The sequence below is a fragment of the Loxodonta africana genome, chromosome 11 (assembly GCF_030014295.1).
Source record: "Loxodonta africana isolate mLoxAfr1 chromosome 11, mLoxAfr1.hap2, whole genome shotgun sequence".
Taxonomy (NCBI): domain Eukaryota; kingdom Metazoa; phylum Chordata; class Mammalia; order Proboscidea; family Elephantidae; genus Loxodonta; species Loxodonta africana.
Genome location: NC_087352.1, coordinates 76,244,548 through 76,316,636, shown reverse-complemented (window position 1 = coordinate 76,316,636; position 72,089 = coordinate 76,244,548). Strand labels below are relative to the sequence as shown.

The following is a 72,089-nucleotide window of genomic DNA, read 5'->3' as shown; positions in this document are numbered from 1 at the left end:
CTGATGGTATTTGGATAGAGGTTGCATTGTATTTGTAGATTTGTTTGGGCAGAATTGACATTTTCACAATGTTGAGTCTATTCATAAGCATGGTATATTTTTCCATTTATGTAGGACTCTGGTTTCTTGCAGTAGTGTTTTATAGTTTTCTTTGTATAGGTCTTTATTTCTAAGTATTTTATGTTTTTAGGGGCTATTATAAATGGTATTGCTTTTCTGATTTCCTTTTCGTAGTTCTCTTTATTGGTATATAGGAATCCAACTGATTTTTGTATGTTTATCTTGTATCGTGCTACTCTGCTGAATCTTTCTATTAGTTCAAGTAGCTTTCTTGTGGAGTCTTTTGAGCCTCTCTATGTATTACACCATGTGAAAATAGGAAGAATTTTACTTTTTCCTTACCAATTTGGATGTTCTTTATTTCTTTTTCTTGCCTTATTGCTTTGGCTAGGACATCAACACAATGTTAAGTAGGAGTTGTGATATATGGCATCCTTGTCTTGTTCCTGTTCTCAGGGGGGAATGTTTTCAGCCTCTCTCTGTTGAGAATGCTGTTGGCTGTTGGTTTTGCATAGATGCCCTTTATTATGTTGAGGATTTTCCCTTCTGTTTCTGTTTTATTCAGAGTGTTGTCAGGAATGGATGTTGGACTTTATTGAATGCCTTTTCTGTGTTAATTGAGATGATCATGTGATTCTTTTGTTTTATCTGTGCGGTGGATTACATTGATTGGTTTTCTAATGTTGAACCATCCTTGCGTACCTGGTATGAATTCCAGTTGGTTGCGGTAAGTTATTTTTTGATATGATGCTGAATTCTATTGGCTAGAATTTTTGAATCTGTATTTGTGGGAGATATTGGTCTGTAATTTTCTTTTTTGTGTGGTGTCTTATGCTGGCTTCACAGAATGAATTTGGAAGTATCCCTTCCTTTTCTATGTTCTGAAATAGCTTCAGTAGTACTGGTACAATCTTTACTTTAAATGTTTGGTAGAATTCTCCAGTGAAGCCATCTAGGCCAGGGCTTTTTTTTTGTTTGGAGTTTTTTTTTTTACCTTTTCAATTTCTTCTCTTGTTATGGGTGTGTTCAGATTTTTGACATCAGTTTGTGTTAGTTTAAGTAGGTACTGTGTTTCTAGAAATTTGTCCATTTCCTGTAGGTTTTCAAATTTGTTGGAGTATTGCTTTTCATAATACTCTGTTATGATCCTTTTTATTTCAGTTGGATCTGTTGTAGTGTCCCCCATTTCACTTCTTATTTGGGTTATTTGTGTTTTTCTCCTGTTTTTCTTTTGTCAGTTTGGCCAATGGTTTGTTGATCCTTTCAAAGAAGCAACTTTTGGTTTTATTGATACTTTCTGTTGTTTTTCTACTCTCATTTAGTTGTGCTCTGATCTTTATTATTTCTTTTCTTCTGGTGGCTGTGGGCTTCTTTTGCTGTTCTCTTTCTATTTGTTCAAGTTGTAGGGCTAACATTTTTATTTTGATGCTTTCTTTTTTGATGTGTGCATCTATTGCTATAAATTGACCTCTGAGCACTGCTTTTTCTGTGTCCCAAAGATTTTGGTATGATGTGTTTTCATTCTCATTTGATTCTAAGAATTTTTTTATTCCATGTTTTATTTCTTCTATTACTCAGTGGTTTTTAAGCAAGGTGTCATTTCCATTTTTTTTTTCCTTGCTCTTCCTGTTGTTAATTTCTACTTTTATGGTGTTGTGATCACAGAAGATGCTTTACATTATCTCAGTGTTTTGGATTTTGTTGAGGGTTACTTTGTGGCCTAAGATGTAGTCTATTCTGGAGAATGTTCTATGTGCATTGGAAAGAATGTTCACTTTGCTGCTGTCGGGTGAAGTGTTCTATATATGTCTATGAGGTCAAGTTGGTTGGTTGTAGCCTTTAGATCTTCTGTATCTTTGCTGAGTTTCTTTCTAGATGTTTTGTCCTTTACGGAGCATGGTGCGTTGAAGTCCCCTACTATTATTGTGAAACTGTCAATTTCTCTTTATAGTGCTGTTAGAGTTTGTTTTATGTATTTTGGAGCCCTGCCATTGGGTGCATAGATATTTATTATGGCTACGTCCTCATGGTGGATTGTCCCATTAATCATTATACAAAGTCCTTCCTTGTCTTTTGTGGTGGATTTTAAGTCTATTTTATCTGAGATTAGTATTGCCACTCTTATTTTTTTTGGTTGCCATTTGTTCGATATATTCTTTTTCATCCTTTGATTTTTAATATATTTGTGTCTTTGCTTTTAAAGTGTGTCTTGTAGACAACATATTGATGGGTCCTGTTTATTATCCTTTGTGTCACTATCTCTTTATGGGTACATATAAGCCATTTACATTTAGTGGGATTATTGATAGGTGTGAGTTTATTGTTGTCATTTTGTAGTGTTTTTTTTGTGGTGCTGATGTTTTCTTTGTTCCTCTTTCTGTCTGTGCTGAATTCCTTTTGTTTGTGGATTTTCTTTTTGTTTCTTTTGTTTTTGTAGATTTTGTGTTCACTGAGGCTTTATGTTTTTCTTCCTTATTTTGATGAGTAGATTTGTTGTTTCTTTGTGACTGTCTTGAAATTTACCCTTATCTTCCTAAGTTTAAAAAAAAAAAGTTTAAAGCAGTCTTTTATTACTTAATATCACCTTGACTTCCTCTCCCTTTAAAATTCTATACTTACACCATTTATTCCCTCTTTTATTATTCTGACTTTATTGTCATTTCCAGATTGATTGTCTCTGGCTCACTGTTGTAAATCTTTTAGTTTTGTTTTTATCCTTGACAGTTCATTACCTATGTTGGTATCTGGCTGATGCTGTCCTGTGTCCTAGATTCAAGTTATTGTCTGATGTTGTTTGTTTTCTAACTGAAGGACTCCTTTTAATAATTCTTGTAAGTTTGGCTTGGCTTTTACATATTCCTTTAATTTCTGTTTATCTGGAAATGTTCTAATTTCACTATCATATTTGAGCGAGTTTTGTAGAATGTATTGTTTCTGGTTGACAATTTTTCTCTTTCAAGGTTTTATATATGTCATTCCATTGCCTTCTTGCTTGTATGGTTTCTGTCAAGTTAGCACAGCTTAGTCTTGTTGTTTTCCCTCTGTATGTGACTTTTGATTTTTCTCGAGCTGCTCTCAGGGTTTTTTCTTTATCTTTGGTTTTGGTGAGTGTGATTATGATATGGCTTGGTGAATTTCTTTTGGGGTTTATCCTATATGGGGTTCATTGAGTTTCTTGGATGGTCAGCTTTTTATCTTTCACAATATCAGGGAAGATTTCTGTCAGCAAATCGTCAATGATCCTCTCTATGTTCTCCATTTTGTCCACTTGTTTTGGGACTCTGATCACACACAAATTTTTTTTCTTGATTGTATCCCACATTGTTCTCAGGGTTTTTTTTCATTTTTTTCTTCATTCTTTTCTCTGATTTTTCCTCACACAAAGTGGTTTCTGAGGATTTGTCTTCAATTTCACTGATCCTGTCTTCCATTGTTTCAAATTTTCTCCTAAAGCCTTCTATTGCACTGTTCATTTCTGAAATCTTATTGTTTACCTTTTGGATTTCTAATTGCTGTTTTTGTATGATTTCTAGTTGTTTATTTATTTTGACATTTTGTTCCTGTAATAGTTTCCTGAATTCTTCCATTGCTTTGTTTGTGTTTTCCCTGATTTTGTCTGTATTTTTCATGATTTTGCCTATTTTTCTCTTATTATTGTCTGGTTTTCCTTAATCTCTTTCCTAATCTCTTGGAGAGCCCTGCATATTAGACTTTTGAATTCCTGATCAGGCAGGTCCAGTGACTTTTCTTCTAGCAGAAGGTCATCTGGTGTTTTATCTTGGTTGCTTATTGAAGCCACTCTGCCCTTTTTTTTTATGCTTTGATATTATCTTCTGTCTCCTGGATATTCAGGAATTCTTTTTTTTTTTTTTACTGATTTCAGATGGTTTGTTTCATTCTGCTTTTTTTGTTTTATTTAGTTATGTCTGGGTAGGTGGGCTGTGCGTGTTTTGTTACTTGCTTGTCTGTGTCCATGATATGCCTCCTCACCTTGTCCAGGTGGGCAGGGCCAGTCACTCTGCTATGGTGCAGCAGAGCAGGTCCTGTGGGGGGGAGGGGCGGGGTTGGGTCATTTGCAGCACTAACTGGGGGTGGCAGGTCCAGTGGGGCCAGCAGAGGCAGTGTGGTATGGAGTCTAAGGGTCTGGGGATCTGCACTGGTGCTGCTCAGGGGCACAGAGCTCAGTGTGCAGTGCAGATGTGCAGGAAGGAGGGGAGAAGATTTGATGTATGGAGCCAATTAGATATTGTCAAAGAAGAGAGAGAAACAGAGGCAGAAAAAAGCAAAAAAAAAAAAAAAAAAGGAAAAAAGTAAATAAAATGGCAGCATGGTGGGATTTAGCAGATGGGAGCAGGGCAGGCCTGGGGAGACCATATGCCGTTGGCTCACTAGCTTAGCAGTGCAACACAGCCTGTCAAGAAGGGACAGAGCTGGCACACAGGGCTAGGTGGGCAGAAGAAAGGAAAGGAAAGAAGGGATACAGAGAGAAAACAAACAAAAACCCAAAAATAAACAAGAAAATAATTATGGTGCTGAAGGAACCAGCTGGTGGGGGTGGCCCAGATGCTGGGAGGCTGTGTGGCAGTGGCTCTTTAGACAAGCAGTGCAATATGGTCCATCAAGAAGGGGCAGGGGCAGCACATGGGGCTAGGTGGATGGGAGAAAGGAAAGGAAGGAAGGGAGAAAGAGAGAGAGAAGAAACAGAAAGGAAAAAAAATGGCACTGAGGGAGCTGGCCAGTGAGGGTAGCATGGAGCCGGGGGCTGTGCCACTGGCTCTCTAGCTGAGTATTATGGTACAACCCATCAAGAAGAGGTGGGGACAGTGCATGGGGCTAGCTGGGTGGGAGAAAGGAAAGGAAGGAAGGGAGAGAGAGAAATGAAAAAAAAAAACTGTAGCAAAAAAAAATTAAAAATGGTGCTGAAGGAGCCGGCTGTTGGGGGCAGGGTGGATCCAGGTGGCAGTGAGCTGGTGTCTCACTGGCCAAATGCACATGGCCCATTGGAAAGTGGTGGAGGCCTAATAGAGGGCAAAAGGGTGGGGTGTGGGAAAGCATGTAACCTTGGTTACCAGGTGCTCTCTCCCCTATTGGAAGCTCCGTGAAGTTGTTTTCCCATACTCCCTGTCTTCAGCTCTTGTTGGCTGTAGTCCAAGATGGTGAATCTATGCTGCATTAGCTGATAGGGGACCTCCATTCTGTAGCTATTCTCTGTTCTCTTTCGGTTGCTTATTGTGTTCTGTATTTGATCAAGTTCTTTGTCCCTTCATTTGATGCTTAGGGTTCCAGGATTGACGCTTGCATCTGTTTTACTTAGTTTTTCAGGCCTTTGCTGCAGAGGGATGGCATGGTGATTCCATCTAGAGTGCTGTGTTGGCTCTGCCTCCATGTATTGGGCTTTTGGATGTAATATTGTGAGAGCCGTGGAAGTCAGGGAGAGTCCCCCGGAGGTGATAGTGCCTAAGTCAAAAGTGGAAAGGTGATCAGGCATTAGTAGAGGTATTAAGCAGTTTGGGGCATGTGGTTTGATGGAGGGTTGTTGTAATTGCTTCATATTATTGGCATATAAATTACAAGACTGGGAGGGGCAGAAGATATAGCTAAGTATGGAGACAGCATAGAAGGCTTTGAGTGCCAGGCTCAATAGATTGGGCTATATCCTGCAGCTTGCAGGATGCCCCTGAGGGGTCTAACTCAGAATGTGACATGGTATTTTGCATTTTGGACAGATCACCTTGTATATGTGGAAGAGAGATTCCATGTTGACAGAAGGGTCCAGTTATTAGGCCAAAGTTAAGGAGTGAGATGCTGTGAGTTTTAGAAAGGGTAGAGTAGTAGAGATGATGGGTGCTAAGGAGAAAAGGAGGTTTCAAAATGTTGAGGAGGAAAAATGAGCCAAACTTGACACAGCTCCTTAGGTGTAAATATGAGGGAGAAGAGGAAATTTAGAAGACTAAGGAGTTCTGGTTGATGTGCCCAGGTAGAAGGAGAAGCCATTAACTGAGATAAGCAAGTAGAAGATAGAGTTCCATGGTGGGGGCGGGGAAGGGGAGGAGGGAACAAAGTGAGTTGAATTCTGGGTTTGCTGATTTTGAGAGATGTACAGCAGGAACTGGATTTTGAATCTGAAGGTTAAGGATGGGAGGTCATTGAAACCATGTGAACACATGAGCTCACCCAGAAAGGTTTATAATAATATTTATTGTTAACATTGATTACATACCCTCACGTATGTATCAACTTAATTCTCCCAACAAATCTATTCAGCTGATGTTTTCACACCATTTGTGCAGAAATGAGAAGTTAGAAATAATAAGAAAAGAGCTTTCACAGCCTCCTATTCCCCAACAACCTACCTATCTACCTACCTAATGTACTCAATCTACTGACCTTAGTACTTGGTCTACCATGGATGAAAGTTACTTTTCTCAGAATCCAATTCCTTTACTTGTATACTAGATTCCTCCTCTCTAACCTGCTAATGGACATTCCTTCAGCTGTTGTCTCCTCTTTCTGTCCATAAAAATTTTTTTTTCTTTCTGTACTGGATCATTCCTATAGCATACAGACATACTATTATTTCTCCCAGTTCAAACAAAAACAAAACCGCAGCTCTTTCTTGACCCCATCCTGCCTTCTAGTTCATACTCCTTTTTTCCCTTTTACTCTAAAACACTTCAAAAAATCGTCTACACTCATTGTTGCTAACTCCTCTATTTCATTCTCATTTGAATTCACTCTGGTAAGGCATTTATTGCTTCTAGTTTGCCAGATTTTATGTTTGGCTAAGCAGAAGGCCAAAGAAACAGAAATGGATTGACAACAATGGACTCAGACATGCCAATGATCGTGAAGATGATGCAGGACTGGGCAACATTAAGTTCTGTTATACATAAGATTGCCGGGTGTCAGAGCCAACTTGATGACAGCAACAATAACAACAACAGTCTGCCGAAATTGTTCTTTACGGGGCGGCCAAAGACCTCCATTTTGCTGAACGTAACAGTTCTCATTTTATTTGACCTCTCTGTAGCATTTGGCTCTTCTTTTTCTCACTTGCTTTGGAGGCTACCACGCTCTATATGTTCTTCTCTTACTTCTCTGGTCATTCCTTCTTAGTTTTCTTTGCTTATTCCTCTGCGTACCCCTGACTTTTTAGGAGGAAGAGCCCTAGGGCCCAGCCCTTGCACCTCTTTTCTTTTCTATTTACACTCAGTCCCTTGGCGACATCATCCAATCTCATGGTTTTAAACACTCTCTGCAAGCTGTTTCTCCCTAGTGTGTACCTTTAGTGCATACCTATCCCCTAAACTTCAGGCACACAGAGATACAATTATTCATAGATCCAACTGTCAATTCTGATTTAATATCTAAAAGAAAGCTCAAACTTAATTTGCCCAAGCTGAACTCCTGATCTCCCCCCTTCTCATCCAAGATTGGTTGTCCTTCAATTTTTACAATTTTAGTTAATAACAACTCTATTATTTTAGTTGCATAGGCCAAACACCTGGATTCACGTTTGACTCCTCTCTTTCTCCCACAACACATATCCAGTCCAAATTCTGCTGACTCTACCTTCAAAAGAGATGTCCAATCCAACATCTGTGCACCATCTCCACTGTTACTCCCCTGGTCTAAACCATCATCATCTCCCCCATGGATTTTTGAAATAACCTCCTAGTTTGCATTTGCTGACCTTTCAATCTATTCCTAATATAGCAGACAGAATAATGCTGCTAAGACTTGTTTGATCTTATTATTCCACTGCTTAAAATCCTGCAGTGGTTTCTTATTCTACAAAGGGTAGAAGTCGAGGTCTTCAAAAAGGCCTACAACCTCTCCCCCCACACTCAGACCATCTGGCCCTGTGACCTCTGACCTCCTCTTACTGTTAGTGTGAGTATAAGAAAGAGCACTGAAGTTCTTGCTTTTCCTTGGCTTTTCTGGTGCTTTTAAGTAAATGTATCATTTTTCAAATACTTGCCAAATGTTTTTTCTTCTCTTTTTTGCTCCATTTGGCACCCATGGATTTTAATCCTCTGACTAATCAGTTAAACAAATTTAAAAAAGCCTTTCCCCTGCTCTGGGGTTCCTTTCTTCAGAAGTAACTCTTATTGACAGTTTCTTGTGTATTTCTTATATAGTTCCTGGTCCTAGACGGTAGTCCCTAGGTGGCATTAACAGCTAAGCCCTAGACTATTATACAGAAGGTTGGTGGTTTGAACCCACCTAGAGGCACCCCAGAAGACAGGCCTGGCGATCTGCTTCTGAAAGGTGACAGCCTTGAAAAACCTATGAAGCCATTCTACCCTGGAAACATGGGGTCACCATGAGTTAGAATCGACTCTATGGCAACTAACAACAACAAAACAGGCCTAGATAAGGCCTCCTCCAAAACCTACCAAAGGAGAATGCTCAGTGCTACCCAAAAGGAGGAAATACAGGCACAGCAATTTCTCCTCTTGGTATCACTACTCAAGGTGACAAAGATGGGCTTATCTAAGGTTTTTCAGAAAACCAGACACACAGCACTTATGATGGAGAGAGACAAAGCCAAGAGAGACAACTTACTCACCTTGACTCCCACAGGACTAGGTGCCTGTCCTTAGCTGTTCAGAGATCTGCGCTGCAGAAAGCCCAGCTACTATCCCAGTGAAGCCCGAAATGGTCGAGTTTGCAGAACCCTAGAAGAAATGTTAATGCTGAGACTTCTTCACCATCTCAGAGGGGATGAGGCCACCAGAAAGAAGAGGGCCGAGGGAGCTTGGTGGGAGGATTGGGAAACCTGCGAGAGTGAGTGGAAAGGGGTGTCAATGTTAGGAATCTTTCCAAGCCTAAATTCTGAGGCTGTGCTCCTTGTCTGAGCCAAAACGATGAGTTACAACTTCCTGTCAGGGCTGTCTTGAGACCTTTGAAGGCCTCTGCCTGCCCTCTTAGTTTGACACGCCATCACACGTTCTTTCAAAGATACTAAATGTACTGACAGTCCTCCTTAAATACGTATTTTTCATAGAATATTGCATGCATTTTTTAATTTTGCTTTTGAAAACATTTGCCTGTGAGTTACTTTTAATTTTCTATTCAGTTTCTTCACAATCATCCTTACTTGCAGGATTTCTTGCAGAGTGAGAACATCTGATCTGTAGATAATATTTGTGAATATTAAATTTAATAACAAATGAGACTGACATGTAGTATTTGGTAGAGCATCTAATTAAGCATTTATTAATTTCACATCTATAGCTTTATTTTGGAAAACCTGGTGGTGTAGCAGTTAAGAGCTATGGCTATTAACCAAAAGGCTGGCAATTTGAACCCACAGGCATTCCTTGGAAACCCTGTGGGGCTGTTCTACTCTGTCCAATAGGTCACTATGAGTCAGAATCAACTCGACGACAACAGGTATGTATGGTATATAGCTTTATTTTAAGTTTAGAGCAAATGTTTTTCCCCTCTAGGTCTCAAACTTTTTTTTTTTTTAATTAACTTTTATTAAGCTTCAAGTGAACATTTACAAATCCAGTCTGTCACATGTAAGTTTACATACATCTTACTCCCTTCTCCCACTTGCTCTCTCCCTATTGAGTCAGCCCTTTCAGTCTCTCGTTTCGTGCCAATTTTGCCATCTTCCCTCTCTCTCTATCTTCCCACCCCCCCTCCAGTCAAGAGTTGCCAACACACTCTCCAGTGTCCACCTAATTTAATTGGCTCACTCTTCATCAGCATCTCTCTCCCCCGCCTGCTGACCAGTCCCTTTCATATCTGATGAGTTGTCTTCGGGGATGGTTCCTGTCCTGTGCCAACAGAAGGTCTGGGGAGCATTGTCTCCGGGATTCCTCTAGTCGCAGTCATACCATTAAGTATGGTCTTTTTATGAGAATTTGGGGTCTGCATCCCACTGATCTCCTGCTCCCTCAGGAGTTCTCTGTTGTGCTCCCTGACAGGGCAGTCATCGATTGTGGCCGGGCACCAATTAGTTCTTCTGGTCTCAGGATAATGTAGGTCTCTGGTTCATGTGGCCCTTTCTGTCTCTTGGGTTCTTAGTTGTTGTGTGACCTTGGTGTTCTTCATTTTCCTTTGCTCCAGGTGGGCTGAGACCAATTGATGTATCTTAGATGGCCGCTTGTTAGCATTTAGGACCCCAGACGCCACATTTCAAAGTGGGATGCAGAATGTTTTCATAATAGAATTATTTTGCCAATTGACTTAGAAGTCCCCTCAAACCATGTTCCGCAGACCCCCGCCCCTGCTCTGCTGACCTTTGAAGCATTCATTTTATCCCGGAAACCTCTTTGCTTTTAGTCCAGTCCAATTGGGCTGACCTTCCTTGTATTGAGTGTTGTCTTTCCCTTCACCCAAAGCAGTTCTTATCTACTGATTGATCAATAAAAAACCCTCTCCCACCCTCCCTCCCTCCCCCCTTCGTAACCACAAAAGTATGTGTTCTTCTCCGTGTTTTCTATTTCTCAAGATCTTATAATAGTGGTCTTATACAATATTTGTCCTTTTGCCTCTGACTAATTTCGCTCAGCATAATGCCTTCCAGATTCCTCCATGTTATGAAATGTTTCACAGATTCGTCACTGTTCTTTATCCATTGTGTGAATATACCACAATTTATTTACCCATTCATCCGTTGACGGACACCTTGGTTGCTTCCAGCTTTTTGCTATTGTAAACAGAGCTGCAATAAACATGGGTGTGCATATATCTGTTTGTGTAAAGGCTCTTGTATCTCTAGGGTATATTCCGAGGAGTGGGATTTCTGGGTTGTATGGTAGTTCTATTTCTAACTGTTTAAGGTAACGCCAGATGGATTTCCAAAGTCTTGTACCATTTTACATTCCCACCAGCAGTGTATGAGAGTTCCATTCTCTCCGCAGCCTCTCCAACATTTATTATTTTGTGATTTTTGGATTAATGCCAGTCTAGTTGGTGTGAGATGGAATCTCATCGTAGTTTTAATTTGCATTTCTCTAATGGCTAATGATAGGGAGCATTTTCTCATGTATCTGTTGGCTGCCTGAATATCTTCTTTAGTGAAATGTGTGTTCATATCCTTTGCCCACTTCTTGATTGGGTTGTTTGTCTTTTTGTGGTTGAGTTTTGACAGAATCATGTAGATTTTAGAGATCAGGCGCTGGTCTGAGATGTCATAGCTGAATATTCTTTCCCAGTCTGTAGGTGGTCATTTTACTCTTTTGGTGAAGTCTTTAGATGAGCATAGGTGTTTGATTTTTTTTTTTAATTAATTTTTATTAAGCTTCAAGTGAACACTTACCATTCCAATCAGTCTGTCACATGTAGGTTTACATACATCATACTCCCTTCTCCCACTTGCTCTCCCCCTATTGAGTCAGCCCTTTCAGTCTCTCGTTTCGTGCCAATTTTACCGTCTTCCCTCTCTCTCTATCTTCCCATCCCCCCTCCAGTCAAGAGTTGCCAACACACTCTCCAGTGTCCACCTAATTTAATTGGCTCACTCTTCATCAGCATCTCTCTCCCTGCCGCTGACCAGTCCTTTTCATGCCTGATGAGTTGTCTTCAGGGAGGGTTCCTGTCCTGTGCCATCAGAAGTTCTGGGGAGCATTGTCTCTGGGATTCCTCTAGTCGCTTTCATATCATTAGGTATGGTCTTTTTATGAGAATTTGGGGTCTGTATCCCATTGGCCTCCTGCTCCCTCAGGAGTTGTCTGTTGTGCTCCCTAGCAGGGCAGACATCGATTGTGGCCGGGCACCAACTAGTTCTTCTGGTCTCAGGATAATGTAGGTCTCTGGTTCATGTGGCCCTTTCTGTCTCTTGGGTTCTTAGTTGTCGTGTGGCCTTGGTGTTCTTCCTTTGCTTTGCTCCAGGTGGGTTGAGACCAATTGATGAATCTTAGATGGCCGCTTGTTGGGATTTAGGACCCCAGGCGCCACAATTCAAAGTGGGATGCAGAATGTTTTCATAATAGAATTATTTTGCCCGTTGACTTAGAAGTCTCCTCAAACCATGTTCCCCAGACCCCTGCCCCTGCTCCGCTGACCTTTGAAGCTTTCATTTTATCCCGGAAACCTCTTTGCTTTTAGTCCAGTCCAATTAGGCTGACCTTCCTTGTATTGTGTGTTGTCTTTCCCTTCACCCAAAGCAGTTCTTATCTACTGATTGATCAATAAAAAACCCTCTCCCTCCCTCCCTCCCTCCCCGCTTTGTAACCACAAAAGTATGTGTTCTTCTCCGTGTTTTCTATTTCTCAAGATCTTATAATAGTGGTCTTATACAATATTTGTCCTTTTGCCTCTGACTCATTTCGCTCAGCATAATGCCTTCCAGATTCCTCCATGTTATGAAATGTTTCAGAGATTCATCACTGTTCTTTATCGATGCGTAGTATTCCATTGTGTGAATATACACAATTTATTTACCCATTCATCCGTTGACGGACACCTTGGTTGCTTCCAGCTTTTTGCTATTGTAAACAGAGCTGCAATAAACATGGGTGTGCATATGTCTGTTTGTGTAAAGGCTCTTGTATCTCTAGGGTATATTCCGAGGAGTGGGATTTCTGGGTTGTATGGTAGTTCTATTTCTAACTGTTTAAGGTAACGCCAGATGGATTTCCAAAGTCTTGTACCATTTTACATTCCCACCAGCAGTGTATGAGAGTTCCATTCTCTCCGCAGCCTCTCCAACATTTATTATTTTGTGTTTTTTGGATTAATGCCAGTCTAGTTGGTGTGAGATGGAATCTCATCGTAGTTTTAATTTGCATTTCTCTAATGGCTAATGAAAGGGAGCATTTTCTCATGTATCTGTTGGCTGCCTGAATATCTTCTTTAGTGAAATGTGTGTTCATATCCTTTGCCCACTTCTTGATTGGGTTGTTTGTCTTTTTGTGGTTGAGTTTTGACAGAATCATGTAGATTTTAGAGATCAGGCGCTGGTCTGAGATGTCATAGCTGAATATTCTTTCCCAGTCTGTAGGTGGTCTTTTTACTCTTTTGGTGAAGTCCTTAGATGAGCATAGGTGTTTGATTTTTAGGAGCTCCCAGTTATCTGGTTTCTCTTCATCATTTTTGGTAATGTTTTGTATTCTGTTTATGCCCTGTATTAGGGCTCCTAGGGTTGTCCCTATTTTTTCTTCCATGATCTTTATCATTTTAGTCTTTATGTTTAGGTCTTTGATCCACTTGGAGTTAGTTTTTGTGCATGGTGTGAGGTATGGGTCCTGTTTCATTTTTTTGCAAATGGATATCCAGTTATGCCAGCACCATTTGTTAAAAAGACTATCATTTCCCCAATTAACTGACACTGGTCCTTTGTCAAATATCAGCTGCTCATACATGGATGGATTTGTATCTGGGTTCTCAATTCTGTTCCATTGGTCTATGTGCCTGTTGTTGTACCAGTACCAGGCTGTTTTGACTACTGTGGCTGTATAATAGGTTCTGAAATCAGGTAGAGTGAGGCCTCCCACTTTCTTCTTCTTTTTCAGTAATGCTTTGCTTATCTGGGGGTTCTTTCCCTTCCATATGAAATTGGTGATTTGTTTCTCTATCCCCTTAAAATATGACATTGGAATTTGGATCGGAAGTGCGTTATATGTATAGATAGCTTTTGGTAGAATAGACATTTTTACTATGTTAAGTCTTCCTATCCATGAGCAGGGTATGTTTTTCCACTTAAGTATGTCCTTTTGAATTTCTTGTAGTAGAGCTTTGTAGTTTTCTTTGTATAGGTCTTTTACATCCTTGGTAAGATTTATTCCTAAGTATTTTATCTTCTTGGGGGCTACTGTGAATGGTATTGATTTGGTTATTTCCTCTTCGGTGTTCTTTTTGTTGATGTAGAGGAATCCAAGTGATTTTTGTGTGTTTATTTTATAACCTGAGACTCTTCCAAACTCTTCTATTAGTTTCAGTAGTTTTCTGGAGGATTCCTTAGGGTTTTCCGTGTATATGATCATGTCATCTGCAAATAGTGATAGCTTTACTTCCTCCTTGCCAATCCGGATACGCTTTATGTCTTTGTCTAGCCTAATTACCCTGGCTAGGACTTCAAGTACGATGTTGAATAAGAGTGGTGATAAAGGGCATCCTTGTCTGGTTCCCGTTCTCAAGGGAAATGCTTTCAGGTTCTCTCCATTTAGAGTGATATTGGCTGTTGGCTTTGCATAGATGCCCTTTATTATGTTGAGGAATTTTCCTTCAATTCCTATTTTGGTAAGAGTTTTTATCATAAATGGGTGTTGAACTTTGTCAAATGCCTTTTCTGCGTCTATTGATAAGATCATGTGGTTTTTATCTTTTGTTTTATTTATGTGATGGATTACATTAATGGTTTTTCTGATATTAAACCAGCCTTGCATACCTGGTATAAATCCCACTTGATCAGGGTGAATTATTTTTTTGATGTGTTGTTGGATTCTATTGACTAGAATTTTGTTGAGGATTTTTGCATCTATGTTCATGAGGGATGTAGGTCTATAATTTTCTTTTTTTGTAATGTCTTTACCTGGTTTTGGTATCAGAGAGATGGTAGCTTCATAGAATGAGTTGGGTAGTATTCCGTCTTTTTCTATGCTTTGAAATACCTTCAGTAGTAGTGGTGTTAAGTCTTCTCTGAAGGTTTGGTAGAACTCTGCAGTGAAGCCGTCTGGGCCAGGGCTTTTTTTTGTTGGAAGTTTTTTGATTACTGTTTCAAACTCTTTTTTTGTTATGGGTCTATTTAGTTGTTCTACTTCTGAATGTGTTAGTTTAGGTAGGCAGTGTTTTTCGAAGAATTCATCCATTTCTTCTAGGTTTTCAAATTTGTTAGAGTACAATTTTTCGTAGTAATCTAAAATGATTCTTTTAATTTCATTTGGTTCTGTTGTGATGTGGTGCTTCTCGTTTCTTATTCGGGTTATTTGTTTCCTTTCCTGTTTTTCTTTAGTCAGTCTAGCCAATGGTTTATCAATTTTGTTAATTTTTTCGAAGAACCAGCTTTTGGCTTTGTCAATTCTTTCAATTGTTTTTCTTTTCTCTAATTCATTTAGTTCAGCTCTAATTTTTATTATTTGTTTTCGTCTGGTGCCTGATGGGTTCTTTTGTTGCTCACTTTCTATTTGTTCAAGTTGTCGGGACAGTTCTCTGCTTTTGGCTCTTTCTTCTTTTTGTATGTGTGCATTTATCGATATAAATTGGCCTCTGAGCACTGCTTTTGCTGTGTCCCAGAGGTTTTGATAGGAAGTATTTTCATTCTCGTTGCATTCTATGAATTTCCTTATTCCCTCCTTGATGTCTTCTATAACCCAGTCTTTTTTCAGGAGGGTATTGTTCAGTTTCCAAGTATTTGATTTCTTTTCCCTGGTTTTTCTGTTATTGATTTCTACTTTTATTGCCTTGTGGTCTGAGAAGATGCTTTGTAATATTTCGATGTTTTGGATTCTGCAAAGATTTGTTTTATGACCTAATATGTGGTCTATTCTAGAGAATGTTCCATGTGCACTAGAAAAAAAAGTATACTTTGCAGCAGTTGGGTGGAGAGTTCTGTATAAGTCAATGAGGGCAAGTTGGTTGATTGTTGTAAGTAGGTCTTCCATGTCTCTATTGAGCTTCTTACTGGATGTCCTGTCCTTCTCCTAAAGTGGTGTGTTGAAGTCTCCTACTATAAATGTGGAGGTGTCTATCTCAGTTTTCAATTCTGTTAAAATTTGATTTATGTATCTTGCAGCCCTGTCATTGGGTGCATAAATATTTAATATGGTTATGTCTTCCTCATCAATTATCCCTTTTATCATTATATAGTGTCCTTCTGTATCCTTTGTGGTGGATTTAAGTCGAAAGTCTATTTTGTCAGAAATTAATATTGCTACTCCTCTTCTTTTTTGCTCATTATTTGCTTGATATATTTTTTTCCATCGTTTGAGTTTTAGTTTGTTTGTGTCTCTAAGTCCAAGGTGTGTCTCTTGTAGGCAGCATATAGATGGATCGTGTTTCTTTATCCAGTCCGTGACTCTCTGTCTCGGTGCATTTAGTCCATTTACATTCAGCGTAATTATAGATAAATAAGTTTTTAGTGCTGTCATTTTGATGCCTTTTCATGTGTGTTGTTGGCCATTTCATTTTTCCACATACTTTTTTGTGCTGAGACGTTTTTCTTATTAGATTGTGAGATTCTCATTTTCATAATGTTTAACTTTATGTTAGTTGAGTCGTTACGTTTTTCTTGGCTTTTTTCTTGAGTTATGGAGTTGATATTCCTTTTTGTAGTTACCTTATTATTTACCCCTATTTTTCTAAGTAAAAACCTAACTTGTATCGTTCTATATCGCCTTGTATCACTCTCCATATGGCAGTTCAATGCCTCCTATATTTAGTCCCTCTTTTTGATTATCGTGATCTTTTACCTATTGACTTCCATGATTCCCTGTTATGTGTATTATTTTTTTTATTCATTTATTTTTTAGAATTAATCTTAATTTGTTTGTTTTTTTGCTTTCCCTATTTGAGTTGATATCAGGACGTTCTGTTTTGTGACCTTGTATTGTGCTGGTACCTGATATTATTGGTCATTTGACCAAACAATCTCCTTTAGCATTTCTTGTAGCCTTGGTTTGGTTTTTGCAAATTCTCTAAACTTGTGTTTATGTGTAAATATCTTAATTTCTCCTTCATATTTCAGAGAGAGTTTTGCTGGATAGATGATCCTTGGTTGGCAGTTTTTCTCCTTCAGTGCTCTGTATACATCGTCCCATTCCCTTCTTGCCTGCATGGTTTCTGCTGAGTAGTCTGAACTTATTCTTATTGATTCTCCCTTGAAGGAAACCTTTCTTTTCTCCCTGGCTGCTTTTAAAATTGTCTGTTTATCTTTGGTTTTGGCAAGTTTGATGATAATATGTCTTGTTTTTTTTTTCTTTTTGGATCAATCTTAAATGGGGTTCGAAGAGCATCTTGATAGATATCCTTTCGTCTTTCATGATGTCAGGGAAGTTTTGTGTCAGGAGTTCTTCAACTATTTTCTCTGTGTTTTCTGTCCCCCCTCCCTGTTCTGGGACTCCAATCACTCGCAAGTTATCCTTCTTGATAGAGTCCCACATGATTCTTAGGGTTTCTTCATTTTTTTAAATTCTTTAATCTGATTTTTTTTTTCAGCTATGTTGGTGTTGATTCCCTGGTCCTCCAGATGTCCCAGTCTACATTTTAATTGCTCGAGTCTGCTCCTTTGACTTCCTATTGCATTGTCTAATTCTGTAATTTTATTGTTAATCTTTTGGATTTCTACATGCTGTCTCTCTATGGATTCTTGCAACTTATTAATTTTTCCACTATGTTCTTGAATAATCTTTTTGAGTTCTTCAACAGTTTTATCAGTGTGTTCCTTGGCTTTTTCTGCGGTTTGCCTTATCTCGTTTGTGATGTCTTGAAGCATTCTGTAAATTAGTTTTTTATATTCTGTATCTGATAATTCCAGGATTGTATCTTCATTTGGGAAAGATTTTGATTCTTTTGTTTGGGGGGTTGGAGAAGCTGTCATGGTCTGCTTGTTTATGTGGTTTGATATGGACTGCTGTCTCCGAGCCATCACTGGGAAACTAGTTTTTCCAGAAAATCCGCTAAAAAAAATGCAGTCAGATCCCTATCAGAGTTCTCCCTCTGGCTCAGGCTATTTGGATGTTAATGGAGCCACCTGGGGAGGGTGGGGGAGCGACCAGAGAGCTAGGAGTGTAGCACCTCAGAATATAGCCTGAGTTGTTTGTCTTACTTGGAATGACTCTTATATCTGAGATTTCCGCGGGGCGCGTCGCCTATATATACTGGCTGTGTGGAGATTGCCCCCTGGGGGGTCTGGCCCGCTGGCGTCACAGTCAGATCCTCCGCTGTCAGCCCCACCCCCAAGGTTAAGGCTCCCCTACTGCGACGGTGCACTCCCGACTCCAAAATCAGTCGCTGCCTCCCGGGGACTACCCGTCCTGCCAGCCACGACTGCACGTCCCGGCTGGGATGCTGCTCTCCCCGCTCCAAGACCAGCCACTGCCTCCTGGGGACTTCTTCCACCGGCTGCTCTGCCACGCTGCCCGCGCGAACTGGCTGGGCCCGCGCGAACCGGTTCGGACCACCCGGGGGTCAATTCAGGGGAATGTAGCTGATCCCCACACTCACACCCCACCTGCGCCCGCCAAAATCCCGGCGGGATGGCTCCCCGGCTGGGACGCTGCTCTCCCCGCTCCAAGACCTGTCACTGCCTCCCGGGGACTTCTCCCTCCGGCGTGCCGCGCCGCTTGCGCGAACTGGGTGGGCGCTGCCCTCATGAACAGCTGGGCCCCCCCCCGGGGTCAATTCAGGGGAATGGAGCTGGTTCCCGCGCTCACGCCACGCCCGCTCCCCGCCCAAATCCCAGCGGGATGGCTCCCCGGCTGGGACGCTGCTCTCCCCGCTCCAAGACCTGTCACTGCTTCCTGGAGACTTTTCCCTCTGGCTGCGCCGCCATGCCGCCCGCGCCAACCAGCTGGGCTCCCTCCCGGGATGAGTTCGGGGGCTAGGTCTGGGCCCCTTGTCTGTGGCATCTGCCCCCTGGGCTCTGCCCCAAATCGGGCTCCGAAGGTCACCTGCCTGGTACGCTGGCTTCTGGTTCTGAAAACAATCGCCTTCTCCCCGTATTTGTTCGTTCTCTGTCTCTAAATCTGTGTTTGTTGTTCGGAGTTCATAGATTGTTATGTATGTGATCGATTCACTTGTTTTTCCAAGTCTTTGTTGCAAGAGGGATCCGTGGTAGCGTCCACCTAGTCCGCCATCTTGGCCCCGCCTCCTCAAACATTTTTGTAGACAGCATTGTTCAGAATTGGCCCCAGGTCCTGTTTCTATGGGGCCTAATGAATGAAACAGCTTGCTGACAGTCCTCTGTCTTGATGGTGTGGGCTAGTTCCTGGAACTGTCATGAAAAACCATCTATCCCTTCCTGAGAACTCAGAGCAGTATTCATCCAGGGAAGGGATAGGGCACAATGGAAAGGTGCAACTCACGCTCTGGGGCAGGGTTTCTATTCCTCATCGCAGACTCCTTTGTCAGTTTGGTGAAACTCATGGTTCCTTTCTCAGAATAATGTTTTTAAATGCATAAAATAACATACATAGGATTATAAACAAAATCAATTACAGTTGGCCCTCCACAACCATAGATTCCGTATTTGTGGATTCAACCAACTGCAGATCCAAAATATCTGAAAAAAAAGTTCCAAAAAGCAAAACAATACAGTATAACAACTATTTACATAGCATTTACATTGTGTTAGGTTTTTATAAGTAATCTAGAGATGATTATATGCAATATAATTATAATCTAGAGGTTATATGTAAATACTATGCCATTTTATAAAGGGACTTGAACATCCATGGATTCTGGTATCCATGGGGGTCCTGGAATCAATCACCCAAGGATACTGAGGAATGACTGTACATTGAAATATAGTTAACAAATTATTAAAGTAAATTTTCAATATGGCAATATGTTTCTTTATTAATGTATTGAATGAAAAGTTGTGGTAAAAATGGTTAACACTCTCAACTGCTAACTGAAAGGTTGGAGGTTCAAGCCCTCCCGGAGGTGCATTGAAAGAAACATCTGGTAATCTACTTCTGAAATACCAGTCATTCAAAACTCTATGGAGCATAGTTCTTCTCTGACACACGTGGGGCCACCATGTGTTGGTGTCAACTCAACAGCAACTGGAAAAACTGTAGCCCTAATAACTACCATAATAAAGTAGCCATGTGTACAAACAATATTTTGAGATATTAGCACTTACTGCCATGTAATAAGAAAATATTTGTTATTTCTGTTGGTGACAAAGTCACAGGTACTAATAGTACTACTACAGTTTGTTGCCTACATTGATAATTGAAGGAAATGCTACATTTTAGTTAGATGTTAATGAAATCAAGATGTAATAAGTTCTCTATCTAGTTCAATGAACCCTTGAATTCTACCTATGGCCATGGACCCTGTCATGGAGTGAATTGTGTCTCTTAAAAACATGTGTCAGCTGGCTAGGCCATGATTTCCAGTATTGTGTGGTTGTCCTTCATTTTGTGATCTGATGTAATTATTCTCCATTTTGTGATGTGTTGTAAATTCTAACCTCTATATGTTAATGAGGATCAGTGTGAGGTGTATCTTGAGTCACAGCCTTACTCAAGTCACACCCTTACTTAAGTCACACTCTTGCTTGAGTAACACCTTTTATCCTACAAGAGATAAAAGGAGAGAGAAGCAAGCAGAGAGGAAAGAGAACTCACTACCACCAAGAAAGAAGAGCTAGGAATGAAGCACATCCTTTGAACCCAGGGTCCCTGTGCTGAGAAGCTCCTAGACTCAGGGTAAGATTGATGCCAAGAGACATGGAGATCACTAAGAAACACTAGGCCTGCAGATGTTGGAAGGAGACAAGGACTTTCCCCCAGAGCTGACACAGAGAGAAAACCTTTCCCTAGAGCTGGCACCCTGAATTTGGACTTCTAGCCTCTTAAAATGTGAGAGAATAAATTCGTTTGTTAAAGCCATCCACTTCTGGTATTTCTGCTATAGTAGCACTAGATAACTAAGACAGACCCCAAGTTAAGATCAGTGGAGGGTGAGGAATGCCCTCCACCATGGTGAAGGTAGAGAGGATTACAGACACCAGATAACTCTTAAGCTTGATAGATTCTTAGGTTGAGTCTCCAGACCTCTCATTCCTAGCACCACTGTTCTCTCAACTCCCCTGACATAGTATCAGTGGGATAGAAAATAAGCGCCCTTTACTGAGATAGAGTATTTGAGACGTTCACGGCAATTTCCAATTTCCAGTTTGACGCCAGAGCTATGCATCTGAATTGTGCTCTCCATTCTCTGGGCGAATGGTCCCAGACAGTTCTCTTGAGGTACCCCACCTTAGAAAATTTTCATTTCATGCTAATGTTTATCCATCTTGGGCACCAAAACTCACATTTCATACTAAATTACTCATTATCCCACTTTCCATCCATCTACCCACCCACCCACTCATCCATCCCAACATTTAACCCTATATTTAAATAATGACACCATGTTGTAAAGGCATGAATGTGTAACTTATCTCCCTTTCCAAATTCTCTTCTTGTCTGTAATGTCATACTGGGAAATGTCTATATTAGTGCAAAGTACCATCTATGATAGAGCCATTCTCAGAAGTTTTTAGCTTAATTAAAACAAATCAAATTATCTCACTATGCAGGACTGGTTTTAGGGCCAATTTGTGAAATATGCAGGTTATCCTAGGCTTCTGGTCCTCAGGACTGTTATGTATGGCACCGATAGTGAAATTCCCTGCCTCATATGTGAAATGATACTTATTTCCATGATTGCTCGTTACATCTTTCTTTTACCTCTTTCCTCTCTCAGATAAAGATGGGACAGCAGCCTGACTTCCTAGTCATCTGTTTTGTCAGAAAATAAGATGACCCAATCTGTTTTGTCTGTATGGTGTTTTTTCATGCTGTAGGCACTGGCATACCCATTCACAACTCTCTCCTGCGTAGCAAATTTCATGGAAATACCAGCCACTTAAATATGACAGGAGCAGATGTTTTTGTTTCCTTTTTATTCTTACCTAAATCTGCAGTGAATCACATCTCACCAACCCTTCTGGCCAGACAGAGTAAAGTCAACAACTGGAGAACCCAGCACCAACAAGAGCAACTGTCAAAGCTGAAGTTATCAGTCATAGAACAGCTGAGGATTGTCATAAACCTTAAGGTTCCCACAATATGAATGTAAGGAACTAGCTTCTCCTTCTCACCATCATGTTGGGGACCTGAAAATCCGGTGCTCATGACAGTGTCACCATGACTCTCTTCCCCATCCAAGAGCACAACTTATAGTTCAGAATGATAAAGCTCCCTCTTAGCTCTTCATGCACTTTAGTGGCCCAGTAAACTTTGCCAAAGCTAGACTCTCTGTAGTCTTTGGGCTGTCCAAGAGCCCATCTTCCTTTTTAAATTGGCTTCCTAAATCCAGTTGTGGATTTTGAGCAAATATTTCACTCTTTGACCTTCATAGGTGCATACCTTTCTTACAACACTGATTAGGCTGAGCCTTTATGGTTGATTTAAGCCTATGCCCTTGTAAACTATTTAAGAGTGGGGACCATGCCATTTGTTTCTCCATCTCCATTGTCTAGCACAGTGCTTGGCTGTGGCTCTCAATAAATACTACACTCAATGAAGAAAGACTGAGAGCTTTCCCATCAAGATCAGGAACAAGACAAGGATGCCTGCTCTCACTACTGCTATTCAATATCGTATTAGAAGTTCTAGACAGAACAATTAGGCAAGAAAAAGAAATAAAAGGTATCAAAATGAGGAAGGAAGAAGTAAACTATCCCTATGCTCAGATAACATGATCCTATATATAGAAAATACCAAAGAATCCACAAGAAAGCTTCTAGAACTAATAGAGGGATTCAGCAAAGTTGCAGGATACAAGGTCAGCACACAAAAATCCGTTGGGTTTCTATATATCAGCAATGAGCAATCTGAGAAAGAAATTAAAACAATTCCATTTACAATAGCATCTAAAAGAATAAAATAATTATGAATAAATTTAACCAGGAATATGAAAGACTAATACAATGAAAATTATAAAACATTACTGAAAGATATTAAAGAAGACCTAAATAAATACAAAGACTTTTCATGTTTATACATTGGAAGACTTAACATCATTAAGCTGTCAATACTAACCAAAGTGATGTATAGATTTGAGGCAATCCTGATCAAAATTCCAACAACGTTCTTTGCAGAAATGGAAAAACCAGTCCGCAAATCTGTCTGGAATTTCAATGGGCCCCAAATAGCCAAAGCAATCTTGAAGAAGAAGAATCAGGCAGAAGGACTCACATTTCCCAATTTTAAGACATACTATAAAGCTATTTTTTTTCCATAAAGCTATAGTAATCAAAACAGTTTGTTACTGGTATAACAACAGACACATAGACCAATGGAAAAGAACTAAGAGTCCAGAAATAAATCCACAAATCTACAGTAAACTGTTTTTTTTTTTTTTGCCAAGGATGCTAAGTCCATAAAATGGGTAAAGAAGTGTCTCTAATAAATGGTGCTGGAACAACTGGATTTCCACATACAAAAGAATAAAGCTGGACTCATACTTCACATCATATATGAAAATTATCTCAAAATGGATCAAGGACCTAAGTGTAAGAACTAAAACCATAAAATTTTTAGAAGAAAGCATAGGGGTATTGTTTTGGGACCTAGTTTTTAACAATTGATTCTTAGTACAACACCAAAAGCACAAGCAACAAAAGACAAAATAGATAAATTGGCCTTCATCAAAATTAAAAATTTTGTTCATCAAAGGACTTTAACAACAGTGAAGAGACAACCTATATGTTGGGAGATCATTTTTGGGAACCATATGCCTGATAAGAATTTAATACCTAGAATATGGAAATAACTTCCACAACCTTACAACAAAAAGACAAACAATCCAATCAAAAAAATGGGCAAAAGTTTTGAATAGACATTTCACCAAAGAAGACATACAAATGGCCAACAAGAACATGAAAAGATGCTCAACATCTTTAACCATTACCAAAAACCAAACCGTTAGCCATTAGGGAGATGCAAATCAGAGCCACAATGAGATACCATTTCACCACCATTAGAATGGCTAAGATAAAAGAACTGGAAAATAGCAAATGTTGGCAAGGATGTTGTGAAATTCGAACCCTCATCCATTGCTGGTGGGAATGTAAAATGATACAGTCACTGTGGAAATAGTTTGGTAATTTCTCAAAAAGGTAAACATAGAACTGCCACATTGTTGTTGTAGGTGCCATTGAGTCAGTTCCAACTCACAGCGACCCTATGCACAACAGAATGAAACACTGCCCGGTCCTGTGCCATCCTTACAGTTGTTTATATGCTCGAGCTCATTGTTGTAGCCACTGTATCAATCCACCTTGTTGAGGGTCTTCCTCTTTTCCACTGACCCTGTACTTTGCCAAGGAAGATGTCCTTCTCCAGGGACTAATCCCTCCTGATAACATGTCCAAAGTATGTAAGATGCAGTCTCACCATCCTTGCTTCTAAGGAACATTCTGGCTGTACTTCTTTCAAGATGGATTTGTTCCTTCTTTTGGCAGTCCATGGTATATTCAATATTGTTCGCCAAAACCACAATTCAAAGGCATCAATTCTTCTTCGGTCTTCCTTATTCATTGTCCAGCTTTCACATGCATATGATGTGGTTGAAAATACCATGGCTTGGGTCAGGCGCACCTTAGTCTTCAAGGTGACATCTTTTTTTTTTGACACTTTCAAGAGGTCCTTTGCAGCAGATTTACCCAATGCAATGCGTCTTTTGATTTCTTGACTGCTGCTTCCATGGTTGTTGATTGTGGACCCAAGTAAAATGAAATCCTTGACAACATCAATCTTTTCTCCGTCTATCATGATGTTGCTCATTGGTCCACTCTTGAGGATTTTTGTTTTTTTATGTTGAGGTGCAATCCATACTGAAGGCTGTGGTCTTTGATCGTCATCAGTAAGTGCTTCAAGTCCTCTTCACTTTCAGCAGGCAAGGTTGTGTCATCTGCATATCGCAGGGTATTAATGAGTCTTCTCCAATCCTGATGCCTCATTCTTCTTCATACAGTCCAGCTGGGCTATAAGAACTGCCATACAAACCAGCAATTCCACTCCTAGGTATATATCCAAGAGACTAGAAAGCAGAAATGCATACAGACACGTGTACACCAATGTTCATTGCAGCACTATTCACAATAGCCAAAAGGTGGAAACAACCAAAGTGTCCACCAAGAGAAGAATGGATAAACAAAATGTGAGACATACATACAATGGAATATTCCTCAGGCATGAAAAGAAGTGAAGTGCTGATACATACTACGACATGGGTGAACCTTGAAAACATTATGCTGAGTGAAGTAAGTCAATCACAAAAGGTCAAATCTTGTATGATCCCACTTATATGTAATATCAAGAACAGGCAAATGCATAGAGACCAAAGTTGATTAATGGTTATCAGGGGCAGGGGGGAGGTGAAGAAGGGGAGTCATTGTTTAGGAAGCACTGAGTATCTGTTTATGGGGATGGAAAACTTGGCAATGGATACTGGTGTTGGTTGCACAGCGTGATTAATATAGGTGGTGTCACTGAATTGTACGTGTCAAAGATGTTGAATTGAAGAATGTTATGTTATATGTATATATATTTACCACAAAAGTAGGACCCAGAAGACAGAAATATCCCTAGGGCAAAAAAAAAAGTACTGAGAATTTTAAAAATTTCAAGAGAAAGACATGATTAAAAAGCCCCTGGTGTTACTGTACCAGTTCAATAGCCACAGCTTAGAAATACACATTTTTACAAAGAGCTGACATCTAGGAAAGGTTTTTCTGCTTCTTTTGGACTTATTCCCCAAACTGATTTGGGCTGATAATTTTTTTTCTGGTTCCTTACCATTTAAAAAGCACAAAAACATTATTTAAACTAGAGATACAATGCATTATTCACTCTAGCCTGAGCATGGGTATGTGGATTCTGTTTGTTACCAGATATTACAGGTATTTTACAGTGGCCACAAAAATTTCTTTGGTTCTCCATGTTACAATGACTAATATCCAGCAAAATTTCTGCTGTCATGAATACCGACAACAGAGAAGACAAAAGATGGGTGTACCCTAAGGCGTGACTTCCACATACAAAATTCCTTTAGAAATCGTTGCTTTTTCACTTTGCTCAGAATTTTCAGTCACAAAATATCTCAGTGAAAAATTGAGTTACAAACCCAGAAGAGTACCTCTAATATCATTTTATGTGGACACTCAGATCCCAAACTTAAATACTTTAAAACCCATAATTTGGCTGCCATTGAATCAGCCCCTCTACTCATGAGGGCCCCAAACCTAACAGAAAAACGAGGTCCTGTGCCATCCAATGAATGGTTGTGATACATAGGGTCTTTGGCTGATTTTTGGAAGGAATTAGAGAGCCAGGACTTTCTTCCGAGTCCATCTTAGTCTGGAAGCTCAGCTGAAACCTGTTCAGCATCGCAGCACAAGTCTCTAGTGACAAAATGGCGGTGGCTCTGTATGAGGTGCATTGGCTGAGAACTGAACCAGAATCTCCGTGTGGAAAGAGAGAATTCTGCCACGGAACCACCAATTCCTTGTTTCTAAGGCTGACTTCTCCTGAATATTGCCTACCCTCACATCTTCAGATAAACCACCTAAGAAGCTTGCAAAACAGGGAAGGGTGTTGATCTTCTGCTGATGCAAGTTCTTAGCACCCGTTATTCAACGACTGATATCCAGGTTTTCAGTCACACCTTTTCAGTCTTCTCTACTTTGTAATAAAGCAAAACAATTTTGCTTTCCCCTGCAACTTAGCAAACTGCTAAGCACCTTACAAAGTTTCCAAGCAACTTTTGTCTCTTCCAACCAACAATTTTACTCGTATTAATCATACGAGTTAACTAATAATAATTTATTAGTATTAACTAGTCTTTTCTTTGCCCATGAGTGCTATTATATACACTTCCTAGAGCTCTGCCTAATGATTTTTCCTCTAGCGAATTCTTTTCAACCCACGTTTTCTTTCACCCTCATCCTCTGGGCTATAAGCCTAACTAAACCTCTCCCGGTACCAGTGCTAAGTTGTGTCCCCCCCCCCCCCCCCCGTAAAACTCCCACCTAAGGTCCTCAGATTTGAACAGTAACTTTGTAATTTCATTAAGAAAATTCAAGTAAAAAAAAAAAAAGGAGCACAAGGAATCACATCTTTCCCTTCTGTCAGTAACCTGTAATGCTGAGCAGAATGCCCCAACTAGACCTGCTGTCACTACACACAGAATTTGGACAAGACCAGTTTGTACCCTCCCAGATTTAGCATAACCCCAGAAACCAAACCTGTTCCCATCAAGTTGATTTCTGACTCATCGTGATCTCATGTGTGTCAGAGTAGAATTGTACTCCATACGGTTTTCAATAACTGATTTTTCAGAAGCAGATTGCCAGGACTTTCTTCTAAGGCACCCTTGGGTGGCCTAGAACCTCCAATTTTTCCATGAACAGACAAGTGGCAACTCAATTACCCCTGAGTTTTCCTGTCTGCCTTATCCAAATATCCTCTTTGCCTAAGGCATTTCAAACTTGAACTAACAGTTTTCCCCAACACAAAGGTTAAATCATCACACTAATATTTCTTCCAGCTAATATGCAGGTAGGCAGGCAGGCAGGTAGGAAGGTAGGTGACAGGGCCGTGGGGCTCCATCTGCAAGCTCCATCTACAAGGCCTCACTCTGCATGTGGTATTAATGCTAAAATTCTAGAGTTTAGAATCTTCTTGAAGCAAGGTTCGTAGCACAGAACTAGTATATGAAAATAAAAAAAAAGTATATGAAGGTAGGCTCAATTTAAAAGATGCAACATCTGAAAACTTCTACCCCTCTCCCCCCCAGGAAAGAAGGGGTGCCTGATGGCATTCATGTGCCCACAGGCTGGTGCTGCTGGGATCAAACACTCAAAGCAACACATCTGCTCATGGCCCATCAAGCTGGATACATCTGCTTTGGATTTTTTTTCCAAGATTTTCTTTTCATAAGCCCATCTGAAAACCTTAAATGGTGGCTTCCTGAATACAGGGCACCCTGAGCAAGGCCTGGAAAAATGCTGGCATGGATTTAATTGTGTCCTCCCAAAATGTACATCAATTTGACTAGGCCATGATTCCCAGTATTTTGTGATTATCCACCATTTCCATCATCATATGTGATTTTCCTGTGTATTGCAAATCCTGCCTCTATATGAGGTTAATGAGGCAAGACTAGAGGCAGTATGTTAATAAGGCAGGACTCCATATGTAAGATTAGGTTGTGTTTTAAGCCAATCTCTTTTGAGATATAAAAGTCAGAACTGAGAGAGATGGGGGACCTCATACCACCAAGAAAACAACGCTGGGAGTAGAGTGTGTCCTTTGGATCTGAGGTTCCTGTGCTGAGAAGCTCCTAGACCAGGGGAAGGTTGATGACAAGGTCAGTCCCCCAGAGCTGACGCAGAGAGAAAGCCATCCTCTGGGGCTGGCACCCTGAATTTGAACTTCTAGCCTACTAGATTGTGAGAGAATAAATTTCTTTTTTGAAGCCATCTGCTTGTGGTATTTCTGTTATAGCAGCCCTAGATAACTAAGACACCAGGCATTGCTGTTTCCACCTCCTAAGCCTCTGGCAATACAATTTTCAGGCATCTATTCAGGCAGGCTATCTCCTTTCGTGTCTGTTCTTCTGCACAGCTAGACTCACACCTGGCCAGGGGTGCCATTTCTTCTGCTGCCATCAGATTGCCATGATGAATACTATAGTAACAAACCACGATCCATTAGTCGTTTTCATAACTCAGCTGGTCCTATAACTGGGGGTCCACCCAAGGCTGCATCTTCAGTCCCCACTCTCTCCACAGGCAAGTAACTGGTTTTTCCAACGCTCTAGCCCTGGGGCCTGGAGTGGGGCCTCACCAACCCGCTCCACACAGGGCCTCAACAGGGCTGCCTTTCCTCCTTCATTATTACCAGCAATACTGACTCCAACAAGGACTTCAGCTTAGGTTACTGGATTACCAGAGCAATTTTTTAAGTGAATGAATAACTTGAGAGAGTTAAAAGATGGAGGAGGGGAAGAGTGAGCTCACAGAAGAGGTCAATTTCAGACCCAGAAGAGAAAGTCCAAAAGGGAGAATTGCCACCTGGAAAACAAATATTGCCACCTGGCCAGTTTTGCCCATAGACACACAGAGCTCCTACCTCAGCAGACCCGTCTGTCAGGCACATTAGATGCAATACTAGTAACCAGTTAGGATGGCTCCCTACCTCCTGAATCACTCCTTCAACCACCCCTCCATGACCAGGGGCCTCACCTCACACCCAGACCTGGGTTCCTCAGGCTGGGCTGGCCTGGACCCTGCTGGAGGTGGAGCCAACTGTACATACCACCCTGGGCCAAAGCTATCAGCTCTGTGAAGCTAAGTTCAGTCTCCCCAAGTGCAGGCCTCATCCGCAGGTGGGTTCACACCCTTTGCCTGGAAAAAAAGGGGCTACTGGTATGGACAAGTTCAAGATCTCTCGGCTCTCCTGCAACCTGCACCCCACAGCCTTCCTTCTTGATCATTTCCAGAGCAACAAGTGATCAATCCACTTCTTTTCCTTCAGGGGTGGGGAAACTTCCAGTCTCCTCTTGTCTCTTCTCGCTTTCCCTCCTTCCACACAAACCAGGGCACCCCGGGCCCCCTCAGCACATGTAGAGGCAGCACCCACCCAAAAGTCTGGGCCGCCTTTTATAGAAGCCTGCAGGGACTGACTGGCCTGGAGTGTTGCTGTCCTCCCCCTGGAGTTGCTGTACTCCGCCTGAAGTGTTGCTGCAGGCACTTTCTTTTTCTTTTTTTAGTGTGCTTCAGGTGAAAGTTTACAGCTCAAGTTAATTTCTCATACAAAAATTTATACACATATTGCTATGTGACATAAGTTGCAATCCCTATAACATGACGGCACATTCCCCCTTTCCACCCTGAGTTTCTTGTGTCCATTCAAATCAGTTCCTGCCACTTCCTCCTGCCTCTGGGCAGAAGCTGCCCATCTGGTTTCCTGTATCTGATTGAACTAAGAAACACACTCTTCATGAGTATTATTTTATGTTTTATAGTCCTGTTTAATCTTTGTCTGTAGAGGGGGCTTCGGGAATGGTTTTAGCTCTGGGTAACTGAGCATCCAGGAGCCATGGCTTCGGGGGTTCCTTCCAGTCTCAGTCAGACCATTAAGTCTGGTCTTTTTTTAAATTTTATTTATTGTGCTTTAAGTGAAAGTTTACAAATCCAGTCAGTCTCTCATACAAAAACTTACACACACCTTGCTATGTACTCCTAAATGCTCTCCCCCTAATGAGACAGCACACCCTTTCTCTCCACCCTGTATTCCCTCTGTCCATTCAACCAGCTCCTATCCCCCTCTGCCTTCTCATCTCTCCTCCAGACAGGAGTTGCCCACATAGTCTCATGTGTCTACTTGAGCCAAGAAGCTCACTCCTCACCAGTATCATTTTCTGTCTTATAGTCCAGTCCAATCCCTGTCTGAAGAGTTGACTTCGGGAATGGTTCCAATCTTGGGCTAACAAAGGGTCCAGGGACCATGACCTCTGGGGTCCCTCTAGTCTCAGTCAGACCATTAAGTCTGGCCTTTTTACAAGGATTTGAGGTCTGCATCTCACTGCTCTCCTGCTCCATTAGGGGTTCTCTGTTGTGTTCCCTGTCAGGGCAGTCATTGGTTGTAGCTGGGCACCATCTAGTTCTTCCAGTCTCTGGTTTATGTGGCCCTTTCTGTAAGTCTGGTCTTTTTATGTGAATATGAGTTTTGCTCTGAACTTTTCTCCCACTTCATCCCAGACTCTGTTGTATTCCCTGCCAGGGCAGTCATCAGTTGTAGCTTGGTACCATCTAGTTCTTCTGGTCTCAGGCTGATGGAGTCTCTGGTTGATGTGGCCCTTTTGTCTCCTGGGCTAATGTTTTCCTAAAGTCTTTTGTATTCTTCATTCTCCTTTGCTCCAAGTGGGTTGGGACCAACTGATGCATCTTAGATGGCCACTCACAAGTTTTAAGACCTCAGACGCCACTCACCAAAGTGGGATGCAGAACATTTTCTTAATAAACTTGTTATGCCAGTTGACCCAGATGTTACCTGAAGCCATGGTCACCAGGCCCCAGCTGCAGACACTTGCAGTGCAGCTTTCCCCAGACAGTACTTCCTTCAGCTAGTCTTCTTTTTAGGCACCTCGGTGGTACAAATGGTTAATAAGCTCGGTTGCTAAACAGTAGGTTAGTGGTTTCAGTTCACCGAGTTCACTGAGAGACACTTCAGAAGAAAGGTCTGGCAATTTGCTTCTGAAAAATCAGTCATTGTAAACCCTGTGGAGCACAGTTCTACTCTGATGCACATGCTGGTTGCCATGAGTCAGGGTCACAATGCGTCTGGGTCAATTCAAGGTCAACTTTTTTTTTTAATCTCCTTTTTAACTGTCGTTCATCTTGCACACCCATCCCCTGAGTCTTATATGACTCTGCCGACTTCTGCATCTGTCCGTGAGGCCCTCAACTAGCAACTTTCTCCCTCATAAATAAACTCAGGTGCCCTGCCCTCCCTTGGCACTAACTCCTCAATTTGCATACTTTTGTTAAAAACTAATGAATGAGACTGGTCCCCTAGTTAGTTATTTGGGTGAGGCAGATTTATAAATAATGAATTGTAATCCTGAGTAACAAGTGTCTTATACAAGTGTAATCAAAGTACAGAAGAGGAGTGATTAATCTCTTCCACCAGATGTTTGCAGGCCTGAGCTTCAGTGGCAGTAAACTGGACTTGAGTTTGAGGGAATTAGACCAGTTGCCTGTCAATGAAGAAAATCTTGTACTTCATTAGGAGTGAAAGAAAAGTAGTTTTATTGAGCAATAGAACAGCTACTGCTGGGTAGCACTAGGTAAAAATACAAAGTGTTGCAACTTTCACAAAGGAATGCAGGGTTTTTATATAAGACTAGTGTGACTGCAAACACAAACAGACCTTTCTTCATATTAGTTAATCCATTTTCAAATGCATTCTTCCTGAGGGCAAGCACACATGTCCTAGAAACAAGAATAACCACATGGGTTTACAAAACAAGACTTGTTTACCGAAAAGCAGTGCTCATACTTTACAAGCAGAAGTGGGAGCTTAAGACAAAATGGCAACTAATCCAGACCTGTGTCAACCAATTTAGTTATGCCAAGTGCCTCAGTTTTAAAGTGCTCTTTCACATGCCATAGAGTCAGTTTTGACTCATCAAGACCCCATGTATGTCAGAATAGAACTGCGTGACCTACAGTTTTCGATGGCTGATTTTTCAGAAGTAGATTACCAGGCATTTCTTCTGACATACTTCTGGATATACTCAAACCTCCAGCTTTCCACCTAGGTTCAATTCTTGGTCACTGTTCCTCAAGGGAATCCACCATCTGTCTGTCAGAGGCTTGCTATGACCCTGAAAGTTTTCAGCAGCACTTCCAGACTAAGATGGACTAGGAAGAAAGGCCTGGAGATCTCCCAGAAACCTGACAGTGAAAACGCTATGGATTACAATGGTCTGATGCACAATCGGTCATAGGAATGGTGCAGGACTGGGCAGTGTTTTGTTCTGTTGTGCATGGAGTGGCCATGTGTAATGGTTAAGGTTGTGCGTCAACTTGGCTGGGCCATGATTCTCAGTGGTTTGGCAGTTATGATGTAGTTTGGCAGTTACATAATGATATAATCACCCCCATGAGATCTGATGTAATGTAATCTCCATGATGAGATCTGCTATGAGCTGCCGATCAGTTGAAGGGAGTCCTGCATCCAATACATATGAACTTTCTGGCAAAACTCATTGCTTTTGCTTTGCTCTGGATCCTGCATTTGGCTGGTTATCATCTGAACTCTGGTTCTTGGGACTTGAGCCAGCAGCTTGCCATCTTACCTGCCAAACTTGGATTCATCAGCTTCTGCTGCAGGTGAGCCAGCAGCTTGCTGGTTGATCTGCTTATCTTGGGTTCATCAATCCTTGCAGCTACCTGAGTCAGGAAAAGCCTCCAGCTTGATGCTTGACCCAAGGACTTGGAACTTTCTAGGTTCTACAACCAGGTAAGCCATTTCCTTGATATAAATCTCTCCCTTTCTCTCTCTCTCTCTTTCTCTGTGTGTATGTGTATATATATATATATATATATATATATATATGCTTCAGTGGTTTTGCTTCTCTAGAGAACCCAGCCTAAGGCACCATGAGTCGAGAACTGTTATTACAATAGCTAACTTATAAACGGGTAATCGTGAAGAGTCCGGCAAATATTAGAAGAGAAGCAAAAATATACCACAATTTTGAAAATGGACTAAGAGGTGGTACTTCAGTGGAGAAGCTTGAGAGATATGCATGAAAAATGTATTTTAGTATGCCCAATACCAGGGCATAGGGTTTCTTAGGCAAATGTCTCATGAGCTCCTCTGTTTTTTAATTGGTGGGCCCCTGTTGAATGTATGCCCTAATAGTTGCCCAGGGACTTAGTCGCCCCACCCCTACTCTTTTCCTTTTCCCCGGATCCATTTAATTTAAATCCATATATATGTACCTCCTCAATATGTTGTAGAAATATGTATAAGATTTCATAAGGAGCTAGTATTAGGAAACTCATGAAATAACTTAGTTTTTTTTTTTTTTTTGGAGATGAAGGAAATGGGTATTGCAAGAGGAAAGATATAAAGTCTTCTGGATCTTTTGTTGAAAACTTTGTACTATTTCTTGCTAGAAAGCTTTTTACTTTCATGATCTGCCATCCTCTGGTCTAGTATGTACTCATATTCCATGGGAATTTTGAGAATTACATTGCTAACAGAAAGATGTTTTCCTGATGAATCTGGGAGATCTCAGAGAATCCATAGGACTAGAATCTCAAGTGTTGGATTTCCTGTTCATGATTTTGCTTAGGGAGAAATGAAGACCAGAGGTGGATTGGCAACCAGAGGCAGGGACAGTTTCCTTCCTGGATGCCATGATGAAGCTCGTAAAGCCTTCCTAAGGGCTGTATTCAAGTGGGAGCTGAAGGTATGTTAGGCTAGCCAAGTGTAGCTTCTGCATTCAAGAGCTTCACTGACGACTCCAAAAATACTGAAGTGTCCATTAATCGTAGTCAAAGCACATTTCTGGAGTTGGATTTCGGTCATGCCTCAGTGACTTTTCATGAGATTCCTAATGAGGCCCTTTCCACAGAGAATTCAGGATTCAAAACAGACTCCAACAGTCCCACACAATGTTGGTTCCTACCCTCCCCACTTCCATTTTTTCTACCTTTGAATATGAGCTGCTTGTCCCAACACATAGAATGCAGTTAGATGTTTCAGTTAAAATTTAGCTCACACACACGCACTCACACATACAGACACACACAAAACAGATGTACAGAGTAAAGAGTAAATACCTTTATTTTTCCATAATGGTAATTATTATTTTGAGTCCCCATTCACATAAAAAACCCATTGCCATCAAGTCGATTCCAACTCATAGTAACCCTATAGGGTAGAGTAGAACTGCCCCATAGGGTTTCCAAGGAGTGGCTGGTGAATTTGAACTGCTGACCTTTTGGTTAGCAGCCAAGCTCTTAACCACTGTGGCACCAGGGCTCCACCTCCACCCACATAGGTGGTGAAAATTTAATCTCAGCCAATTCAGGACTCCCAACTTTTATCCCTAGGCTTTTACTTAAACTTAATAGTCCCTGATTCCATCTGTCCTCAAAGGCATCCTCTGAAACATCAGCCCTCTGTCCTTGATGTCATTCTGTCCAGCCTGCTATGGAGCATCCTTATTTCTGTCTGCATGACCCTTTAAGTCTGGTGGCTCTCTCTGATACTTCTATGCTACTCTTGGCCTCACTGGAGTTGTTCTCCTCTTCCTGGGACATGCTTTCTTCTGTGGAGTATTGTTATTTTCTTGGGGCTGTAGCCAGGAAATAGTTGCAGTTGGTTTTGTACCCTACAAGTTATCTGGGGAATCCCAGGGAGCAAGTCAGAAATTGATCAATATCTACCAATTTTAACTTTCCGCTTTAACTCTTGTCTTACAGAGGGTGGGAATGACTTACTCATGAAGCATTATACCAAATCCTTTGTCTACGCTACATGTCTTTTCATATCCTTTCTTCTAATTTTTTTTTGACTTAAATTTTTTTTTCTGTTGTGGAGAAATATATATACCAAAACATTTTCCATTTCGACCCTTATTATGTGTACAATTCAGTGACATTAATTACGTTCTCCATGTTGTACAACCATCACCACTATTTTTTTTTAATTGTACTTTAGATGAAGATTTACAGAGCAAACTAGTTTCTCACTAAACAATTAATACACACATTGTTTGGTGACATTGGTTGCTGACACCATGACATGTTGACACTCTCCCTTTCTTGACTTTGGGTTCCCCATTATCAGCTTTCCTGTCCCCTCCTCACTTCTCATCCTTGCCCCTGGGCTGGTGTGTCCATTTAGTCTTCCTTTGTTTTATGGGCCTCTCTAATCTTTGGCTGAAGGAAAATGCTTAGGAGGGACTTCATTACTGAGCTATAAGCGTGTCCTGAGGCCATACTCTCAGGGTTTCTCCAGTCTCTGTCAGACCAGTGAATCTGGTCTTTTTACTCACCACTAATTGTTTCCAATTTTTTTCATCACCATATCCTTTCTTTCAGCACAGAATGGGGCAAATATCAAGCTGGAGTAGGGAAGGAAATACGGTGGAAAAAATTAATATTTCAAAAACATTATCCTCCTACACAAGTAAATTGAAATTTAAACATAGGAAATTGAGTTAGAGGGTAGTATAACTTCTCTTTAGAAGAAGGAAAAGCTCAGAAATAACTGAGACATGGGTTGAGAACATTATTTTATTAGAAAACCAGTGATCATTCCTAGCCTTTTTTTACCCTGACCCCCACCTAGTTTTCTTGATGGAAATTTTCACATATGAGTTATATTGATATTTTGTTACTTTATATCTGAATATCAAATATGGCAGATGTCTAGCACATGAATGAATTTTGTAATCCAATAAATAATAAATGATCAAGTTTTCTTTCTGTTTTAATTATTTTTTGTCATTGAGAATATACACAGCAGAACATACGCCAATTCAACAATTTCTACATGTACAATTCAGTGCCATTGATTATATTCTTCAAGCTGCAACCATTCTCACCCTCCTTTGCCAAGTTGCTCCTCCCCCTTTAACATAAACTCACTGTCCCTAAGTTTCCTGTCTAACCTTTTGAGTTGCTGTTGTCAATTTGATTCCTTTTAGGTAGTTCTATAAAAGAGCACAATGCTCAAGGCAGACATTCTTTACTAATTAAGCTAAACTACTCAGTAAGTTTTTAATAAAAAAATGAATAAACAAAATAGTGGACATAGCTAGAGATAGTAAAACAGTACAAGTCTATATGAGCAGGAGGAGCTTCATAAATGCTTACTAGAAAGATTGAGATTAAAAATTAATTTGGTATTTTCTTTTACTCGCCTGGTATTTAATAGTCTTGGGACCAGTAGGTATATATTAGAAGAATTAAACTTCAGCCAGGCACCTGGCTGTTGAATGTTAGACACAGGAAAAAAAAAAAAAAAAAAAAAAAACCCTCTGTAGAGCTGTGTTAAAGATACTGGACTTTAACTCCTTGGTTAGAAATATTACTATGGCAGTCAGCTGGTCTGCAAGATGGATGATTGAGATCAAAGGCTATATGTTATGATGTTTACCTTTTAAAAAGTAAAACCTATTCTGAATTTCACAGTGTGCAGCTTTCAGCTGGAAGCTACAGCATGAACTCATGCTCTCTGCCTTGGTTTCTGTCCTTTGCCGCTTTCCTCGTGGTTTCTGGTTTGGTAAGGAACTAATATAGAAGAAATGATTAGAAAAATGTGGGGGAGTTGATACTCATTGTTAAAGGACAAATTGTTTTTCATTTTTTAAATAATTTCAGTGTTAGTGACATGAGTGTTTCTTTTCGGTTGGTGGAGAAGGCTGGGTATAGGGAGTGAGAAGAGAGAAGGAGTCAGGGACATTGACATAAAGTTATTATTTTCTTATATTTTGATAAGATAGAAAATGTGAATTTTGAAAATTATTCCAGTTTTACTGTTGAATAAAATGCACACTGTTGCTAAAATAACTTGAGGCGTGAAAGCATAGACTGATAAATGTCACAGGTACAGTAAAAACTTATACAGCTTTGTTGCATGGGATTTTCCTTCTGCTTCTTTATCATTTTAGACCAATCTTTCTACAGTGGCAGGTAGTTTGTACCATGAGAAACCCAGGGCTTTAAATGAAGTTTCAAATGCATGGGGGAAAGCCTTTAGTTGTGATTCTAAGATTACAGATATCTGGAGCCGATTGTCTATGAACAGGACCTACAGCACTGAGGACAAGAGATACCATTTACTACATGTTAAACCTGACAGTTTGAACAAATGCTTGTTCATTCAGGAGATGCATTGGCATTCCTTGGTAGTGTGTGCCTGTGTGTAGTTAAAGTGTGGGAAATTAGGGCACTTGTTAATGTCAGAAAGGATGGTAACTTTCTAACCAGTTTATTCCCACAAAGCTTGTCAAACGTTTGAAATGATTCTAGTATTTAGATATTTGAATAAAATTGTACCTTACATTTGTGTGACATTTTAGCATAGTTTACAAAGTGATTACCCATTACATCGTATAACCCTTACAATACTCATGCAGAGCAGGTACTGACTGTGTTTTACAGATAGTCTGAATATTAGGAAGGTAAGCTGACTTGCCTTTGTTTGGTGTAACCAGGAATATAATCCACTTCTACTGTCTACTGGTCCCATGAGCTTTTTTATTAAGCTACACCAATCAAGAAATATATCAAATTTGCTTAATTTTTTTCCATTGTGCATATAGCCTGGGTCTCATTTGGTTATTTGTGGAGAATCTATTTTCAGAAATTTTTTTTAATCACAAAATATATCAATTGATTTTTTTTCTTAAACATTTGGTATTTGAAAGCAGAATCGAGGGAAATATGAAAGTAAAACATGATTAATGAAATCTTGATTAAAATTTCTTTTAAAGGATTGTTATAATATTTCTACATTGGGAATAAATCATTTGGTTTTTCAAATGTTGCTTTATGAATACTTCAGAAAATAATTTTTATCCAAAATCAAAGACAAAGAAAGGCTCCTGAGAGCAGCTAGGAAAAAATGAAAGCTCACCTAGAAAGGGGAGCAATAACAATAAGCCCTCACTTCTCAGCAGAAACCACGCAAGCAAGAAGGGAATGGGATGAATATATAAAACCCTGAAAGAAAAAAATTGCCAACCAAGAATCATATATGCAGTAAAATTTTCCCTCAAATACAATGGTGAAATTAGGGACATTTCCAGATAAACAGAAATTAAGGGAATTTGTAAAAACCAGACCAACCTTACAAGAAATATCAAAGGGAGTCCTACAGACACAGAATCATCAACATAAGACAACAAGCTGAGATTAAGACACATGACAGCATCAGCTAGATACCAAGCCAGGTAAAAAATTCTCCAAAACAAAACAATGATAAAAGACTGAAAACAGGGAATGAGAGATGTCAATCTGTAAACAGTGACAACTTCAAAACAAAAAAGGAAAAATAAATTCTGTAAATGTAGCGCTTCCATATGGAAAGCAAGTCAAGGTGGTATCAAGAAATAAAGGATTGCGTTAAACTTAGGAAGGCAAAGGTGAATCTTAGGGTAATGACAAAGAAAATTAACAAACCTACTCATCAAAATAAAAAAGAAGAAAACCATAAAGACCCAGTAAACACAAAATTGATAGCAATGAAAGAAATGAAAAGAAAATCCACAAACAAAAAGAACTCAGCACAAAAAATTAGGTGGAACAAAGAAACTGTTAACATCATACCAAAAATAAAATAAAATGGCAGCAGTGAACTGATAGCAGTGATAGGTATTGATAATCACTTTAAATGCAACATTAAAGAGACAAGAGTGGCAAAATGGATTAAAAAAACAACCCATCAATATGCTGTCTACAAGAGACACGCCTTAGATACAAAGATATAAATAAACTAAAATTAAAAGGATGGAAAAAAATATTTATCAAGCAAGCAATAACCAAAAAAAGAGCAGGAGTGGTAATATTAATCTCTGATAAAATAGATTTTAAGGCAAAATCTACCATGAATGACAAGGAAGGACATTATATAATGATTAAAGGTTCAATCCACCGAAAAGACCTAACCATAACAAATAAATACGTATCCAATGACAGGACTCCAAAATATATAAAACAAATTCTAACAGCATTGAAAAGAGAAATAGACAATTCCACAGTGATAGTAGGAGACTTTAATACACCACTTTTGGTGAAGGACGTAACAACTAGAAAGAAACTCAACGAAGATACAGAAGATCTAAATATCATAACAAACGAACTCAACCTCATGGACATATACAGGACACTCCACCCAACAGCAGCAAGGTATAATTCTTTTCCAACATACACAGAACATCTTCCAGAATAGGCCACATTTTAGGCCACAGAGCAAGCCTCAATAAATTCGAAAACATTGAAATAATGCAAAGCATTTTCTCAGACCACAATGCTGTGAAAGTAGAAATCAGTAACAGGAAAACCAAGGAAAAAATATCAAATACATGGAAACTGAATAATACCTTGCTTAAATGTGACTGGGTAATTGAAGAAATAAAAGATGAAATTAAAAAACTCCTAGAATCAAACAAGAATGAAAACAAAACATACCAAAATCTTTGAGACACGGTAAAAGCGGTACTTAGAGTGCAACTTACAGCTGTAAACACACATACCAAAAAAGCAGAGAGGACAAAAATCAAAGTGTTAACGCTACAACTTGAACAAATAGAAAGAGAGCAACAGAAGATGCACACAGTCACCAGAAGAAAGGAAATAATAAAGGTTAGAGCAGAAATTAGTGAAATAGAGAACAGAAAAACAACAGAAAGAATCAACAAGACTAGAAGCTGGTTCTTTGAAAGCATCAATAAAATCGACAAACCACTGGCCAAATTGACAAAAGAAAACAGGAGAAGATGCAAATAACCCAAATAAGAAATGATATGGGTGATGTTACAACAGAACCAATTGAAATAAAAAGGATCATAACAGAATACTATGAAAAATTGCACTCCAACAAATTTGAAAACCTAGAGAAAATAGACAAATTTCTAGAAACACTCTACCTATCTAAGCTAACACAAACTGAAGTAGAAAGTCTGACCAGACCTATATCAAAAGGAGAAATTGATGAGATAATTTTAAAAAACTCCCAACCAAAAAAGTACTGGGCTGTACAATTCACTGGAGAATTCTACCAACCATTCAGAGAAAAGCTAACACCAATACTACTCAAACTATCTCAGAACACAGAAAAGGAAAGAATTCTTCCAAACTCATTCTATGAAGCCAGCATAACCCTGATACCAAGGCCAAAGACATCGCCAAAAATGAAAATTATAGACCAGTATCCCTCATGAATATAGAGGCAAAAATTCTCAACAAAATTCTAGGCAAAAAAATTCAACAGCATATCCAAAAAATAATACATCATGACCAAATGGAATTCACATGAGGTATGCAAGGATGGTTCAACAATAGAAAATCGATCAATGTAATTCATGACATAAATAAAACAAAAGAACCACATGATCATCTCAATGGATGCAGAAAGGACATTTGATGAAGCGCAACACACATCCCTGGTAAAAACTCAGCAAAATAAGAATTGAAGAAAAATTCCTCAATATAGTAAAGAGCACTTACACACAAAACCAACAGCCAACATTATCCTCAATGGACAGAGACTAACAGATTCTCCTTGAAAACAGAAACTAGGCCAGTGTGTCCTTTATCCCCATTCCTATTCAACATTGTACTGGGAGTCCTAGCTAGAGCAACTAGGCAATAAAAAGAAATAAAGGGCATTCAGACTTGCAAGGAAGAAGTTAAACTATCTCTATTTGCAGATGATATGATCCTTTACATAGAAGATCCCAAAGATTCCACAAGAAAGCTACAGGAACTAATATAAGGATTTAGCAAAGTAGCAGGATACAAGATCAACATACAAAAATCAGCCAGATTCCTCTACACCAACAAATAGAACTTTGAAAAGGAAATCAGGAAAACAATACCATTTACAATACCCCTACCCGCCTCCCCCTCAAAAAAAAAAAAAACTTTGGAATAAATCTAACCAAGGATGTAAAAAGACTCATACAAAGAAAACTACAAAGCGCTACAGGAAGAAATGAAAAAAGACCTATATAAATGGAAAAACATACGATACTCATGGAAAGGAAGACTTAATGTTGTGAAAACGTAAATACTAACCAAAGTAATCAATAGATATAATGCAATTCTGATCCAAATTCCAACAGCATTCTTTAACAAGACAGAAAAAATAATCCCAAACTTTATATGAAAAGGAAAAGAGGCCACGAATAAGTAAAGCATTATTGAAGAAGAAGAACAAGGTAGGAGGCTTCATACCTCCTGATCTCAGAATCTACTACACAGCCACAGTAGTCAGAACAGTCTGGTACTGGTACAATGACAGACACATAGATCAATGAAACAGAATTGAGAACCCAGAGGTAAATCCATCCACTTATGGACAACTGATATTCGACAAAGGGCCAAAGTCCATTAAATAGGGAAGAGACAGTCTCTTTAATAAATGGTGCTGGCAAAACTGGATCTATCTGTAGAAAAATGAAACAGGACCCATATTCTACACCAAACACAGACACTAATTCAAAAGGGACAAAAGACCTAGATATAAAACCTACGACTCTAAAGATCATGGAAGAAAAAATAAGGTCAACTCTAGGGGCCCTAATACATGGCATAAATAATATACCAACCATAACCGAAAATGCACAGGCAGCAGAAGATAAACCAGGTGAATGGAACCTCCTAAAACTTAAATACTTATGCTCATCAAAAGACTTCTCCAAAAGAGTAAAATGAGAACCTACAGGTTTGGACAAAAATTTCTGCTATGACATATCCAACAAGGGGTCAATCTCTAAAATTTATAGAAAACTTCAGCACTTCAACAACAGAAAGATAAATAGTCCAACTGAAAAATGGGCAAAGGACATGAACAGACACTTCTCCAAAGAAGACATTCAAGCAGCTAATAAACACATGAAGAAATTCTTGCTATTATTACCCATTAGAAAGATGCACATTAAAACTAAAATGAGATACCATCTCACCCCGAAATCCATGGCACTAATAAAAAAATCAGAAAATAACAAATGCTGGCAAGGTTGTGGGGAGACTGGAGCTCTTATACACTGCTGGTGGGAATGTAAAATAGTACAACCACTACTGAAAACGCTTCGGTGCTTCCTTTAAAAGGTAGAAATAGAAATACCATATGATCCAGCAACCCCACTCCTAGGTATATACCCTAGAGAAATAAGAACTGTGACATGAATAGACATATGCACAACCACCTTCATTTCAGCATTATTCACAATAGCAAAAAAAAGGAAATAACTTAAGTGCCCATCAATGGATGAATGGACAAACTGTGGTACATACACACAATGGAATACTATGCAACAATAAAGAATAATGATGAATCTGTGAAACATCTCACAACATGGATGAATTTGGAGGACTTTATGCTGAGTGAGTACAGCCTTGATTATATCCCACCTGAATTTAGAGAAGATCTCAAGAATAGATTTGACGCATTGAGCACTAATGACTGAAGACCAGACGAATTGTGGAATCACATCAAGGACATCATACATGAAGAAAGCAAGAGGTCATTGAAAAGACAGGAAAGAAAGAAAAGATCAAAATGGGTGTCAGAAGAGACTCTGAAGCTTTCTGTTGAAAGTAGCTAAATGTAGATATATATGCTAAACAGACATGGGAAGATGGAACGGAGCAGGCTCACCTGCAGGTATAGGTTAGGTTGTGGGTATATCTACATACATATTTGTAGATGTTGCATGTATACTAATATAGACAATAGACCACACAAGGGGCACAGTCACGGAAACTTCTTATGCACAACCAACTTCCAGGAATGAAGACACTAGGCTTGAAGTCTAGGGATCATGGACTTGGACATCTACATCAATTGGCATAACAATGCATAAAAGTAATATTCTACATCCTACTTTGGTGAGTAGTGTCTGAGGTCTTAAAAGCTTTCGAGTGGCCATCTAAGATATAGCTAGTGGTCTCTTCTGGTCTGGAGTAAAGAAGAGTGAAGAAAACAAAAGACTCAAAGTTGCAATTAGTCTAAAGGATTAACAGACCACAAGCACCACAGCGTACACAATCCTGAGACCAGAAGAACTACCACTACCGACCACTCTGACCAGGATCACAATAGAGGGTCCCGACAGAAAGAGAGGAAGATGTAGAACAAAAAAATCAAATTAGTAAAAAAAAAAAAGACAATGCTTACCAGCCTGATAGAGACTGAAGGAACCCCCAAGACTATGGCACTATGATAACCCTCTGACTTGGAACTGCAGCCATTCTTGGGAACCACTTTCCAGCCAAGCAAGAGAGAGGCCTGTAAAATAAACAATAACACCTGAAAAGAATGTGCTCTTGTATAAGCAATTATACAAGACCAAAAGGGAAACATTAGCCCAAAAGCATAGATGAGAAGGCAGGAAGGGGTAGGAAAACCAGACAAAGGGAAACAGGGAACCCAGGGTGGAAATGGAGAGAGTGCTGACACAGTGTGGGGATTGCCATCAATGTCAGGAATACTTAGTGTATAATTTGTTGAATGGTAAACTAACTTACTTTGTAAACTTTCACTTAAAACACAATATTTTTAAAAAAAAGAAAAAAGAATTTTTTTTTTAAATTGTACTTTAGATGAAGGTTTGCAGAACAAACTAGCTTCTCATTAAACAATTGGTACATATCTTGTTTTGTGACATTGGTTGCCAATCCTACAACATGTCAGTATTCTCCCCTTCTAGATCTTGGGTTCCCTATTACCAGCTTTCCTGTCCCCTCTTACCTTCTTGTCCTTGCCCCGGGCCTGAAGTGTCCATTTAGTCTTGTTTTGTTTTATGGGTCTGTCTGATCTTTGGCTGAACGGTGAACATTAGGGGTGACTTCATTACTGAGCTAAAAGGGTGTTTGGGGGCCATACTTTTTGGGGGCCAGACTCTGTCAGACCAGTAAGTCTGGTCTTTTTGTGTGTGTGTGAGTTAGAATTTTGTTCTTCATTTTTCTCCAGCTCTATCCGGGACCCTCTATTGTGATCCCTGTCAGAGCAGTCGGTGGTAGTAGCTGGGCTCCATCTAGTTGTGCTGGACTCAGTCTGGTGGAGGCTGTAGTGCTTGTTGTCCATTAGTCATTTGGGCTAATCTTTCCAAAATGAAATAATTTTTAAAGTGCACATAATATTTATTTATTTGAGGGCTAGAATCTTATCTTCTGTCTTCTTTTTAATCTGTGAAGTTAGTTTCTTATTTCCTTCACCCTCAAATTCATGTAACAGGCAGTTTCATTTTCTATATGAAATAAGAAGGCCCTTTGGTCAATGAAATTATGTTAGACTCCAATTTAGCAGTCTTGGATATAAGCCACGAAGTTATCCATAATATTAATGAAAAAAGCAAATGTCTAGATATGAGTTAGGACCAAGAAAACAATTTATGTCATGAGTATCTTAATAATAATCTTTTTTTTTTTTTCTTTTTATTGTGTTTGTTTTCCAGCCAACTCCAGAAAACTTTGGTGAGTCTTTTGAATTTTTCTCTAACTTATAGTAAAAGAAGATTATGGGGATAAAAGAAGGCAGAACAGAATTCAGGACATACTTAATGCTGAGCACTGTGTCCTGGTTTACCATAGTTTTACTGAACAGTCACCAAACTCTGGCTTCTTTTGATTTATTGAGGGACATTTTATTAACACATGTTTCAGGGGCCCATATGCCCAGCAGAAAAATAGATGTTGGTAAAGAAAAGGCCAAAGATTGGAGCATAGATACCCCATAAATAAAAGAAAAAACAACAGCAACCAGTTGACATTGTGTAGTATCATGGATTGAATTGTGTCCCCCAAGAATACGTATCAACTTGGTTGGGCCATGATTCCCAGTATCGTGTGGGTGTCCTCCATTTTGTGATTTTCCTATGTGTTAAAATCATAATCTCTGCCTGTGGTTAAAGAGAATTAGGGGGGGACACAACACCCTTTCTCAGGTCACATCCCCGATCCAATGTAAAGGGAGTTTCCCTGGCGTGTGGCCTGCACCACCTTTTATCTTACAAGAGATAAAAGGTAAGCAAGCAGAGAGTTGGAGGCCTCATACCACCAAGAAAGCAGTGCCGGGAGCAGAGCGAGTCTTTGGCTCGGGGTTCCTGTGTGGAGAAGTGCCTAGTCCAGGGGAAGATCAATGAGGAGCACTTTCTTCCAGAGCCGACAGAGGGAGAAAGACTTCCCCTGGAGCTGATGCCCTGAATTTGGACTTTTAGCCTACTAGACTGAGCAAGTAAATTTCTCTTTGTTAAAGCCATCCACTTGTGGTATTTCTGTTCTAGCAGCACTAGATGACTAAGACAAGTAGATTCCAACTTAAGGCAACCCCATGTATGCAGAGTAGAACTGCTCTATAAGGTTTTCAGGGCTGTGACCTTTCAGGCTTGCCTTCCAAGGAGCCTCTGGGTGGGTTTGAACCACCAGTCTTTTGGTTAGTAGTTGAGTAATTAACTGCATACATCACAAAGGAACTCCTAGATACCATATAAATGGTTGCTATTATTATTTTTGTTATTTCATGTCAAATCAAGATGGAGCTGATGATACAGTCTACTTCTATTCAGTTGGCTATTTGGCCCGATTAATAAAAAACAAAAACAAGAAACCTGTTGCCGTTGAATCTATTCCTACTTATATTGACTCTATAGGACAGAATAGAATTGTCCCCAAGGGTTTCCAAGGAGTGGCTTGTGGATTCGCACTGCTGACCTTTTGGTTAGCAGCAGTAGGTCTTAACCACCATCCCACGAGGGCTCCACTTGAAAGAATAATTCAAGCTTAATTTAGGAATTTTTCTTGAGAGTTCCAAGTTATACAGGGAAGAACTGTACATACATGGATAGATTTGGCTGGTTGGATAACATTTAAACATTTGTTTCTTATTTAATCTAGTCATCTAATCTAATCCCAATCTCATCTTCCAAATCGAGCTGAATATTAGACAGAGTGATCAGTTTGTTTCTTATTCCTGAAGTCATTTGGCACTCAGGGAAGTGAGTAGGGCAGACTATATGTGCAAAAGTCCCTCAGCCCAGAGGCTCGCTCATGGGAGTTTTTCTGTCAACCAATATGCGTTGAATCAGAACCTAGTAGTCACTTATGTAAGCCAAAAGAATCTTGCTTATTTCTAACTCAAAAATTGATAAAAGTTTCTCTTTTAATAAATGTAATCCTCAATATGTTCTTTCTTTGTTGTCTTAGTCAGAGATGTAGATGGTGGAATCAATCAGGACATATTCGATATCAATGAAGGTTTGTGAATATTTTTTAAAAAGTCATCTTTTAAGTGGGGAGTTTGAATCCAAATGCTAACATAAATTTTGATCTTACTTCTTAGATTTGGGACTGGATCTTTTTGAGGGTGACATCAGACTTGATGGGGTGAGTTGAAACAATGCCAGCAGGCTAAAATACAGGGTATCTGAGAAGGACTGGGCATCATGGGCTTGGTTAAGTTCAACCATCTATAAGGGCAGCTAATCAAAGATGAGGCATTTATTCCACAAATACATTGTACTAGAAGGGACTCATACCAGTGTATTCTTCATCCATTACTCAGACTTACTGTGTGATCAGAGTCACCATCACTTACTATGTATGCTTTATCTTATTGATCTGATTGATTTTCATCATTGAAACAATATGACATTTTCAATTTAAAATAAAACCTCACTGATTAAATCTAGTTGAAGCAAAATTAAACAGAATTTGTAAATGTCCTCAATAAATCAGGCTTTCTACCGTAAGAAATAGTTTTTGTGGCTTCTGACTTCAGCTAAAAATACTGTTGCCAAGGAACTTATTACTAAAGAGTACGCCTTCCTTATTTATCAACTACCTTGTTATCTGACGTTTTGCATTTACGACATTAGTAAAAAAAATCTACTATCCAATTATTCCACACATTAACGTGACCAATGGGACATATAGTGCCCACCTACATTTTCCACATCTTGGGGTTATTGGGAAGCTACTGTCCCAGTGATAGTACAGACCTATATAACTTTGAAATAGAAGAAACAGATGCTCCATTTTCTCATAATGCTGATTTAGCATAACTACTTGGTCTTTGAAACCTAACCATGTCAGTAAGTGAGGAGAAGTTGCACTGATTCTCATCTAAGTCATTATGTCACACAGATGAACATAGGTACCTTATACGTAGTTTAAAGGCACCTAAACATTTGTCGTCATAAGTAATGCTGTTGTTGTGTACCTATGAGTCAATTCTGACTGGTAGCAACCCTATATGACAGAGTAGAACTGCCCCATAGGATGTTCTAGGTTGAAATATTTATGGGAGCAGATTGTCAGGTCTTTTCTCCCATGGAGCAGCAGATGGGTTTGAACCACTGAACTGACGTTTTAGTTAGCCACCAAGTGCTTAACTATCGCACCACCAGGGCTCCTTTTAAGTAATATTAACAGCCCTTAACCCCCCACTGTGAGCTTCCCACCCCCCCAGAAACAGTGCTGCAGTGCTTAATTCTGGGTCATGGTTCGACTCTTCCTTCATCTCACCTTGTGTCCAGGCTTTAAATATCATCTATATGCTGATGACTCCAAATGTATAACTCTTGTCCTCTTCTGAGTCCCTAGGTGGCACAGTTAACTACTGTACTATTAACCGAAAGGTTGGTGGTTCAAACCCACTCAGAGTCGCCTCAGAAGAAGGGTCTGACATTCTGCTTCCCAAAGTTCACAGCCTTGAAACCCCTATGAGCAGTTCCACAGGGTTGCCAGGAGGTGGAATCAACTGGATGGAAACTAACAACAACAACAACAACAGCTCTCTTCTTCTCCTGAGCTCCAGACTGTTCTATACAAGCGTCAGTTTGTCAGCTCCATTTTTTGATGTCTAAAATGTCTCAAACCTAAGGTGTCCTAAACCAAACTCACAAGTTCCATCTCAGGCTTCCCTCTTTGTAAAGTTACCAGCACTGCCCTACCCCACTCCACTTAAGTAAAAAATTCATGCATCTACTTTGTTTCTTCCCTTTCCTTCACTCCTCCATCCAATCCATCAGCAAGTTCTATAGGTTCTATCTCCGGCCTATATTCCAAAGCAGCTCCTTTCCCCCCATAATTCAAGCCCACCATCACCTAGTATTTGAGATTTTTCAATAGCCTCCTAATTGTCTTTCTGTTTCAAATATTGCCTCCTATAATCTTTTCCAAGGAGGCCTGGTGGTGCAATAGTTAAGCACTAGGCTTCTAACTGAAAGGTTGGCAGTTCAAACCCACCCAGTGGCTCCTCAGGAAAAAAGACCTGGTGATCTGCTCCTGTAAAGATTATAGCCTAGGAAACCCTATAGGACAGCCCTACTTTGTCACATTGGGTCGCTATGAGTCGGAATCTACTCAATGGAGGCTAACAACAACAACAACAACATAATCTTTTCTATTCTATGCATGCTCCTCACCCCCCACATCAAAGTGGTCTTTTGCATAGACAAATGACGTCATTTCACTTCCCTGCTTGAAACTCTTCAACAGCTTCCCATTGCCATTAAAAATAATATCTAAATTTAGCCGTAGCCTTCAAGGTTTTGCATGATCTAACTTCTGTCTGGAAACCCTGGTGGCGTAGTGGTTAAGAGCTACTGCTGCGAACCAAAAGGTCGGCTGTTCAATTTCACAGGCGCTCTTTGGAAATCCTATGGGGTATCTCTACTCTGTCCTATAGTGTAGCTATGAGTTGGAATTGACTCGAAGGCAACGGGTTTGGTTTGGAGTTTTGGAACTTCTGTCTACCTCTCTTCTCACCTGGCCTTTTTTCTCCCTTAACTCAGTAGGCTACTGGTCTCAAAACATTCTCAAACCATACCAAGCATATTCCCACCTCAGAACCACAGCAACTGTTTTGTCCTTTGTTTAAAACGACCTTCCCAGAGTCCGTTTCAATCATGGCTCTTTCTTTGTTTTCCCATCTCAGCTTGAATTGAATAAGCATTTTGATTACAACAGTGATAAAAAAAGCAAAGAGAATTGGGAGCATACTGAAGGGGCATTTAAAGAGCCCTGTCCTAACCCTTTACCTAGTATATCCTTCCAATCCTTTACTCTTGTCCACATTTCCCTTCAGTAGTGTTACATTTATGCTGTTTGATTATTTGTTTTCTTATAATCTGTCTCCTCCACTAGATCTAAGGTTCAGGAAGGCAGAAACCTTGGTGGTTTCTTTAACCACTGGATCCCTAGACTTTAGAACAGTGTTCAATTTATGGGTTCAATGAATACATTAATAAAATATTAGTTTTCTACAATAAAATCTAAACCCTTAAACAATTTTTAAAAACTTTGACCCAACCAATGTGTTTTTTTGATATTGTGAGATGCTGATAAGTGAGGTTTTGCTATCATTTCCTTCTTGTACGTTTTTAATCTCTAGTGTGGGAAGGTAATCTATGATTCTACCAATGTTTATAGTTCTGTTTTCCAAAAAATTGTTCTTTACATAGTTTTGCATTGCATCTTTAACTTTATCTACAAAATTAATATAGAAATGATGTCCTCCTAGAAACTTCATTGTATTATAATAAAAGTAGGGATACACACACACATACACACACTGTGTTTAGGCAGACTGGGAAAGTTTTAACTTCATTTTTTCATAGATTATATAACAATTGATCGTTTATGAAATTGCTACCTAATTTCATTTTATTAGCTGTTTTTGCACTTTTTTTTGACAGGCAGAACAGAGAAATTCCATCATTGGAGAAGAATACAGATGGCCTCATACCATTCCATATGTACTAGACGACAGCTTGGGTTAGTAAACACCATAGAGTATCAATAACTAATGTCTGTCCCTGACTGAATATGATTACAATATTTTCAAGGGTAGATGCGTATGATCTTTAAGTTTTTGTTTGTTTGTGGTTTTGGGTGGCCATGTGCATTTACTTAAAAAAAATAGGCAATGGGGGTAAGGGATTTAGGAGAGTTATTTCTTAATGGGTAAAGATTTTCGGTTTGGGGTAATGAAAAATTTTGGAAATAGATGGTGCTGATGTTAGCACAACATTGTAAGCATCATTAATGCCATTGAGTTGTACACTTAAAACTGATTACAATGACAAAAAATATATTTATATATATAAATAATGATTAAAATGACAAATATATATAAATATAAATAAATATGTATATATATAATAGAGAGAGAGAGAGGCATCCTTGGGTGAAGCATATGGTTAAGCGCTCAACTGCTAGCTGAAAGTATGGCGGTTCAAACCCACCCAGAGGCACCTCAGAAGATAGGCGTGGTGATCTGCTTCTGAAAGGTCCCAGCCTTGAAAACCTTATGGGGCAGTTCTACTCTGCTCACATGGGGGTCACTATGAGTTGGAATTGACTCAGTAGCAATCACCACCATCACCACTACCACTTACACACACACACACACACACATTAACCAAATTGAAAATGAAAAGTAAGGACTTAAATGATTATGTCTGAAATACTTGCTGAGTTTTGATCAATATAGTAATTAAATCAACCAGTACATATAGAATGCCTATTCTGTGCCAGGTACCATACTGGATGCCAGAAATATAAAAACAAAAGAGCTGGTCTTTATCTTCAAACAGGTTTTTCTCATATGCCCCGATTTAATGTAGGAATAACAAACAAAAAACAACCAACCAAACAAAACTTTGGGGACTGACATCATTTTACCAGCATTTGATTTTGCCAAGTAAGGAATTTAAAACAAGAGTCCACTATGTTTTAATATCTTTTCATAGAGGAAAGAATCTTTTAATACTAAAAATCAGAAGGATCTAATCTAGAATTAAAAACAGCTTTTATGTTGAAGAAATCTAACTATAATGGTCCTCATTTTTTCTGTAGACTGTTGAAAACAAATGTCACAGACCATCATCAGTTTAGGAACTGTTATGTAGATAACTTTTCCTTAAAGGTAATGCATTTCATTGCAGATTCAGACAAGTTAAAAACTAACTATAATAGAACTGAATAAACATGATGATTAGTGATATGGTCAAAGAGCTATGGGAGCACATTGAAGGGGCATTTCATTCAACCTAGATATAAAGGCATATCATTAGGGAGCAGGTGCCACTAGGCAGAAGAGCCACCACAAAGGTTGTGCAAGTTGTACCCCATACATAGGTTTCTAGTAGAGGGCAAATGGGCTGAAATCCAGTTTGCCTTCTGCTTACCAAGGGGCATACGTTTCTTTGCATTAACATTTTGTTCACCCACTTACCAAGCCAACACACAGAGCGTCCCCAAGATGAGGTGCTTCTTTTTAATTTGCACAAAGGCACCGTATGGGCTAATGTGGCCTCAGATAGTGAGGGAAGTGTGTTCTAGGCAGATAGATCACTATGTGCAAAGGCATGGAGAAGGGAAAAACTGCTTAACTGGCATTTAGATTGGGAGTAGGGCAATAAAGAGTTGGAGCAGATAGGCAGGCTCCAGACTGGAGAGGAATTGAGTCTTTCCCTTGTTAAAGAGCTTGGTACGTATACTGATGGTAATGTGGAGCCGCCAAAAGCTTTTTTGTGGAAGTGAGGTTGTTGTATTTGCATTTGAGAATAATCGCTCTGGCTGGAGTATAGAAAGTGTATTCTAATTGGGGTAAAAAGACGATAGGAAGATATATTTGGAGGCTATTGAAGAAATTCAGGTAAGAAGTAAATTCATGTTTAAAACCCAGGATTCTCAGTGGTGATAGACGAGAGTGGATTTAGAGGAAATTAATAGATTTGGTGACTGACTGAAGAGGTCAAAGAAAAGGTAGGGTTTAGATAATGGGATGCTAGTGTCTAGGTTTTGGTTTTGAGTAACTGGGTGGATGGTAGTGCCTTTAACAACAATGGGGAATATATCTTGAGAAGAGTGGGGTAGAGAAGTGTAGTGAAATTTAGTTTTGGTGTTCAGGCTTAAAATTCAGGATCATCAAGGTGGAGATATCAAGTAAAGTGCTGGTATATGGGATGATCATTAAAAAAAAAAAAGATCATTAGAGATAGAGAAATATTTGGGAATTATTAGGATGTAGGAGTTGGTTAAAGCCATGGGTATGGATAAGCATCTCACACAGTGCCATGCACATAACAAATACTCCATAGATAATTGAATCTTACTGAATGACAGTCACTTGAGAAAATTGTGTTGAGTGAGAAGGTGGCCAAGAATGAAATTCACGCTGGGAGAACAATTTTTTGGGATTGGTACAGAAAGAACAGTTGATAGAAGTTATTGAGAAGGGAGGATTGGATGGGTCAGAAACATAGATGATAAAACCAAAAATAAGGTAGAAAAAACAAAACAAAAAAGAAACCTGTTGCTGTTGAGTCGATTTCAACCCATAGTGACCCTATAGGACAGAGTAGAGCTGCCCCATAGGGATTCCAAGGAGCAGCTGGTGGATTCAAACTGCCAACCTTTTGGTTAGCAGCCAAATGCTTAACAACTATGACACCAAAGAAAACCAAGGGGGGAGTAATTAATGGAGTCAGTGTCTTAGTTATTTAGTGCTGCTACAACAGAAATACCACAAGTGGTTGCCTTTAACAAACTGAAATTTGTTTTCTCACAGTGTAGGAGACTAGAAGTCCAAATTCAGGGTGCAGTCTCTAGGGGAAGGATTTTTCTTTCTGTCAGCACTGGAGGAAGCTCCTTATCTTTTCAGCTCTTCTGTATCCTAGTTCTTTGGAGATCTCCATGTGGCTTGGCATCTATCTTCCCCCCTCTCTGCTTGCTTGTTTAATCTCTTTTTTTATCTCAAAAGAGATTGACTCAAAACATACCCTATGCTAATCTTGCCTCATTGACATAACAAAAGACCATTCTCAAATGGGATTACGACCACAGGCATGCCCAAACCCAAGCCCAGTGCCCTTGAATTGATTCTGACTCATAGCGACCCTATAGAGGTTAGGATTTACAACACATATTTTGGGAGGACACAATTCAATCCATAGCAGTTAAAAACTATAAAGAGCTCAAGTAATATGAAGAGGGAAAGATGCTCACTGGCTTTTGCAATCAGGAAAGATCTAAAAGATTTTAGGTGTTTTTCTATTTTAATCTTTTTTTGTTTTAGAATTTATTTTATTTTTGTTGTCGTTGAGAATATACAAAGCAGAACATATGTGAATTCAATAATATCTACATGTGCAATTCAGTGACATCAATTACATTTGAGTTGTACAACCATTCTCATCTTCCTTTTCTGAACTGTTCCTCCCTCAATAACATAAACTCTTTGCCCCATATGTTTCCTATCTAATCTTTCAAGTTGCTGTTGTCAATTTGATCCCATATAGATAGACCATAAAAGAGCACAATGTTCAAGACAGACATTCTTTACTAGTTAAGCCAAACTACTGTTTGGTTTTAAGAAAACTTCAGGGGATATTTTTGGTTTGAGGTTTAAAGATTATCTCAAGGCAATAGTTCTGGGAGTTCATTCAGCCTCCATGGTTCTGGATTCCATGAGAATTTGAAATTCTTTTCTGCACATCCCCCCTTTTGATCAGGATTCTTTTATCGAATCTTTGTTCAAAGTGTTCAGTAGTGATATCTGAGCACCATCCAGTTTTTTTTGTCTCACAGCAAAGGGGGCAATTGTTCACAGAGGCAATTAGCCATACATTCCATTTGCTCCTCCTATTCCTGACTCTCCTTCTTTCTCTATTGCTCCAGGCTAATAGAAAAACCAATTGTTGTGTCTTGTTTTAATCTTTTGATCAAAAAATTTTTATACACTTGTCTTTTATATATTTCTTTAAAAAATTTTATTCTCCTAAGTGTATTCCATGGAAGATGTGTGAGCTTTAATTTGATTGTATCTCTTAGGTTATTTTTGTCATGTTTTTTAACCAAAGTTACCCTACCCTATATTACCCGATGAGCTTTATTTATTTGTCTGTAAAGAAAATTATAAAACTAGATAGTGAGTTCCTTGAGGACAGGACTAGTTTTCATCTTGCATATCTGAGGCTTAGCACAGTTCCTGGCACATAATAGGCAATTAATACATATTTGAAAAATAAAGTGATAAACATATACATGAACGGAACACACTAGATGAAAATTTCAACCCAGATTTTACCATGCAAACTGTGCAAATTTTAAAAAGTTACAGTATTTTAAATTTTTGTTCTACTTTTTTTTACTTAATATGGTTGCATCTTTCCATGCTGTGCACTCTTTATAATATAATAAAAATAAAAATCTTAACGACCATTTCTTTTCATTTCTGTGATTTTGATTCTTATTTAGAAAATACTTTATCCCTGTGTAATGTAGAAATTTTTTTTTTTTTTATTCAAAATAAGAAGAGTGTCCTCTCACGTCCCAGGAATTTACAAGATCTTGAAATGACTCAGAGCAATAGAATCACTAAGCAAGGTCATGCTTACATGTAGCAAAAGTAAGTAGCTATGAATGGTTTTCTGGCAGTGATTTCTGGAAAGTCCATTCAGGTGAGCCAACATGTAAAATTCTACCAGTAGGCTTTAGTCTTTCAGCTTTAACTTCAGGTGTTATTTGGCTGCCAGAGGCAACTCACCTGAAAGGGGTAACACTTCAGGTGGCCATTTATAGCTCCCAGTGAGTAAGTTACAATTCCTTGCTTGAGTGCCAAATTTTGGAGGGTTGGGTTAAAGGAAAGGAGTCCTGGTGGTACAGTGGTTAAAGTCCTTGGCTACTAACCAAAAGATCAGTGGTTGGAACCTACCAGTCTCAGTGGGAGAAAAGTGTGGCAGTCTGCTTCCATAAAGATTTACAGCCTTGGAAAACCTATGGAGCATTTCTACCCTGTCCTATAGAGTTGCTATATGTTGGAATCCACTGGACAGCAGTGGGTTTTGTTTGGAGTAAAGGAAGTGGGGATGGAAATAAAGATGGAAATAAAAGTCAAGGTGCTAAGAACCTGAAGGGACAAATGAGGGAAAATAATTCTGAGCAGCTGCTTGCTTAATTCCCAGGCTTGCCTTATCCTTCACGCCTAGGAAGTTAGATGATCCCAGGTAGAGTTTTTCTGCATCTATGACACAAAGTTAGTTAAGGCCCTTGGTAAATAAACCGATTGCCGTTGAATCAATTCCGACTCATAGAGACCCTATAGGGCAGAGTAGAACTGCCCCATAGAGTTTCCAAGGAGCACCTGGTGGATTTGAACTGCTGACCTTTTGGTTAGCAGCCAAATACTTAACCACTGTGCCAGGAGGGCTCCTTGGTAAATAAGGATCTTATCTTGGTAGAAGGTTCTATGGTTTACAAAGCTTTCACATAGTTTCCTTATTTGATTGTCAAAACAATTCAATGTCAGGGTAGAAACGTCCTCCCTGGGCTTTGACAGAATGTTTAGGGTGCACCAGGGTTTTCCTTTTACATTCACTTCTAGAGTAGAGTTATGGGGGTTGGCATCATCATGCCTTATTTTAAGGAGATGTTAGATTTGAAATAGTGATCCAAATGTGATATTTATAGTAGAGAAAATTTTAAAACAATTTAAATATTTGACACTACGGAATTACTTAAAATATGTTACAGACAGACAATGCAGCCACTAAAATGATAAAGATAATACTTAATGATGAAGAAAGATTTTACTGATATATAGTAAAATATATAGTTTATAAAATATTATGTAGACTATGATTTCATTTTTTCTAAAATTATATGTATGTTATGTATATATTCATAACAGAAAAGGTCTGAAAAGGTAAGAATGGTTGATTATTCTTGGCTGTTAGTGTTTTAAGTGTCATCCTTTTGGTTTATATGTATTTTCTACCTTATTTACAATGAAGGTGTATGAGTTGCATGGAATTGTGCAAGGTTGACCTCTGAATGTCTTTTATGGATGCATGGATTTTAGAGCCTCATCTATGTAAATCCTCCTCTTGACTTAGACCTGCCTAGACAGAGGGTTTCAGAGGAATCTTCCCCAATGTCTGGGCAATGGTCACTTAAGAAGGGAGGAAGGAAATGAACATTGAATAAATGGTCGTGTTCCTTGGAAACTCACATTCATTTTCTCTTCTTAGTTGTTTATACTCATAATGTTCCTGCAAAGTTGATTTACTTCCTCATTTAACTGACGATTTAACACCAAAGCTCTAAAGACTAGGATAGGAAAGAACTTAGGTGTGTCTGGCTCCAGAGTCCAAGCGCCTTCCTCCGCCATACTGTCTGCCCACCTCCCGGCAGGCCAGCATCTTTCACTGGTACCCAATCCCACTTGTGTGGTGTCTCCATGTGCAGCTGATAGAGCCTCTCCCTCCAGATTCCCCCCAGAGCTTCTTTTCCTGCATTTCTTCGTGGCTTTCATGCCTCTGCTTTCTTTGAGCTCCATATCTATCTGTTCTGATAGCATCATTCTTTTCTTCAAAGCAGTGATTCTTCACCCTATTTTAGGCCCTGGATTAACTTGAGAATCTTTTTTGAAAGCTCTCCCAGAAAACGCAGTTTACACACACACACACACACACACACACACACACACACTTACTCTGCATACTATCTCGGAGTATGCACGGGCTCTACCTACAATTTCAAGGTCCTCATATTAAAAGCCCTACTTAAAAAAACCCCTGTGGCATAGTGGTTAAGAGCTACAGCTGCTAACGAAAAGGTTGGCAGTTCAGATCCACCAGGCACTCTGTGGAAACTCTACGGGACAGGTCTTCTCTGTCCTGTAGGGTCTTTATGAGTCGGAATGGACTCGACTGTAAAGGGTTTGGTTTTTGGTTGGTTTAATGAGTTTTGTAGCTTCTCTCATGAAGCATGTGATGAGGATTATTTATTTTGGTTTCCTGTGATCCAGTGTGTACCTTCTCTTAGGTAAGGAATGCCCTTTTTCTAGTTCTGTAATGCCCCTCTAATGGCTCCTGAGAGATAAATATGAAGGAGAGACAAAATAAGGGATCTTAAGATTAACCAAATGCTTACACATGATACTTGTTTAATTGGTACCGAATATTCAATTTTGTGAAAACAAAACACTGAATATTCCTGAAGGGACTAACTCAAACAGTATAACTCATGGCCTATTTTCATGATGAATTGCTCAGTGTGATTATTGTATTTAAGTATATTTTTGTTTGTTTTCTTTCTTCAGAAATGAATGCTAAAGGAGTGATCCTTGATGCATTTGAACGCTATCGCCTAAAAACATGCATTGACTTCAAGCCTTGGGCTGGAGAAGCTAACTATATATCAGTGTTCAAGGGCAGTGGGTATGTTGAAAAGTTGGTCTTCTAAGGGTTTTAAAGAGAGCTGTTGTGCCTGTCGAACTGCCCTAGGCTCTGACCTTTAACATGGGGGCTTCCCTTGCTGGTTACCAGAGAATAAAAGATGAGCTCAGTCTAGTTCCTCTAGCCATAAAATAAATAATATTTTCATACATGCAACCAGCCTACCAATGTCATTAAGATAAGGCGGGTGGAATCGATGCCATCTATCCCACAACCTTGTGAATTTCAACCCATTTACAATTTACATGCTCTTTATTTCCCCCTTCAAGTAACGTCAGCCTAGTAAAGACCAAGTTCTTTAGAGAGTGGTTGAATGGTAAGAATGGTTGATTTTTCTTGGGTGTTAGTTTTAAGTTTTCTTCTTTTTGTTTATATGCACTTTTTAACTTATTTGCAGTGAACCTGTATTACTTGTGTGGCATTGTGAAAGGTTGAATTCTGAGTGTCTTTTATGGGCACATGGATTACATATACATTTAACAATTCATAACTTGAGTGAAGAAGGTGACACTGTTATCTACACCAAGCCCAGCAATTCTGAGTGGTTACTATCCTTATAAAATCCTTGTTAATGGGCATCAATGTACCAAGGACAACCTCAAAGACTTTGAAATTTTCAGGAAAAATCAGGACTAGTCTGATTGGGGCATGACTTGCTTCTGTGTAATATTTAGTGTTAGGACAAGCTCTTCAAAGATCATCTATCTGGGCGGGTTTTCATACCTCACCTGGGTTGTGAGAAAAGTGCACAGTGTTCTGATATAAGAGTGAAGGCTCTAGGGAAGAAAACTAAGTGGACTAGACATTGAGGATTCTGCTCTGAAAAGTCAAACCTGCACCATAGTAACACTCTCTCCCCCTTCTCATGAAATTCTCCTGTAAGCTGCTGGTCTTCAGTGGGAAACAGGCATGTTGGGAAGCAAGATCTTTCCATTGGGACAAACTGTGACCGAATAGCAACGGTTCAACATGAGTTCCTTCACGCACTGGGATTCTGGCATGAGCAGTCGCGTTCTGACCGGGATGACTATGTCAATATCATGTGGGAGAGAATTCAGTCAGGTACACCTCTGCTGTTTTCTCACGCTTTTAGTTGAAGACTGAGTTTTTAAGCATATGCCCTCTCCTACCATCTGTACCAACTGTTAATAATTGAAAAACTCTGATGTTTTGATGTCTTACTTCACTTAGCTGTAATCTAGTATGAGCTGTCAGGTGCCTTAAAGTTGTTCGGGCTCTGTCATTGTTAGGTGCTGTCGAGTCTGTTTCAACTATAGCAACCCTATAGGACAGAGTAGAACTGCTCCATAGGGTTTCCAAGGAGTGGCTGGTGGATTTAAACTGCCAACCTTTTGGTTAGCAGCCGAGCTCTTAACCACTAAACCACCAGGGCTCCAGTACTTTTGAGCATGATGTAATCTTATAAATTGTCTATTTTAGTGTTTCCCAAAATGTGCTTTATGGAGTGCTGTCCAACTATATGGTCACAGGTGTTGTGTGGATTGGGATCTGTGATCTATGAATTTTGGAAATCTGGGTTACAAATTTAAACTTATGTTTCTTTAAATGACTGCACTGTTCAGAGTCTTTGCTACAATAACACAAATTGGGAGCATTTCCGAAAGAGATTTGACCATGGATTTTTGGGGGATATCTTGTGGGTCTGTTGTTCTATAGAACCCATGTCGGAAACACTGAAGTAGTGGAACAACCTGAACCTTGTGACTCCGTGTTGAAAGTTGCAAAAGTCTTAATAAAATGTATGAGTAGAGCTCATGTTTCCCACATTTTTTTCTGCAGCGACACTTAGCCTCCTGATCTGTCCTGCCTGGGTGGGGGGAATGATATTACTGTCAGTGAGAGGCACTGTGAGAACTGCCCTGTACTGATGCCCCTGACATCAAGTCTTGAAGACACAGCTCTCAGGCCTAGCAGGAAACTCAAAGATTCCTATGATAAGAGGAGCATTTGACTTTAATTCCTGGCCTCCCTCTTTCGGATTTCCAAAGACTTGTTTTTGATAGAAACTTCTGCCTACATTTGATAGAGGATTTATATACTTAGGAGATCAGAGCCACCTCATGTGTCCACAAAATCACCTGATTTCAAGCTGCCATCAGTTGCCCACTACTGTGATGCTAAGCAGCCTGATAGCTTTTCTGAATACACTTGTTAAAATACACCTATACATATTCCAAACCAGTGGCTGTTGAGTTGATTCCAACTCATGGTGACCCCATGTGTGTCAGAGAGAATTTTGTGCTCCGTAATGTTTTCAATGGCTGATTTTTGGGAAATGGATCAGGCCTTTCTTCTCAGGTCCCTCTGGATGGACTTAAACCTCCAACCTTTTGGTTAGTAGTTGAGTGCATTAGCCATTGGCATCACTCAGGGACTCCACAAGTATTCCAGTAACCATGAAATCCTTGACTATGTCAATCCTTTCTAATGACTGTTGCTTACGTTGTCGTTCTCAGGTCTCATCCTACCACACCTCCCAAAGGTCCTCTTACTTTCTTCTCCATCTGCTGTCATTGTTCACCAATGCCAAAGTTCCAACTTTGGGCTGTAATGAAATCTTAGCTCTATGCTCTGTGAGATTGCTGATATCACAATTGTAAGCTTGAATATTATATGAAACACTCTTGAAATACAGTATATCAGTTGTAGCAAAGGTTATTCCACATGTATTACATTCTCCACTTTTAAGTTAACAAAATTTGGAGTAAGATAAGCTGAATTTTGTGAACGCCAAGTCATTAATTTTTTTTTTGTTTATCGTTTAGGCAGAGAACACAATTTTAACACCTATAATGATCAACAATCGGACTCTCTGAATGTTCCCTATGATTATACTTCAGTAATGCACTACAGCAAAACTGCGTTCCAGAATGGGACGGAGCCAACCATTGTAACAAGAATCCCCGACTTCATGGATGTGATTGGCCAACGAATGGATTTCAGTGACTACGATCTCCTAAAGTTGAATCGACTGTACAACTGCTGTATGTGGCAGGTTCTCGGAAATGATTTCTATTTCCCTCAGCTATGTAGCAAGACGTTATGCTCTGTGACATTTTGCTGAGCATTACTGGGTTTTCTGAAAGAATAAATGTTTGATAGTCAGAAAAAAAAAAAAAAAAACAACAGAAGAGATCCCAATCTATAACTTGGAAGCAGCACTATTCTCACAAGGTCTGACCTTCAGATCTAATAACAAATTGGGTCCTGTACAAATATGCCCAGACAGATTTTTGAAAAAAAAAATGAAGCAGTTACTAATTCAAACCTTGACATTGAGAACGGTTTTCAGCCAAAATGAGGTACACGATTGTAATATAAATGGGGCCAAATAATCCGGGTTGTGACTTTAAAATCTAAATGACTAGAGGACTGTAGACTCAAGTCTCTACCAATTTGTTGCTGTTGGTTGCTGTTGAGTCAATTCTGATTCATGGCCATCCCATATGTTACAGGGTAGAACTGCTCCATAGGGTTTTCTTGGGCTGTAACCTTGACAGAAGCAGATCACCAGGCCTTTTCTTCCACAGTACTGCTGGGTGAGTTAGATAATTAAAAAACAGACTTGGAGCAGATGGAAACCCTTGTGGCGTAGTGGTTAAGAGCTACGGCTGCTAACCAAAAGGTCGGCGGTGCGAATCCACCAGGTGCTTCTTGGAAACTCTATGGGGCAGTTCTACTCTGTCCTGTAGGGTTGCCATGAGTCAGAATTGACTCGACAGCAATGGGTGTTTTCCCTTTTTTTTTTTTGAGCAGATAGTTTATTCAGATCTATAGAGTTAATCCATCTCTTGGCAGTGATTCTGCAGATAATGAGGGTTCTTCAAGCCACCATCATCCAGAATCAGTGAGATGTTCCCTCTAATGCCACCCTGGCTTTCCTGGAACTTCGGTGATAAGCTCAGTTCCTTTTTTTTTTAATAATAAAAAATATTTATTTATTTTGCTGTTGTTATTGAGAATATAAACAGCAAAACACACACCAACTCAACAGTTTCCACATATTCTGTTTAGTGACATCGATTACATTCTTCTAGTTGTGTAACAATTCTTATCCTCCTTTTCCAAGTTTTTCCTCCCCCATTAACATAAATTCACTGTCACCTAAGTTTCCTATCTAATCTTTGGAGTTGCTGTTGTCAATTTGATCCCATATAGATAGTTCTTAAAAAAGCATAATTCTCAAGGTAGATTTATTTTACTAGTTAGGAAAAAGTATTTTTTGATTCTAAGAAGACTTCCAGGGATATTTTTGGTTGAGGTTTTAAAGGTAACCTCAAGGCAATAGTTTCAGGGGTTCATCCAACCTTCACAGCTCCAGAAAGTCTGGATTCCATGAGCATTTGAAATTCTGTTCTGCATCTTCCCCCTTCTGATCAGGAATTTCTATGGAATCTTTGATCAAAATGTTCAGTAATGGTAGCCAGACATCATCATCCAATTCTTCTGGTCTCATGGCAAAGGAAGCAGTTATTCCTGGACGCAATTAGCCACACATTCTAGATAAGCTCAGTTTTTATTGCTTACATTATGTTGCAAGAATGTCAATAACTTTTTTTTTTTTTTTGCTTTTGTAGCCTCTTCCTTGAGCTTTATGGACTCATGCAATTTTGAACTGGAAAATGTGTGTGGTATGGTCCAAAGTTCAGGAGATAGTGCTGACTGGCAGCGGGTTTCCCAGGTTCCTGGGGGGCCAGAGAATGATCACTCCAACATGGGCCAGTGCAAAGGTAACAGGAGTGAGGTCCTTCTTGAGTTGACACCCAGTGGCTCCAGCCTTTTCCTTTGCTATGAAAGACTAGGACTTTATCTCTAATTTCTATGAGAATTATTAATGATAATCCATTAGATTGCTACAAAGGAATAGGTTCTGTGCCTTATAATAAGGACATGGTTTATTTCTTTGCCTTTCTTCTCTGAGTTTGTTTTTCTGGGAGTCAGAGCTGGGATCTGCGATGCCTCTACCAATAGATTCCCCTAGAGAAGAGGATGGCACCTTCTGGAAGGGCTCTTACTTCAGAGGTTGAGTGGGGTTGTTTTCTAGCAGTTTGTGGAAGACAAGGGACTCTCTCCATCGAACACCATTAGGCTGGGAATCATTCAGTTTCAGAATTTCAGATTGCGATTTACATGCCCCTATTTTTTTTTTATTACAAAAATACTTAAAATGAAGGCAAAAAGTACAATTTATTTACTTTTCTTCAGATGAGTATCCTTTTCCATTGTAATTTTGTTTTTAAATTAAATAGTCATCTATTTGGCTGAGTACTAAATTTTTATTTGGTCATTTCTGGAAGCAAATACATAAAGCTAGACTTCAGAATTTAGGGCCATTGCTTGATAGCTCCAATGATCTAGGCAGGGAACAATTCCAAAAAGATAAAAACAGAAAAATGAGTAGTCATGAATCGATTCCAACTTATAATGACCCTATAGGACAGAGTAGAACTGCCCCATAGGGTTTCCAAGTCTATATATCCTTATGGAAGCAGACTGCCTCATCTTTCTCCTGTGGAGTGGCTGGGTAGGTTTGAACAGCCTACCTTTCAGCTAGCAGCCAAGTGTTTTACCACTGTACTACCAGGGCTCCTTAGGGGATGATTAGAGGGTGAAGTGAAGGAGTTCTGTTGGTGCAGTGATTAAGCACTTGGAGTTTGTTTTTTGATTTTAATAGAGAAGTAGGAGTTGGGGTTAAGGGGAGTGAGAACTTGGGGGGAAAGGGAGTACAGACCAGGTAGCTGACACCTTTTTCTGTTTTCAAAAGCTAATGGCTGTCTTTCACAAACTGCCTGCTTCTAGAACCGTAGTTAAATGCCTAGTACAGTGCCCTGAGTATAGTGGGAACAAAGCAAATATTTGAAATAAGGTAAGGAAAATGAGTAGACACTCAAACCAGACTTGCTATCTCTGTGTGTCTTTAGAGTTGACTTAGAACTAGGCTGAGCTTTGCAAATAACAGAAGCAGAGAACTGGGAGGGACCTTTGAAATGACCTAGTTCAGTTATTCACAAATTTTCTTTATGAATATCATGTTTTAAACATTAAAATATGGGCCTCTCCTGATGGTTGCTATACTTCTAATATCTCCAAAGGTTGAGTTACCTTTTTTTGGTCAGCTAAAGTCAAAGAATTTAGGAAGCACTAAAAAAAATGGGCAGGTCAGCAAAAGTCCTAGTTTCTGGATTAGAGTCTTTGTCCTGCCCTCAGCACAGTGTGTTTTTAGTCCTCTGGAAGCACTTACAAGCCTCTCTTTGAATCAAGCTTGGAAGACACCGATGCAAGAATGTACCTAGCGTTCAAGCCCCAATCCCCCTTTATGGCTTAATTTCCATTTTCCTTTTTCATGTTCTCGGAGGAGGGGACAGCTCTCTGTGGCATCTTGCTGGTGTAACTGTTCCCAGTTGGAGATGGACTAGGGTGGGGGACACTTGCAGGGGGTTCTTCGCGCCATCTGCCTTTTGGTCCTGCTGTTAGGTATGACCTGAAGCCTAATTTCTGTAGCACATTAGCATTTTTCTTTTTTGGTTAGCATTTTATACTTAAGCTTACCGTACCTTTGTAGCTCACAGCAAGTGAAAGTAAGCAAAGGTCCATGCCCACAAGAAAACTCCTACTATTATAAGCAAACGTTTCATAATTTTTTTTCATAAATAATAGATAGATTTGAGTTTTATTTTACTATACTGATCAGCTAGCTTTTCCAAATGCCAGACCTGTAGCTTAGACTTCGAAAGTTTCTACCTTGTGATTTATATATCAATGTTAGCTGGGCCATGGGTAAAGGATCTGGAACTACCACTGACAAATACGCATTCCGATACTCAGTATGTGTTTCTTCTCAATTCTGCTTTTGTCCTATTAACAGGTTCTGGTTTCTTCATGCATTTTGACAGTAGCTCTGTGAACGTGGGCGCCACGGCACTGCTGGAAAGTAGAATACTGTACCCTAAAAGAGGATTTCAGTGCTTGCAATTTTATTTATATAACAGTGGAAATGACAACGACCAACTGAACATCTATATCAGGGAGTATTCTGCAGGCAGTGTGAATGGTACTTTAACCCTTGTGGAAGAAATAAAAGGTACCTTTATCAACATTCTTATTAATTGCTTGGGTTCAGATCGTGGTAGTCTTAACTCTTTACTTAATGCCACAACTTACAATAGTGTAGGGGCTATGGACTCATTGCTTTATAACTTAGAATTTGATCCTCCTTATTTCATGCCTTGGTAGGGAAACTAGCAACAATGATCCTTTGTGTGCTGTGTTATATGACAGTCACTTAGGAAACTGTGGCTCTGTTTCTGACACTGTAGAGGTCAGTTCTTGGTAAGTAATAAAAATACAATGTGAGTTAGCTTAGACAAAATGGGAAAACTTACTGACTCAGAGTAACTGAATTGTGGAATGGATGAGGGAGGAACTGGCCTCAGGGGAGATGGGACTTGTCCCTGAACATTGTCAATGGCCTCTCTTTTTATCCCCCAATGGCTTTGTCCATAAGACTGTACTTTGGCTATTTCAACCCCCAGCTTATATCTTATCAGATGTGCCCACAGAGCGGAAAAGGGACTCTCCTTCTAATTTCTAACTTAAAAAATAAACCCCGGTGAAAGACTCTGATTGTCTTGACTTAAATGCAATTTCTGGAGCACTTCCAGGGTAGGGAGAGGCCTTCGGCCTTCGTAGAATCATGTGTCAGAGAGGTGGGTCATGTTGACCATGTATGCAAGCAGAAGATGAGGAGGAGGGGTTGTGGGTTGGCAAATATATTGCTGTCTGCTCCACACGTAAGTAGAGCACGGAGTACTCATGAGTTAGATGCTGTGGTTTGCTCATCCGTCTCTGGGAAAGGGTGACCTTTCTGGGAAACAACTAGATTAGCATCCAGTATTCCAGAGCACAGTCTGATCCCACAGAAGTGCCTTGAAATAAATGGACCTGGCCTGGAGGAGTGAGAAAACTATACCTCAGATCTGTAGGTATCAGTAACTGTTGGATAATCATTTGTCCATGAAGGTTAGAGCTCTAATGCTGATTTGCAGTTGGTTCATTGTCTTTTGTCCTGTTTGAAATAATAATAATCACTGTTTTACAGAAATACCCATTGGGAGCTGGCAACTGTACCATGTAACACTGACAGTGACCAACAAATTTAGAGTGGTGTTTGGAGGAATCAGAGGCTCCGGTGCATCGTTGGGTGGTCTGTCTATTGATGACATAAATCTTTCAGAAACATGGTGCCCTCATCATATCTGGCATATAAAGAATTTCACACAGTTCATTGGCAGCCCAAATGGAAAACTATATAGCCCTCCATTTTATTCTTCTAAAGGTTATGCCTTTCAGATTTACTTGAATCTAAACCATTCGACTGATGTCGGGATATATTTCCACTTGATCTCTGGAGCCAATGATGATCAATTACAGTGGCCGTGTCCTTGGCAACAAGCCACGATGACACTCTTGGATCAAAATCCTGACATTCGGCAGCGTATGTCCAATCAGCGGAGTATAACTACAGACCCATTTATGACCATTGGTTCGTGACTCATTTTCTTTATTGCTGATACATGCTCATTCCTCTGGGAGGGGTGGATGATATGAGAATGGGAGACTGCACAGCCAAGTACCTAGGGAACTTTGAGCCCAAAATCTTAGAAACAGAAGATATTTAGAGGGAGGGTTTCAGAAGTTGTAGATAGAGTCTCCCAGGAAGAAGAGAGTCAGGAATGTCAGCAAGGACTCCGAGAAATCCAAAAGAAGATATTGACTATATTCCTGGGACTTGAGAACCATACCTGGATTCCAAGTGTTGGGCTAGGATTGTTAGTTTTAGAGTCTGAAGGACCTGGGGTCAGATTCAAGGTTTGTTCTTCACTAGCTAAGTGACCCTAAGCAAGTGATCTCTTAGTATCCTCAGCTGTAAAACTGAGCAGTAATAACAGCCCCACAGGTTTGTCATGAGAATTAGGTCAGCTCAAGTATGGAAGCTTGTGGAAGGGCCTGGTACAGACAGGCTTGCAGATTATGAGTTCTCTTAACTCACGCTTTTCTGGTCATGCCACTGGGGTTGTCAAAAAAGATTCAGCTCTTGTAGCAGGGAATGTTTTTTGATCAGAAGGAAGATGTTGGGCAGGTGCCCCGACTGGAGTACTGAGAAGGGTGTGGGAATGGATTATAACTACTTATGAAAGAGTTCTGGAGGACTAGCCAATGGTGATATCATTCCTAGTCTTTCCAGCACCCAAAAGGAGCGTTGCCCAGAAAGTAATGATCACATTTCTAATTTTAATAATCTTTTGCCCTCTGGGAACCTAATAAAAAATGGCAAGCTGAATATTATTGCCAAGTCCAAATCCTATATATTAAAAGGGTGGACCCAAGTGTCAGAAAAAACAAACTTAATCTGATGGGAAAAAAGAATATTCTCAGAAGGAATAGAATTGTAGGGATTTGACACTCAGAATTTATTCATTTTTTTAAAAAACATTTCTCACTGAATGACATTTAGAAGGGTTCAGGGTTGGGTGGGTCATCACCTTTTCCCAGAAGCAAAGCTTCTTACAGTCTTCTCCTAAAGGACTTTGGTGAATAATTCAGTTAATGAGATAAAATGTTAAAAACCCTCTCAAAACATATTGCTTTAACTCAGGTAAACGCAATATCTATAGCTCAGAAGGCCACTAAGGAATACTTCTCATGGGCAGGGGAATTTCTACACTGGTCATTCAATATAGATGTGATATCCCCACCTAGGAAACTTTGGGTACCTCCCCACTCAAATTCCAGAGTATGGTCCCTCCTGCCAGACAATCTTATTTCTTTTAGGACAGTATAAATGAACAAGCCTCAGTGATTTGCCAGGGAATACATCACGGGTCAATAGCAATCATTTAATTATTTGAGCTCCATCCTAATTGTGTTTCACATTGCCTGTTCTTTTCCTACCACTGAAAGCTATAATGATACTAAACACAATCCATTAATATAAATTGCTTTTTCAGATAATGGAATCTATGTTTGGGACAGACCTTCCAAAGTGGGAGGAGTGGCTTTTTTCACTAATGGAACTCAGTTTAGAAGAGGTATAGGCCTTGGAACCAGTGTCTTTATAACCCACGAGAGGCTGCAAAGCAGAGATTTTATAAAAGGAAATGATGTTTACATCCTTCTGACAGTGGAAGGTATGTCAATAAAAATAGCTTTACATAAGCGATTCTTTTTGTTGTGGCCATTGATTACTTTCTGTGTTCTTCTGTGTTCCAATTTTAGGTATCTTAGATAGGGATGTGGGAGGAAATGGGCATGAGTGATTTTTGAGGAATATGAATCATTAATAATATGAAAACAATTTAAATTGAAACAGTGAGGCTCCCAGGATAAAGGATTTTATTACCACCACACAGAGCAGTAGAAGGCAACCTTTAGGCTGGAAAAGTTTAGAACTAAATTAAAGGACTCTATGGCTATTATTGGAAACCCTGTCGAGTAGATAGCACTATTTTGTTTTGTATGGCTATTATACTCTAGGATTAAAAAAATTCCGAGAATTCTAGAAATAAAAATGTCACACAAGCACATGAAATTAAACTGGAAATGGCCTGTATTTATGGTTTTTCAAAAAAGATATATCTATAGCTATATTTTTATATAGTATATAATTTATTTTATATATAATATATATTTCGACTACTAACTCAACTCAACCACTAACCAAAAGGTTGGCAGTTCAAACCTGCCCAGAAGCACCTTGGGAGAAAGGCCTGGCGATCTGCTCCCAAAAGGTCATAGCCTTGAAAACCCTATGGAGTGCAGTTCTGCTTGGCACACATGGGGTTGCCATGAGTTGGAATCTACTCTGTGGCAACTGGTTTGTTTTTTAATATATCCCTTGGCAGTACTAGTATTTGTCTGTTGTCTTCTAAAATCACTCGTGGCAGCCAATAAGTACATTTTTCAGCAATTCTTGTGGTTTCCATGTTTTATGTGGTACAGTTTTAACTCATCTACCGTTAAAGATCCACTTCCCCATAACACCAACCCACTGCTATTGAGTTGATCCCAACTCACAGTGACCCTATAAGTCAGAGAAGAACTGCCCCATAGGGTTTTCAAGGCTGTAATCTGTACGGAAGCAGGCTGCTACGTCTTTCTCCTGTGGAGTGACTGGTGTGTTTGAACCACTGGCCTTTTGGTTATCGGCTGAGCGCTCAACCTCTATGCCACCAGGGCTCCTTAAAGATCCACTTATATCTCAGTAAACTATCCATTTGTGATGGAAGATGGCACAATAAAAATCCATGAAATGTTGACCTTCAGTGCTAACTACGGTAAAGCTAGATTGTACTTCTTGGAACAAATTATTCAGGAATAACTTTTGTAGAGGGATAAAAACATTTTTTGAAGTGGAGAAAAAGTTACAAATTCATCAGTTCTGTTTGGTCCTATTTTGACCAGAAATGACATAAAACACTGCAGAGAACATAAGCCTGGCTGTCAGGGGCCTGGTGTTTTGCTCCAAACCTCAACCAACTAGCTTCACCAAGGGAAAGACCATTGACTTTGGGAAAGGCCCCTCAACTGCTTTACATGTGAGCTTTGGTTTTCTTCTTTGTACCTTGAGGGTTGGTTTCAAGTGCTTTGGCCCCTTGGAACTCCAACAGCCCAGAAAGCATGTCTTTCCAGGAAGGTTGTGGTTAGGCCGTAGCTCCAGCAGGCTGGCCCAGCTTCCCTTTGCCTCTAAATGTCAACCTGCCTACATATTACAGTGAAACCTGTGAGAGCTGGAACTCGACGGGACTGCCTTATTTTTTGGAGTCTTTCAAGTTTTTCACCTTTGACAGGATGCAGTCTTACCACTTTTCTATTGCTCTCTATTGGAGAAAATATTTGAGTTTTCCTTCTCTGACAGCTTTCTGCCTTACACAGGTTTTACTGTACTTCACCGCCTATGAATGCTGCTGAAGTAGGCTTCAGGGTTACCTAAATATCTCACATACCTGAAACTTGAACATCTTCTGTTTTGAAACTTAATGATCGAATGTTTTTTATAGCAAAAGCTGACTTGCATCCCTGCTCTTCCCCGCCCTCTTTAGACATATCCCACCTTAATTCTACACAAACGGAGCTGACCCCAGGCTCTACCACCAAGGACCTCTGTGCAAACATCATCTGTGAGAATGACGGCATCTGCACTGTCCACAATGACAAAACCGAGTGCAGGTAATGGGGTCACTGAGATGAGATCTCTGTATTCTTTTGTAGAAATCTTATCATTCACACAATGGGTGGTTAAATACTGATATTTCATAGGAAGGAAATCCCTCTATCAAACCATTCATAGACTATTTTTTGATTTCCATTCAGAACTGAGCGTAGCCACCAGAACAGTGAAATAATTTATGGAAAAAAAAAATAGCACATTACATTCTAATTGCCTGAAAAAGTCCTCTTTACATTACATTCTAATTATCTGAAATATTCCTCACAAGTTACATATCTTATTAAATTCTCACCATAGTCTGGTGCCATAAGTGCACCTGATCCCATCTTCCAAATGAAGAGTTATAGACTGAATTATGGCCTCCCAAAACATGGTGTTGAAGTCCTAACCCCTGTACCTGTAAATATGACCCTGTTTGGAAATAAAAGGTTTCTTTGTTATGTTAATAAAGTCATAGAGAGGGTCCTGAACCTAATCCCTTCCAAGGACAGGTAGTCCCTGATTTACAGTTGGGTTCCATTCAGCTGTAATTTGGTTCTGACATAAGTCAAATACCTCATTTTTTTTTTTTTTTTGAGCTTTCATTATTATTGCCTTTTATTATCAGTACCTTCATAAATGTGATCTTTATTTGTCTTTGGGTGTTGGAAACATCACATATAAACTTACAGATATATTTTAATACATGTTGGTGCTGTTGTTGTTAGGTAGTGTCAAGTCGGTTCCAACTCATAGCGACCCCATGTACAACAGAACGAGACACTGCCTGGTCATCCTTGCCATCTTTGCTATGCTTGAGCCCACTGTTGCAGCCACTGTGTCAATCAATCTCCTTGAGGGTCTTCCTCTTTTTTGCTGACCCTCTACTTTACCAAGCATGATGTCCTTCTCCAGGGACTGGCCCCTCCTGATAACATATCCAAAGTACTTGAGACAAAGTCTCACCATTCTTGCTTCTAAGGAGCATTCTGGCTGTATTTCTTCCAAGGCAGACTTTTATTCTTTGCCAACACCATAATTTGAAGGCGTCACTTCTCTGGTCTTCCTTATTCATTGTCCAGCTTTCGCATGCATATGTGGCGATTGAAAACACCATGGCTTGGGTCAGGTGCACTTTAGTTTTTAAAGTGACATCCTTGCTTTTTAACTATTTGGAAAAGGAGGATGAGAATGGTTGCACAATTCAAAGAATGTAATCAATGTCACCGAATTGTACATGTAGAAAGTGTTGAATTGGTTTGTGTTCTGCTGTGTATATTTTCAACAACAACAACAACAAAATAAAGTAAATTATATATTAAAAAAAGAGCAGACAAGACACAGAAACACATAGGGGAAGACAGATACCGTATGAAGATACGTCTACAAGCAGGCAGGAAATGCCTGGGGCTACAGAAGGGGAAAGAGCCAAGCATCTTTCCCTAGAGCCCACAGAAAAAGAGGGAACCTAGCTATGCCAACACCCTGAATTCATAGTCTTAGCTTCCAAAACTGTGAGACAATAAATTCTTATTCTTTAATGCTACACACTTGCAGTGTTTTTTGTTAAATCAGCACCAGGAAATTAAGACACTTATGCTATCTCCTTCTCCTACTTTGGGGCTGGTATTTTAATACCAGATTAGGAGTAATTCTGGGAGTCCCTGGGTGGTGAAAACAGTTAAGTGCTTGACTGGTAGCTGAAAGGTTGGTGGTTTGAATCCACCCAGAGAAGAAAGGCCTAGCCATGTGCTTCTGAAAGGTTACAGCCTTGAAACCCTGTGGAGCAGTTCTACTCTGCCCACACGGGGACATCATGTGTTAGAATCAACTGGACAGCAACTAACAACAAGAGTAATTCCATTTTCCATTCCATTGTCCCTGTCTGGTCTCCAGGTGCTAGTCTAACAGTTTTCTCCAGTCCAGAGTCTGTGAAATAGTTCCATATGCCAGTGACCTAAATGTTTACCAACACTTTTCACTGTGAAGATTTTCAGATTTAAATTTCAATTCATAACCTTAAGTCATGTTCTTAAATGTGTAGGTGTCCATCAGGGGAGGACTGGTGGTACATGGGAGAAAGGTGTGAAAAGAGAGGCTCAACTCGAGACACTGTTGTTATTGCCGCTTCTTCTACTGCCGCTGTGTTTGCCCTGATGTTGATGGTCACCCTTGTCAGTGTCTATTGTACCAAGAAGAAATATCATAAAAAGACAAGTTCAAAAACAGCAGATGAGAATCCAGGAAATGTAAGTGTGCCTGGTACTTGCTTATTCAAAAGCTATTGATGAAATTCTATGGAGAAGTGGGACATTTATGTGTGTGTGATTTTATTGTGATTATATATATGTATATATATATCTCATTGCTGTTGAGTCGATTCTGACTCATAGTGACCCTATAGGACAGAGTAGAACTGCCCCATAGAGTTTCCGAGGAACGCCTGGTGGATTTGAACTGCCAACCTTTTGGTTAACAGCTGTAGCACTTAACCGCTACGCCACCAGGGTTTCCATATATACATGTATAGAGAGAGAGAGAGAGAGCCCTGGTGGCACAGTGGTTAAGAACTCAGGCTGTTAACTGAAAGGTCGGCAGTTGGAATCTACCAGCAGCTCTTTGG

The 72,089-nt window shown here is 39.7% G+C and overlaps 1 protein-coding gene across 1 annotated transcript; it reads left to right on the top strand.

The window, feature by feature from the left end:
- The first annotated feature begins 36,305 nt into the window (after positions 1–36,305).
- Positions 36,306–71,841, top strand: MEP1B (meprin A subunit beta). Its single transcript, XM_023543901.2, has 14 exons — positions 36,306–36,551; positions 44,452–44,470; positions 46,205–46,249; positions 46,335–46,378; positions 49,693–49,771; positions 57,105–57,222; positions 58,124–58,302; positions 60,027–60,245; positions 61,839–61,991; positions 64,127–64,342; positions 65,360–65,803; positions 67,269–67,448; positions 69,360–69,486; positions 71,511–71,841. The coding sequence occupies exons 1-14, from the start codon at positions 36,489–36,491 to the stop codon at positions 71,752–71,754; spliced, it is 2,130 nt and encodes a 709-aa protein (XP_023399669.2). The 5' UTR covers positions 36,306–36,488; the 3' UTR covers positions 71,755–71,841.
- Positions 71,842–72,089: the final 248 nt, after the last annotated feature.

Coding starts and splice junctions, on each gene's coding strand:
- MEP1B (XM_023543901.2), top strand. CDS start 36,489: ATGAACTCATGCTCTCTGCCTTGGTTTCTGTCCTTTGCCGCTTTCCTC. Junction 64,343..65,359: donor CCTTGTGGAAGAAATAAAAG/GTACCTTTATCA, acceptor ACTGTTTTACAG/AAATACCCATTGGGAGCTGG. Junction 69,487..71,510: donor AATGACAAAACCGAGTGCAG/GTAATGGGGTCA, acceptor TTAAATGTGTAG/GTGTCCATCAGGGGAGGACT.